Source organism: Cloeon dipterum, chromosome X (assembly GCF_949628265.1).
Source record: "Cloeon dipterum chromosome X, ieCloDipt1.1, whole genome shotgun sequence".
Classification (NCBI taxonomy): Eukaryota; Metazoa; Arthropoda; class Insecta; order Ephemeroptera; family Baetidae; genus Cloeon; species Cloeon dipterum.
Window position 1 is genome coordinate 4,998,018 of NC_088790.1, and position 72,089 is coordinate 5,070,106.

Here is a 72,089-nt window from a genome sequence, read left to right on the forward strand (position 1 = left end):
GTTCCAGCCCCCGACCTTGACCTCCAAAAGACATGATTTTCAATCCAATTTGAGGCAAATCCGCTCTTAATCTGAACAAAAATTTTAGCTTTAAAAAAATATCGATTTTCTTAAAAATGCGAAAAAAATTACACCAAATTTTTCTTTTACGTTATTGCTACGTGTATGGGCCACATTTTGTCTCTTTAGCATTTTCCAACTGTTATGCTTTGGGGTATATGCCAGACTTTGTTGAAAAAATCGACCTGATTTTTGAGACCTTGACCTTTAACCTACGAAGTAATCCACCATAGAAAGGTTGTTGCAAGTCAAATGTATAAGTTTTTTGTAACAAATTTTTGGACATTCCTCAATCTGAACAAAAATTACAACCCTCCAAAATATCCCCTTTTCAAAAACCGTCAATTTTGAGTCGCTCCTGTAAACAGGAAATTTTAGGAAATTTGATCCTATATTTTAGAATGCGACAACCACTCCACAATTTTCGAGTTTATTTCATATTTTCTTGATAGCGCTCCTTACATACTCTTTGGATTTTTTGGCGTGCAGTATATTTCTGGTTTACCCTCGATATCACAGCTCGAGCCTATTTTTGCTCAGCAAAAATCGCGCAGTGCGAATTATAAAGAAATAAGTGTATATATGTATATATATTGAAAAGACACCGGAGCAAAAAAGTGTCTCGATCGGCGTCTCGGCTCGAGCGTAATCACATTTTGTGCCAAGTGCCTAGAGTGTATTTATTAGTGGTAGTGAGCTATTTAGACATGCTCTGGCCTTTAGCCTGAAAATACGGATATGTCGTGACCTCCGCGCGGAGTTTAGTTACTCGCTCGTCGGACGACGGAGCGGCCAACCGACCGACTGTGCTCTGCACGGCTATTGATAGACCCCTTTAGAACAATGCTATTGTCTCGGGTGGACGATTCATTAAAAGTAAGCAGCGCAAGTAGCTCTCTTCGTGCGGCAGGCAGGGGTTACAAACTCTGCAGCTTCTTTTCAAATTCCTGGCCCAACCTCTTGTTTGCACGCACCATCAATTAAACGTTTTTTCGCTTGGCTGAAACACTTCAAAAAGTCACATTCGTCCGTCTCACTCACAAGTAATAATAATAAAAATAATAAAAAAAAACAGGCACTTGTGTGTGTCTGTACAACTGTGTACGCGGCCATATACCTGTTGGCTCCAATTCAACGCCGCAGAATAAATTATTTTTAATGGTGTTGGGGTGCCGACCAAACGAGGGTCAAGCGAAAATTTATTTTCGCCCTTTCTGTAGTCGGTGTCATAAAATACGACCCTGTTAAAATTTAGAAAGGGAAATTGAGCATTTGCAGCAAGTGATCTGTGCAGGAGACTAATGAGATGCTATAAACTTGCGCACAGCGTATTTTGCAACTTTGTTGTATATTTTAGTTTCTCTAGTGCTCTAGGGTTCTTGAAGCAGCTTTCTTTTCAAATTGGTTTTTGCTATCATTTTCTATAAATTTCCAAGTAATTTTGAATAACTTCAGAGTAATTTGGATATTTTATTTTAAATCTGACGTAAATTAGCCTTTAAAAAATGTTTTAGCTTCTCTGCTTATTGGGTACGATTGATGATGAAAATTATTTTTTATGACTCGAATTTGAATATATTTAATAATAATACAAAATAACCTTCAACTCCTCTGATCTGCGGGGTAGTTTTTGAAACAATTCATGATTTTTGAGAATAAATAACTTTGCCTCGAGTGATGCTATACAGACTCCAACCAAACACTATATTTTGCATGACCTAAAGAGGATTGTTCATTCGATCCTTCCCTTTCTGGAATCAAAAATATTTTTTTATATATCTTGTACATAATTAAACAATAAATTAAAGTCTTTTGTCCTGTTCCGGTGACAAATTTTCTATTCATCCCTTTCTGTATGAGCCAGTTTTCACCGTAAAAAAAATGCAAATTTCAGGAAAGAATGCCAGTCTGCCGCAGCTCAAAATCTTGAGACTACCAGGTTCATAGAGGAAACAAAACATTAAACCTTAAAAATCCCTCTTTTGAATTTTTTTGCTTGAAATTAAAAACTCAAACTCACGTGAGCTAATGCATAAATTAAAAATTAAAATAGGAAACTGATACTCCAGACTGAAATAATGAACACAGACAAAAAAATAAAAAAGAAAAATGCTGATAGTAATTTCAAAATTCAACTTTTTATAAATCTCAAGCACATTAATCAGATTTCAATGAATTAAAAAGTTAGAATTGTAGGAATTGAAGTGATAAACAAGAGTCCAGGAATTAAATGTCTATGGTTGTATTCTTTTTTTCATTTTCTGCTTCCCAAAATGTTTTGGCAGAGCTCTTTAGACCGAATTTTATTGTCATTTTGATATGACACTTCTTTGCACGCATTTTTCCACTCTGTTGCATTTTGATAATTCATCTTGGACGGAGGAAGGTGGTCTAACGTTTAGTTGAAATAGTTCGTGTGGATTCGCTCCACTCGCGGTGAGGATCAGCGTGAAGCACGCGTCGGGTCCATAATCCCCGCCCGCTGCTCGTAATTACGAGCGCTCCGCGGCCGTCATTAGCGCGGCTGTGACACTTGTCGTCGTCGTGATTTCAGCTCGCGTGTGTCCAATTGGACAAAGCTGCGCGCTGGCCACCCGGAAGACGCGTTGATGGCACGAAGGCAGAGGACCAACCGCCTCTTCTGCGAACTCTGCCAGTGGCGAGTCGGCGTCGAGAAGACAACAAAATAAATGGACAGATGAAACGCGCAGTGCCGGGCAATTAGCAAAATATAAAAGTGTGCGTATGCCTCGTGTAGATCTCAAGGACTGAATGAGTTGACGATGCTTTTAATTCACACGAAAGGGAAAAAGTAGCATTAATTTAAACTTGAAAAACTTTGTCCCTAATTTTTGTTTAGTTGAAAAATATTTTAATATTTTTCATTTTTTCTCATCAGGTATTCTTTTCAATTATCATTTATTTTTTATGGTTTTAATCCATTCTCAAGCGAAGGAAAATCGCAATAAATTTTCTTTGTTAAAATTTTTTCAGGTTATGAAGAATAAATGTACTTTTAAAATATTTCTATGTGGGTCGTTGATCAAATTTTTAAACCAACAACTTAAATAAAAATATGCATTTAGCGGATTATTATTAATTATTATAGACGCCAAAGAACGAAGGAGGAACTGCGATTGAGGTTTACAAAACATTGACAAGAGACACAGAGGCTTGGGGGGCACGTCTCTCTAATTATACACCATGCATTGAGCGCAGATAAAGATCACGCAGAGTACATAAAACAAAAGGCAGTTCAGAGTGTGGTAAAAACTTATTTCTTTTAAAACGGGGATAAAATTCAGCTTAAGAGCATTGTGAAAAGGAAACGAAAAAACTTTGTTTGCTTTGTTACTTCTCTTCAATTAAAACATAAACAATTTTGTTAAAAGCTGTGCCTTGTATAGTTACTATCGAGATTTCAATGCTCACCTCTGCAATTACGCTACACCCTATACGCAGTGTCGGGTTTAATTAGCCGTGATACATACGCAAAAATGCTATTCTCGTCATTTTTAGGAGACAACCAGCCGTCCTTCATCAGATAAAAGTGTTAATTGAATATCAAGGCCACCTGGGCCAGGTCGAGTTTATGTTTCGTTGATTTCTCTAGTTCAGAGCGTATGCTGAGAGGAGCTTTTCCCTAATCTCCAATCTTTTTGCTCTTGTGACAAGGTGCACAAAATAGGCGTGATTTGATATGAAGTGCGAAACGACGGCTCATAAAATAAATGTCACACAAGAAGACTAGCTTTAATTGGTTGCTTCCTTTAAAATGTAGCTACTCTTTTATTATTGAGATTTATGAACTCTTGACTGTCGCTGTTAAGTCAGGGTTCGCATTCATTTGATTTTTCCGATAAAAAGAACGGCAGAAAATGTTCGGTTTTTCTAGACAAGAGCTATTTAATGATTTTTAATGTATGGCAAATTATCGATGAATATTTATTCATCGATATTTATCGAATATTTATCCATCAGTTAAAAAAATCTAAGGAGGAAACAAACCTTCCCAAATTGTCCACAAAATTAATTTTCTAGACATGAAAATATGTTTAATGATTAAATTTTACAGTAAAACTTTTTAAAAATTGTTTGCGTCGTTCAAATGTTCAATATTAAAAAATCTTGAGCTGGAAAGCTCTCAGGAAAAACAATTTTCATCTGAGAATGCCATTTCTCAACTTTGAATTAATTAAAAAATTAGAAAACCCCTGTGCAAAATTAAAACAAACTAATATTCTGAAGCACTTTTTCAGCAATTTTGCAGATTATTAAAAATTCGTACTTCTCATCAAGGAAATAGGATGCTGCACGTTATTTAATTTGGTAGACATTTATTCTTGCCAAAGGGCAGTTATTTCTACCATTTCGTCAAAACCAGTTGTAATTTTTTTTTCGAATGTATGTTATTTGGTAGTCAATTAAAAAGCAGGTTTTATTTCTTTATCAATGACATTTTAATGACACGTGTGTATACCTTTTTCTTCACAATATATTTGTATTATTTAAAAGTTTTACAATTATTGGTTTTGCATCTAGAGCGCGTTGCCTTTCCTCATTTTCACAAAAAAAGTATGATATAGTTTACAAGTTGAGTGAGAAAGTGCGTTATGCTCTTTACAATGTACAAATATTTATTCACTTGGGCCACTTCTCTTCTACAATCCGTGTCAGATTGATACAAAAGATGCACGCGCTGCTTGAGAAACAACAGAGCTTGAACCAACTATGCGTCGATGCCAATTTTTCAACAAATTGTCACTATGCTTTATTTAGATTAATATGCACATTTCTTTACTTTTAATATAATTCGCAACACCAATCCTTCTATATGATCCTACCCTGGCAATTCTGCAGGCGAAGAGATGCGTTCCAGGATGAGTCTTTTGACTGCACAGAAATCGGGGCTTGTGACTATAATAAACAGACACGGCTCTTTACAATTCAACGAAAAACGATACCGTCTGCTGCAGTTGGAAAATCAACATCAATTGTACCCTTGGGGGCCTGACACCAGGATATTTGCAAATTTTGAATGCGTCGGCAAACCGTGAAAATTTTAAATTATTAAAATTTGTCAAGTTGAAAAGCAGACTTTTAAAGCTATAAAACTTTTCAACCAGTTGAAATGGCACAAAAGTACATGTGTGAAATAATCCAAAATTTGCAAACCAGCCAGACGGGGTCAGCAGGAGGAGGTACACCTATCAATAACAACAAAACAAAAAAGCAGGGAGCCTCCTTTTATTGGAATTAACAAAGAAGAGGCCGGTCGGTCGGTCCGCGCGGAAAAGCGAGTGGAAAACGCATTGTCAGCAGCGAGTACAAAAATATGTACGAGAATGAGAGCGAGAGAGAGAGAGAGAGAGAAACACGAGAGAGAGTTCCTTTATGCTCACTCAGAAAAGAGAAGCGTCTGTGCGGCGGTGTCGACCCCGCCGGGGAGCTAGGGCGGGGGTGGCGGAGCCGAGCACGCGATCTGGCGCCACATCGAGTGTCACATGGAGCTCATGTAGGGCCAGGAAAAGGAGCTGCCACTGAGCAGCATGTCCCTGATAAGTGTCTCGATCGGCGTTTTGCCCACCAGACGCACGAAGAAGAGCTGCTCGATCACCTGCGAGCTGACAGTGCGCAGAGATGGCAGCCGCAGCAGCAGCTTGCCGAACCGCGTCGGCTGGTTCGGGTACTGCGTGCGGCAGTACTCCTCCAGCGCGCACTGCGACTTCTCCTGCAGACTCTCGATGTGCGCTACGTCCGACAGGCCGCAAGCATCTGAAAGCAGAACCAACAAAATTCGTTAGAACTCGGAAAATATTTATTTAATTTTATTTATAAAAAAAAACAGGAAAATCAAATTGTGTAAGTCATTTTCATCTATAATAAATTGTTCCATATAGCTTCAATTTTAATATGCATTTTTAAATCCTAAAACTTTTTTTAAAATTCAAATACAGAAAATGATGTGTGTGATAAAAGATGAAAATGAAACAGTTCCCGTTATTCCTACATCTATTCGGGATTTAAAATTCTTAAAACGTTTTTAGAATCTTCTCGGTGAGTCAAAGAAGCGAATGATGTGCGATTTTCATACTTTTGGTTAAATTCGTGATTGTTCCATGATATTTCAACCAAAAAGTGCTCTGGAAAAATCGCAAGCAGAAATTTAACGGTTTGTGGCAGAGTATTATAATTTTTCATAAAATCTAACTTTATTTTGGCTTATTTCCAAACTTTTGGAGGCTTTAATAAATTGCTGGAAATTGGGGACTGGGATATCTTCCAGCATACATTTCCAATTTCTTCAGCATTCTAATTATTGCAGCGATGAAATATTTGCAAATTTAAAAAAAATAAGGAATTTTCCGGAACATAAAAATTTGAGTAAAAGAACTTTTTTTAAATTCGATTTTCACTCTCCCCGTCAAATCCTACTTTAACACCTTCGCAAAGAATAGTCTCATTTGATGCACTACGAAACATTTATTTAAACTCCTCTACATTCCACATGGAGAATTTTAAAGGGCAAAAAGCAAATCTGAAAATGACTTCCCTGATTCATGAAGAATTTTTTGACGATTTCATATCATGAAAATGTACAGTCATTAGAATAAAATGACCCTCATCACAGAGTTTCTCAGAAGCTTCAAGAGTCAATAAAAATCGTGAGCGCGTTCTTCCCCCTTTCCTCTCTTGTTTCCATTTCTCGATAGCCACGAGCGCAGAGTTGGATTTTTCACCAGTTTATGAGAAAAAATCGTGGCCGCCACCGCGAAAAGGATCTCAATTGAGAGCAGATTTCCGCCGCTCCGTTAGACACAAAAGATTTGAATGGTAAAAATAAAAACACACACCAAATTAGTGGGAAAAAATAAGTAAATAAATGAAAGCTGTTGTATAAGCTTCCTATAATTTCAATGGAAAATCGTGACGGCGGAGAACAGAAAAGCAGGAGCAAATAACAGAGCATGATAGTTCCAATAATGGACATCAAAAGCCATAAGACGGAGTTGGTTCGGAATGGCCGAGAGATGCGTTTTATTGTCGCGTCACGACTGCAGCATATAAATTTGTGCTTTTATGCAACTCTCCTCTCTCTCGCTCATATTTTGCCGAGTTGTTTTCGCCGTCCGCGCGCAATCAACGAGTATGCGCGCGAGAGAGAAAAAGAGGAAAAAAGCCGCTTCGCTGTATAAGATATTATATTGTTCTTGATGCGGTGGGACGGGTATAACAAAGTTAAATTGCAGCACGTGTCCCCGAGGATTGCGTCACTCGCGGCGCCGTGAATCACATCGCGAGATCGAGACGAGGGCGACGAGAGATGCGCTCTGTGCGATATGCAACGTGTGCGATTAGGATGCAAGACACGCGGCTTCTCTGAAAATTGATTTGATTGGACCCAATTGATGCGTCTCGGCAAGCCTCCTTGCACACTAAAAATATATGCTTCGAAAAAAGTATTCTAAAAAATGAATTTTTTGCAAATACTATTTTTATATTGTACAAAAATTAAAGATTTGTATTACAGTTGTCAGTAGTATGATCAAAGAGTCGGTTTAAAACTCAATTTTCAAGAGGATAATCGGTTGCACTTTCTATTTATTTTGCCAAGAACCATCAGTGAAAATATATGTTTGTTTCTTTTTGCATTTAAACGATAAAATAATCGAATTTCATGAGACTTTCAATGGAAAAATGACTGGAAATTTGAAGTGCATTTCATATCGAAAAACAAGTCCAGTGGATTCTCTGAGAAAAGCGCAAAAAATCGTGGGGATTTTAAAATGAGGGCAAATTTCTTCAAAAACTAAAAAATGACCAGCCCGTTGGCTCGCATTGTTAAGACACTCTCAGGAGTGTCAAAGCAATGAGAGGTATTTGAGCAGTTCGGAGATCTAATACTGGCTACCCAATGTCAGAAATGGCAAAAAGTGGTTAGTTTAGTGACTCGAATTGCTCAAATTGCTCAACGGGCTGGGAGGCGCACCGGCGCCGACTCGCTACTTGCTGGTTTGCACCTTTCCAGCATGCGTGATTTGGCTTCACGGGACAAATGTCTAGCGTTTCAATGTAGTCCTCGGTGCGGAGGCAAGTGGCCCTTGAGTGAGCTGGGTCCCTGTGCGGCCTGGTGCGCCCATGTTATCCGTTCGCGGTGTTATTGGGACCCAGGTTTCAGCATTCGTGCTAGTGCAGTGCGCGCCCTTCCCGGTCCTCCGGTCCTCGGACAGGGATAAAATGAGCAAAAAAAAAAAAAAAAAAAAAAAATACGAAATTAAAAAGTATTGTAACTCGCTGGAAAACTCGCAGGAATTAAAAATTGGGAGCGTGGTTTCCAGGAAAATTGAAAAGAGGGGTGGTTCGTGTCTCAAAGGCGGGAAAAATTGTCAAATTCAGAGATTTTCTGCTAAATTCCTGATTAAATTATCTCGATTTGATGATTTTGCAAATATATCAGGAAAAATCCCAAAATACATCGATCGCTTCTGATAAAAGCATAATGATCAATAAACCTTAACCCGCTCAATCATTTAATGCGTCTCTCCTCCATATAGTTTTGACGTGCTCGAGGCCCTCATGCAGCATGCGGAGATGACAAAAGGTCGCTTGATTTTGTGTGTAAAAGAGGCGCGTTATGAGGGCCCCATAATTTGATTTTAAATAACAAGAGGGGAATCGGTTTCACCCTTATGCACCCAGCACGGAATTAAACCCCCGCGTGCGTTTTTTAAGTTTGCGGCACTTTTTTCTCTCTACGAGCGTCGTCCTTTGATAATATACGCGTACGCCTCCCAAAAGTCTGTGTGAACGCAAATCGAACTATCCGTGCGTGTCATCCGTCCCATCTCGGCGCGCACAAAGCCGCGCCGAGCACAAGGGGATTAGAATTTGTCTTTTTGATATTAAAACACCCTTGTGGACGCATTATATCGGACGAGGTAATCAAGCGGAAAAGCTGCTAGAGAGAAGAGAGTGCGTTCTCTCGCCTGAGAGAGGATCGCATTCGCGTCAGGTCAGCGAAATGACCGCCAAGGAAAATCGAAAATTGAGGTATTTTGCGCCAATAAAGTTAGATTTAAGAAAAATCAGTAAATACTAGGTTTGTAAACGTTAAAATTTACATTCATTTTGTAAAAATACCTACGACAGTTTTCACTGTTCTAAAATACAAATTAATAATTTTTATTTCTGAAGAAATTTGTAAGTAGGGAAGGGCACCAGTTAAGGAAAGACTCCTACTCGAATTTCACTCTTTCGACGCAGCTGATTTATGAAAATTAGTGTAACATCTTTTGTGAGTCGCTCCTCGTGGCATGCATGGAAATTAAACGGGAGTGTGTGTGGACGTCTTTAATTGAGCGTGGAGATAAAAAGATGATGTCACACGCGCTGCTGGTCGACCGACCGGCGCTGTCCTAATATCAACGCTCTCGTGCCTGTCACGTTAATCTGTTTAAATTCATCAGCTCATTTGTCTCAATTTTTCATCTCGGCCGTAAAGTGGCGGCGTCGAACACGCAGCACTCGTCGCGGCGGCTGAATTTCCCACTATAGGTGAAAGTCTCAATTTCAAGCAAATTTCACGCACATAATTTGATGAATTATGACCGATTAGAGCAGGTCTGATTCAAATGACGTGGAAGGGAGCAGAGGTTGAAAAATACCCGGGCGCAAAAAGAGAGCATCCTTGGCTCCATTCCCACTCATCGATTATCGCATAAATCGGACATAAAGTGCAGGTGCCGAAATGCGAGAGCAGAATCTGCGCTTTTTGCGGCCGGTATCCCCGATTCAAGCAGCGGTCGAGCCCGCAGGCTCGCTGTAAGGTCACAAACGTCATGCATATTCAATTCGCTGCTGCCGAGTGCGCGCGAGGAAGGCAAGCAAGCAAGCACACTCACTCTGTCATCAAGCTTTGTTACACTTTAATTCGCGTTTTACAATTCTGATTGCCCAGCGGATCCCGGCGCCGAGAGGGATGGATGCCACGCACACAGGGACACGACTGCTGGGTGTCAAAAAGAGAGCCCTCTGCGGAGGCTGATTTTTCGCTTTCTTGGGATTCAAAAATCACTATCGCAATGGAAATTAAAAATATCACTTTTTAAATGTGGGTGTTATTCCCCATAAAATAAAAAATAAGGCGGGAAAATAGTAAAATTTGACCTGGTTTCTGAGATTTTCGATAAAATCCTTAGTATAACATAAATTTATTTGGTTTTGCAGAAATAATCGAAAATAACCGATTTACAAAATGAAGTTTTCCCGTCCTTAGCGATTTGCATTTCATTTCTACCAAAACTGCAACCACGCAGGGCTCTAATTCTCAAAGACGCGCGGCTGGTGTTGGGTGGGGGATTGTTTGCTTGAATTTTGAATTTTGACGGACCTGAGCGCAGGGGACTTTATGTGGCAGGCAAAATGCAATTAGCCCCGCGGTTGGTAAGGGAAGCGGTCACTTTTGCCAGGCACAAAAGAGCAGCTGTTGGAATCTTGTTAAAAGCAGGGCCCTCTCTCGCACTTAATGTATGCAATTCCGAATTTTCCGCGCGACGGACTGTTTGCATTTCGCTCTCTCTCTCACTCTCTCTCCGCCTTCTCTTTGCTCAATCAATCACGCGGCGGCGGGACGGACAGAGAGTGGACCGAGCAGCAGCACCCGGCGTGGTCGGGCAAGCCGGCCGCAACCACAACGGTCTTGGCTTGCGGGGTTTTAATTAGTGTGTATTGTGCATTTCCATATTCTGTCACCCAACACTTTCTCGTCATTTCCTCTGCGTTGCTGCTCGGCCCCGCAGGCCACTCTTATTAGCATATTTACACAGCAACACACAAAAATCAATAGCGACGAGCACTGACCCCGGGGGCCCTTTTTTCCCCAAATTCAAAAGCCGAGAGCAGAGACAAACGCTCCGCACTCGTCGGACAAAAGAATAACGTTTTGACTCGCGTACGTCTGTCACTCGGCTGAAGAGTAATTTGACTTTAAAATCTCTTCTCTTTTTTTTTAAAACGGCGAGGAGATGAGACAAAAAATCGCCCCGTCGCCTCATATTGTAATCGAGGTTGATGCGCGAGGGAGGGTGAAAATGTAATCTGCTGACTTGACACTGAACCTCCCCATTGATGTTAAAAAGGAAGGTTCATTCGCCCTCTTGTAATGCAGAGACTCCTTATTTAACGCTCAATATCTCACTCTGTGTGGTGGTGGTGCTGCGGCGGCGGCGACGCCAGCGGAGATGGATATTGTTCGCAAATTAAAAAAGAGCTAGAGACATTTTCTATACGCACAAAGACAATCGAAATCTGAGCCTCGTGACTTTTCGCCTTGTGCAATGCGTGACCGTCGGAGCGTGAAAACACATGTTAAAGCAGCGGGAGCTGCGAGAGAAGTTAAAGACAGACTCATTTTGTATTGATTGCGCAGGAAAACGTGTCTTTTAAAGGGCATCACTTGGGAGCGAGACAAATAATGTGGGAAAACATTAAAAGAGAAACTTAATGAACAGTAAAATTGTTCTGCTTGAATTCCTCCTTTGTAACTTCAGTACTTTGTATTACAATTCGAATGCAAATTATTTATAAATGTATGAGACATTGATTTTCACCCAAATAAAAGTAAAAATTGTGTAAAATATTTTCGAGCCAAAAGGAGGACAGCAAAATTTATCTTTCCCATGGATTAGAAGGCTTTAGAAATTTTTGCTAGATTTTAATGCTATTATTCAATTGTCTGAATGCCCAGCTGCGAGGCACATTCGGTAGCTTTTAAACCGCGCCGCACTTGAGCGAAGTGTGCAAATGCCTGGGTCAAAAATCGTGCACCCATCAATTTATTTCCACCTAAAGCCGCTTTTAATTTTATGCAAACAGACGAGCTCGCTCTATCCTCTCGGCGTCTCGAGAGCAATAAATTCGAGGATTGCCTCCTTTTTAATAAACCGCCGACGTGCAGCAACAGCAGCAGCAGCAGCAGCTGGAAAAGGTTCGCTAACCTTTGCTGACCCGAAGGTGAGGGCCAAGGCCGTTTTTACTACGAGTGTGCAGGGTGACCCGCGAGTCAAAGGTGGCGTCAGCACGCGACAAACGCGCCCTCGCCGCGCACGAATTCGGCGGCAGAGGGCCCGCGGGCGGCTGGAGATGCACTTGTCTGCCATTTTTCAGCAGAGTGGCTGCCGTTATTGTGCCTTATTTACACCGCCGCGGGGCACACCTGACACTCTTCACATGGTACAACGCCCTCTCAACCAAAGGTCACGACTCTAATATATACCGGTCCGGCCGAGCAGCATCTCTCTCCGCGCGCGCATCGGAATCTTCCGCCTCCTCCGTAATGACCTTTTGGCTGGAGCACGAGCTGCACACATCTCATTGTTCGCGGCGGCCGAGTGTGTGTGTGTGTGTGTTTTTTTGTCCGTGCAGCTCTCTCGTTCCATGGGAAAATGCGATTCGGCTTGTCCCTCTTCCGTTCATCTGCGCTGATTCTGGGTCAGAAATCTTAATTGGGATTGAGGGCGGTCTGCCACAGCCACGCGAGCTTCGAGAAATTTATTTTAATCCTTTATTTTGTATGCGGCAAGCTGTCTTTAAATTGACCTCTTGTGCACTTCTTGGAAAAGACGAATTGCGATTAACAAAGAGAGAAAACGGATCTTTTTCTAGAACGGAGAACCGGACAGCACGCGTCATGTGCGGTCAAATCTATACCGATTATTTTTGCAAAAGGACCCTGGCGTCAGGGTAGCCCCTGTATTAATTTCCATGTATAGGCCACCTTAACGACGCCTGACGGGTTATTTATGGGTTCGATCTTCAAGATCTAACACACCGTTGGAGCGGTCAAATCGAGAGCTTTCATGCAGAAAATGTGCGATTTGACCCTTTGGAATCCATCAGGGAACGAACACAGGAACGAGATTTGGGATTATGAGATTCCGGGTTGAACTGCGAGCCACTTCAAGGGGCAGGGTTCACTAAACAGACTTATCCTTTGCTTATTTTTGATTGGTTTCTTTCAACTCTTAGTGGCAAAACTTGTCAGTCTTCTAAATGGAGACGTCGTCTAAATTTAAAGTAGCTGACTTGCAGTCGCACGTACGTACAAGTGACGTTGTGGCATTTGAACTCGATTGCACTCTCGGGGCCATCGGACATCTCGTTCCGATTGAAAAGCAGTTTATCTTGGAACAACAATCGATTAGCTTATTTTTTAATCCTTTCAAAAGGCGTGGGTTTTGTCCTTTCGGGCCAATTTATTTTGACGTCTCGTTAAAATTTTCGCACTGCCGACTGGCGAAAATGTTACTTGGTAAAGTAATCCAGGCACTTCTTGCACTGTCACGACCTTTTTTTTATCCAAGCGAGCAGAATATCAAAGACAGAAAGAAAGAACATAACATAGAAAAACTCTTCTTTCTTTATTCTCTCCTGGCTGCTGCCGCCGCTGCTGCACAGCTTTCCGATTCTCCCCTTGAAATAAAAAGACGCCAGAACAAGCTGACGCGATGTGCAAATAATGATTATAAATGTGGGTTTCATTTTTAGATGCTGTCCAAAGGGCGCGCAGATAAATCACAATAAAATGAAGAAGTCTATGCCTCCGAGATTAGCACCCGAGACTTTTCCCGTTCCTCCCGCTCGTTGCATGCGCACAGTTAACTGACGCTGCATGACGTGTTAGATGAACTTTCTGCCTGCTGCAGGATATAATATGCATGCTGCATTATTTCCGAGTTAAAAGCTAATCTCCCTTTGCTTGCGAGTGCTTTTTAAATGATTCTGCTTGAACTTAGGGAAACTGAATTCCGCTGCTCCGTTTACGAAAATACGACAATGACTCTTATATTTGCTGGAAGAGCAGTCTAAATAATTCATGAAAATACTCTTCTTCAAACCGTTACACTTCTGCACGGGATTCTCCCACAACATTTTTTGTCTGGAAAATTTTGGACAAAAAACATCCAAACGTTTATAAAAATTGCACGTCATTCTATTCGACTCATTGAGCAGATTCCAAAAATGTAACGTTTTGAAATGTGACCCTTTTCCAAGAAATTATGGCAATTTGAAATTTCTTAAAATTTTAAATTTTGGGGCAAACCATAAAAATAACAGTCAAATTGCCATCTTTTATCAAACACCATCGAATGGTAGTGAAAAAAAAACACAATAATCTGCGGATTAAAAGGAGCAAAATTGCACACCACTTTTGAAAGTAGGAGAACTTAGGCAATTTGCTTGGCACAAATGTCAAGAAATTGCATTTAAAATTTTCTGGCTCTTTGGCTAACATTGCTAGGGCATTTTCAGGAGTGCTAAAGCAATAATGGGAGATAAATTTGAGGATTTCTGGGGTTTCTTCCTGGCTGCCCAATATGTCATAGATGTCAAAAGGTGGTTAATTAGGCGACTTGAAATGCTCCCAAACTCAACGGGCTGGTTTTCACACCTTAGGGACAAATTTCTGGCGTTCCAACAAAAGGTCTCAGTGCAGGGAGGTGAAAAGATAACCAAATTGGGTCATAGCTCCTCTGCAGCCACTCGGGGCCCCATGTTATTCGCTTTGGCGGTGTTATTTGGACTGAGCAGAGATTCTAAAAAACTTGTTCCTTCAATTTCAATATCACACATTTAGATTTTGCTCAAATTTGAAATTTCTAGAGAATTTCGACTATTTGTAGGCACCCATGGCCCGTGCCAACCTGTCGCCTCCCAGTGTCCTTTTTGTCGCGAGGCAAGTGCACGCGGCGCATTGTAATCGGATGACAATAAGCGCGCGGCACAGGTTCGTGCAAGAAGTGACCCCTGGATGCCCGTCTGACCGGTCCATCCAGAGTTCTGGGTCAGTGGCCTTTGTCTGCGCGGCGATTTGTGCACGCTCCGCCACCCCGACGGCCCGCTGTCACTCTCTCGGAAAACACAAAGCACTGGATAAAATGTGAACGCAGCGCGTGCATTTATTTATCCAGTAGAGGCAGCGAGAACAGGAGCTGATAGCGAAATGTGTAGCCGGGCATGCAGCGAGGGCTCATCGCGCGTACACACCGCGCACTATCTTGTGGCAGCATTTAATAATTCTCTCGCCCCGGCGCATAAAACACGCGCGAGGCGGCGAACAAAAGCTCTCCAGAGTCGGTCCATTGATGCGTGCATGGCTGGATATTTTATTATATCGCCTGCACTGCACGGCGAGGATGAAAACTGGCGCTTTTGTTTCGTGCCAACCGAAACAATGGACCTTGTGTTTGCGATAAAGCGACCGGACCAACCGACCGACCGCCGACCGACTCTCTCTCTGTGCCGTGCGAGATCTACGCGCGGATGGCAGAATTTATTCCGGGATGATCCGCCGCGAAACGTGTTTTCATTTTGTTATTGGCTTATATATTTGAAAGCGCCAACAGCGACACTTTGTATTATTTAGAACTGGTTCTGCTGATGCGAGGTGACAACCAATATCAAGTAGTGCACGCCTCTGTGGCTTCTCAGTCAATTCCGTGTGTAACGCCCAAGTATCATTTTGTGGCGTGTGCTAAGTGGAGCCTAATTTGAGATGAATGCCTTCCGAAAGGCACCTGTTGCCACCAATGAAACCAGTCGCCGCGAGCGCTGCTTTGGCATTTTGCGCTCGAAAAATGTATGTATGCGGTCTATCTCGGCAGACCAAAAAGCTTTTAGCTGTTGAGTGTGTTTCAATATGCGGCCGCGAATGCCACAAAATTCCCAGACGTCCAAAAAGCAGAAATTAGTACCGAAACGACATTAGTTTATTCCTAGAAATGGGCAACATTTGCCAATTTTTGGGTAAAATATTAGCATAAGTTAAATAATCGATATTTAGGCGAATAAAATCGATAAAAATTGCCTTTTGTTGGTATCAAAATTAATTAAAAAGGGATGCGATTCTCCGAAATATTAGTACAAAGTTCTTGGAACGTGTTAAAAAGCGTGGGAATATTGTATTAACAAAAATGTTCAGCTAAAACTTTTTGTTTTGGAGAAATAAAATGCTTAAAAACTCGTTTGATGGTCGAAACATCATATAATAGCAGTCACAGAAAAACTAATCGATAATCGGTTTTTGCATCCCTGCAATTATTCATTAATGTTTTCGGGACAAAAATATCTTTAAAAATTGTTTAAACCGTTTGTACAACGTCAACAGACGGTCCTGTGTCGTGTTAAAAAGCACCTCAGTCCATAAAATCGAGGATTAGGCTCAATAAAATCAGAATGACACATAAATTAGTGATTTCCCCGCATCTAATTGAAAGTCCTTGTCGGTCTTTACTACTTTTTAATCGCGGCAGAGCTGCAGGGCGCCCCGAAAATCACAGATGGGCGATAACAATCACTCGGGGCGATAAAATTTTTGAGAGTGTCATCATCAGGCATGACGAGTGTGCCAAGGATCCAGCACTCTCCTTTCTTTTGTGATGCTAATCACCGCTCGCGAGAGAGGAGCCTCGCTCGCATCCACGCTCGCGACGGCGGCTGCGGCGGCGGGACATACACATTTTATTTTATTGCCGCGCACTTAGACGAAAAAATGCTGCAATAAAGCAGCGCACGGTATTAATTTTACGTACGAAAAATGAATAAACGCCGCGCGCGTCCGCTAATAAGAGGTGAAATATTCCGCAGAAACTTTGAAAGCGCGCATCATTTCGAGCTTTTTACTGGGCTATAAATTAGAGTAGCGAGGCGCGTTGAATATTAAATAAAATCAAAGTCGTGTCTGCTCATGTCGCGTCAGATATTTACGACTGCCTTTTATTGGACATTTCTCTCGGCGGCTGCCTTTTTCTTCAAGAGCGCCGGCCGCGACCTCAAAGGTTGGGCAGGGTGAGAAAAACACGAGGAAAACCGGTTGTGCCGCGCGCTATCATTAATAAAATACTCCTCTCCGCGGCGTTCCTTGTGGGTGGTGTGAGTGAGTGTGTGTGTATATCAGAAAAATTTAAGAAAATTAGGCAGGCCGAAATCAAAACCAAAAGTCTGCTGTATTTATGAAAGGGCAGTGCAAAACGGATTATCCATTTGGTTTCTGATGTTCGAACCATTTAAGCAGCATGGATAATGAGTTTTTAAGCATTTTGAAAAGTAAATCTATTGACTAATCAGGATTTTAGTTTTAAATCAGAGAAAAACGTCCAATGCATGATTTGTAACACGTGCCACGCCTACCTTTTCAAATTTCCTTAAGAACCACGCCCCCATTTCAAAATTTTAGCATTCAAGAGAATCCTGTAGACGTGTTTTACGATATAAAATTTGCAAGATTTAAGAAGAAAATAAAACTCAATCATGTTTTCCACGGTTTAACTCGTGGTAATCAAAAAAGAAACAAAAAACTGATGGAAATTGGCAAAATAAATAAATTGCTGAGGCCGATTATTAAGAAAACCGAACATTTTTAACATCCCTTATTTTACGAATATGCCGGCCGGCCGCCAAAACGATGACTTTTGAAATATAGTGCATAATGAGGGGTCGGTTGTCAGACGCATGATTTTTTCTCCCGCAGACAGCCCCCTTCAATTTTCCATGCATAAAAACTCCCCCGAGGTCTAGGGGCGAGTGCAAGAAGGGTGGTCCCTAGTCATTTATAATGTGAATAAGTTTCGTGTGCAAATAACATCGGCAGCAAGCTAGGAGAAAGTGTGAAATTTCGCTCGATGAGAAATTTTCGCTGGTGATCCGTGCCGGCGAGAAGAAAATAAACATTTTCGCTCGCCGTGCGGGGATTTCACGCTGCACTTTGATTGAAACCCCCCGCTTGGCGCTGTGTGTAGTTTATATTGCGAACGAGCCGAGCCCCGTGGGCAATAATGACGCGACGTACGTGTGATGCTTTGCAGGATTTTCTGTAATAAGGTTGTCAGAAAATTTGCTTGAAATAATGTTAGTCAGCGCGCGTATAAAAAGATAAATAGCTGCTGGCGCAAGTGGATCTGAAAATAATGGAGCAAGTTATTGTAAGCTCGCCGGCTCTGCTTGATGGAAAAGGGGCACAACGGACCCACATTTTTGCTCTCAGGCCAGCAAAAACGTTTTCCTGCTTAAATTGAACAGAGCAGAGGTGCTAACTTGCTCCAGAGGAAGCCGTAAAATGTTATTCACCGTGCATGAGAGTTTTTTGTGTATTACATATATGTTTACAATGGCTAATTTTTAGTTTCGTTTAATTTTCTGCGCGTTTGTCTCAGGATTCGCAACATTAAGAACAAATCTTTCAAAATTGACCAAAATATAATTGTTTTCCATTTCCAGAAATTTAAAATGACTCGTTTTGGCCACTGAGAAAATTAAATGTTAAAGTAAGACTTTTTTAAAGCACTTTTAAATTTCCTATTCAACGTTCCCGTTAGAGCTTGTCATTGCAATTTGGCTGCCAATGCGCCACTCAAGCACACAGAGAGCACTCAGCGTGGGCGGTCGAGGAGACTTTAATGAAAGAGATCACGTGAGCCTAATTGAGTACACATATACTATTCGTCCTTCTCTCTCGCTGAGGAATAAGTGAAGAGACGACGATGACGAGACGCATGCGGCCGCAGGTATCGAGTTTCATGCTGCTGCTGATGCAACTCGGCACTAGTTTCGTATTCATTGTATTCGTCCGGTGCTGCTGTATACATACCCCTTGCTTCATATGAGTATTAGAATTTGAATAAAAGAAAAGCTGGAGAAGCCCTCCAACACAGCCCGCGGAGAAACTCTAGAAATGAAGTTAATTTCATATAGTGTGCGCGGGCGTCTCTGCTGTCAGAGCTGACGAGTGGGAATTTTCATCGCATTTGTCTTGTTTTGCTCGGGCGGAAGGGTTAAGCGAATAGAAAAGCACAACCCTTTGCCTGTTTATGGCTTACGCAAACGGCGGACACGCGAAGTGCCGACCCCTTGTGCATGTTGCAATCTATGCGCATAGAGCTTCCCGCGTTGTAAAAACAGAGCAATGACTGCAGAGGAATCTTGCAGATAAAATATGTACGAAAATTTTTGCTCTCACCACGTGTTGCAAAAGAACTCACATTGAGGATATATTTTTTAGCAAAAGAACTGCGCATTTGCGTGGAACAATAAGCATCTGACAGTTGGTCAAAATTTGTCCGTTGGCCTTTTAAATTTTGAAATGGACCATAAAAACTACGCAAACAACGAACGGCCGTTTGCACTTGTCTAATGAATGTCTCTGCACGGAGTATATATTCTGTCAGCCGTTTTCGGACGTAAAAAAATTCCCGTGCAGGACGTTGGCCGACGGGACAAAGGGATTATTTAAAGGTCCAGCAAGAACAATCAACCCCTTTCGTTTCGGAAGATTTAAATCTTGTCAGCTCTGGATGATGGTCCGCGCACCAGAAGATTATTTTTTCATGCAACGAGCCCTTGTCCATCGCTCGTGAGACTTTCCGTTAGCGAATCTGATAAAGACCGGCCCGCGGAGGAAAAAAAGCCGAATTTGAATAGGCGACCCCCAAGAGCAGCAAAACGGTCAGTGGCCGCGCGCGGTGGCGAAAAAAACTCACCCAAGGTGCTGGCAATTCTTGCCGGACAGGAATTAGTCGGCTCTCGGGAGAGGAAAGACATTAGTTTTTTGTCGCCGCGCGGCACATATATAGTCGGAATAAAGGGTGGACGCGCAAAAAATGGACAAAGCAGGGTCATCGCGGCGGGTCTTTTGTGTGCGATAGCGTCTTTGGCGAGGGGCGAGAAGCAAACAACACCCTGTCCGACCCAGCGTCTGACCGGCCGGCCGGCTGGCCAACGTACCCCTGCGCTCAAACTGCATGCCAACAACCGCTAATTCGGCAGAGGCGTTTATTTAAGAAAGTCCGTCCGCTTTTCGGCGGGTCGGAGGCCTTTGCTCCGAAATGTCACGCACGCCAAATGTCAAACACCAAACACGGCGGCATTTAATCGCCGTGCTGGATCCATTATTTTGATGCGACGTGTGCTGTCGGGGGTGGCGCGGCTAATAATAATCGATATCTCAGCCCCACAGACATCGTTTCTGCCACCCTGCCGAAATATGTGCATCGAGATTGAAGAGTCGATGCCAGAGACACACCAACCACCGGCGTTGTTTGCTCATATTGATTGCATTACACACCGCTATCGTAGATTAATTTAACATGCGAAGCATATTTTGAAAAATCGATTTAAAAATTCAGTTTTTGCTCAATTAAGATTAAATTTTGTTCATAGACATTGTTTGATTAGTGAGTCATTCTATATAAGCATTCTAAGATATTCTTAAATTTCATTTTAAGAGGTTATCCTGGCCTTTGGTTAACCGCAAATAAATGTTCTGAAAGACATTAAAATGTTTTATATTTCATATTTTACAGAACTAGTGTAGCAAAATAATCAAGTCAAATGAAAATATGAAAATTAAATTAGATTAAAAAATGTAAAAATAATTTCCAATGAACTGGCAGTCAGCTAATAAAGTTTTAAAATAATTTTTGGAACCATAAATACACTATTTGCAATTTTCCCAGTCATAAATTGGAAACTTCAGGGACTTTTCCGGAAAATACTAAATTTAATACATTCAATGAGCGAAAAATTCGATTCAAAATTCAATTTTTAATCAATTTCGCTGCACCGATAATTTAACCTTCGGAGCAATGAAATTCACACATTCTGGATTTAACTTTGCAATCAGGAAAATTTAAACAAAAATGGACACGTTTTAAAATAAATTTCAAATAATTTGTAATTTAAATTTAATAACCCTGAGCCGCTGTTGGATTTTCTCCGAGCTGAAAAAGCCGAATTCCAGCTCAGCAACTTTTATTACAACCTGCGCGTTCTTCTCCCCCACAGCACAAATACGAATATAAATCCAAGAGGCGTACGTAAAAGCCAAAGCGTATAGCGCATGTTATATTGATTTATATCTTTTCATGATCTTCCACCTCCGTTCCGACGGTGTGCATATACAGTGAGCGGCCACGAAATATTAAACAGCAACCCTTTCGGCAGATAAGGGCTGATCGCGCACACCGATAATGAATGGGAGCGATCTTTTATTGCTCTCTCCGCCGCCTCGTTTCGTATTTACGAGTCGCGAGTCGAGTGGGGCTCTGCGCTGCTCTGCTCTCGCTGCTCTAATGCTGCTCTTTTCGCATGATGAAACGAACGCGAGACGTTTAAAACCGCGCGCGGCGCACGGGCATCAGCGAGCGCCGATTGCAAACAACGGTGTGTGCAAATAAAAAGGTCGCGTTGAGTGCAGGCGCTCAGCAAATAATAATGCCAACCACACAATAGCTGCGAAGCAGGCCACTCTCCACAAGCAGCAGCAGCAGCCGATTTTCATCCCGAAGGCAAACAACGCGCAAATGCTGCGTTTTTTGCTCAAAATCTCTCTCGGCCGCGTGCAGTAATAAATTGCTTGGGAATTTCTGGTACGTTTTAGAATGCGCGCCCTGCTGTGAGTGCCGACTAATTTTTACTGCCGCTTCCCTTGACTGAGAGCAAATCACCGTTTAAAAAGCCGCTGTCGGTGTTTAATATTTTGATTGCCGTGCGCCGCGGAGAGAGGTCATTAAAGTGATTGGACACGCACTAATTCCATATAATATTGTTTGACCCGTCGTCGCGCCAGAGCTTCACCGGGTGCGTTTGCACCTTTTCATTTTTCTCGGTGAACGTGCGAACCTTAATTGGATTTTGGAGCCGCAAGTAATTTATGTGAGTGGCTAAAAGTTTCAATTAAGAAAAAAGCCATTATTATATGCTTCATGAATACTAAAAAAACTTTCGAAAGCAGCAGTGGCTGAAAAGAAATTTGTGCATGTTCGCACCACGGATGACGATTTTTACGATTATTTTTCAGAGAAGTCCCTGGATTTTTTAATTTGAATTTTCAAACTGTCTGAGCTGACTGCCAGGTCATTGGAAAATTCTTAAATTTATCAATTCACTTAATTTATTAATTTATATTTTAGCCCACATTTAAAAATAGGAAATTTCACCAGATTTGTCATTTAATATTGTCTATGAAAAATATTGAATAAAAAATGTAATTTTAAATCGAATTAGAATTTCTTGATCATTTTCTCGAAATTTCCCTATAGGTCACATCGGCCAGACAGTTTTTGGCGAAAATTGCTCGTCTCTTTCCGTAGAGTAAACTTATAACAGGCGTAAAGAATCAATTTCTCGCCTGGAGTGAAAAATTACGAGCGCGAAATTAACCCCGGGCCAAGTATAAGCGAGAGAGAGAAGAGAGCGAGGGTCAAACGTTTACACCGAACGGAATAAAAAAGGGTCAAGCGCGCGCGAACCGGCCTGCAGCAAGGATAACCATGCATGCTATTATTGTCGCAAAGTCAGCCGCTTTGACTTTATGTGTGTATTGTTCCCTTCGGATGCGGCGGTGGTGTTGGTGGTGGTGGTGTGGTGGCCGGCCGTAATGGTAATAAGGGTTGAATGTGCTTATTATTACGGCACGCAGTAATCAGCCCCAATTGTCCGGGCCGAGCGTCCAGCGCGAGTGACCCTTGTACGGCTTACACAATACCCCGTGCGCAAAGGGGTAAGCGGCATTCCATTTCACGCATAAATCATCAACCCCCTTCGCCGTTGCCGCGTGCTATCGCTCTCGCTTTATGCGTCCAGCAGGTATAGAGCAAAAAATGCGCGTGTCATTATCTCTAGCAGACGCCGGCGTGCTTTTCGGCCGTTTTCTGTGTTTGTCACTGCAAACACACACGCCCTCGAAAAAAAGCGCCGCTCGTTTCTGTTTGCTTTCTGATTTTTAATGGAAAAGCACACGCCAATCGCATCGATTGCTGCAAGCGTGGCTCATCAAACGTTTGCAGGGGTCGCTCGTTGCTGAGTGCATGTTGCATGCTAATTGAAATCTCGGTGTCACGTTGTGTTTTGACTCGAATTACGGACAATTTCCTGTTTAAATTAATCACGGCCCGGCCGCATGCAAAAAGGGAATCCCCACATAATGAAGTACCATACTAGGAAATTGATGCGACGCAGTTTCATGTGGTTATGCTATTTACAGAAAGAGACATTGCTATTTTTTTTTAATGGATATACTTTTGCCAAAAAATAATCTTGATTTAAGAGCAGAATTTTAGTCTAAAAATTTAGACGGTTTTTATTCCAATTTGTGTAAATTTCCAGCAAAGAAAATGCTGTTACTTATTCCAAACATTTCAAATAATTCACAAAAAAGCAATGATCACACACGAAATACAGTTAAAGCTAAATTTAAAATGGTTTTTAAGAAAGTAAAAGAGCTAACGTCATCCAACTACTGTGGCTGCAAGAAGCAAGAACATCCTTCTGAGCAGCGCAACAACGGAGAGCATATAAATAGAAAGCGCACAATGCTCGCCGAAATCGACGTTTCAGCGATCTTTATCTCTACTTTGTGGCAGACATAGGCAAAATCGCGGGGCGTAATTTATTAATGTCCCGTAGAATGTTTTCCTTTTTAAAACCGCCGGCCGGCTCCACTGCAGAGAGATTTATTTTCCGTGTCGGCCAATCGGGCACGCACACAATGGACATGTGAATTTTTGTATCGATGTAGACGTTTCTTTCTGACCGTGCCGCCCGGACAGGCGTGAACTTGTGACTAAGCGTACCGTAAAAACTAACTACTTCCGGACCAATTATTGATGCACGGATGATGGAAAATATTCATCAGGGATTTGCAAAACCGATTATCGCTGTTTTTTCCATCATTTGAGCACAAATTATCAGTTTAGATCACTCTGACGCATTCCAGAAATCAGTTTAATCAGGATTTTAACTGAAAAAACTGTAAATTTTACGATTTTCCCGCGCATTATGACGCCTTCTAATTAAATTTCAGGAAAAACAGGTCTCAATTTTGAAATTCCCGCGAGTAAAGTTATAGAAAAATAGTTGATTTCTAATGAAAAAAATTCAAATGATTATCGCTTAAAACTCAAACTTAGCCTTGTTGACCATGCGTGAATTATGGCTGTTTGTTATATTTTTGGATTTTTATTGTGTACTTTGTCGATGAACCGAAAAAAGCAGTAAAATTTGCGGTGTCGAATTTCACAAGGCAAACGACCTTTTGGCTAACGCGCTTTTAATAGAAAGCGTACAGAGGTCTGTTTATTAATTTTAAAACGCGCTCTTTTACCGGAATAACCATTAAACGTTTTATACGTTGGAAATAAATTCCACCAGCCAGCGTTTGGTCATTGCGAGCAGCGTGTCGGCTGCAAATGTTCAACAAAACATATAATATAGCATTACACGCGTTTAATAGCGCTTTTAAGAAAAGGCGACACACAATAAAAGTCCAGCGAGAAAAGTCACCTTTGTGCGTCGCTGGCAGAGACATTTCACGGCATAGGAGAAAAAAAATAAATTGGTCTGCGTTTAGTTCGAGTGTGAACAAACATTCGGGGGTGCGATCCCAGCTGAGCTGGGCATGGGGGTCAACACCTCGGCAAATAACGGCCCTTTGTTGTTGGCTCGCTCAAGACAGACTTCCGCGCCATTGACCATTATTAAAGAGATCTATCTGCTGCTGCTGTTGCTGCTGCTGCTGCGTGTTGTATCAGCCGATTATGATTCGATATTTATGACGTTGGTAGCGTGCCCAGCGCATATTGCCTCACCGCTTCGCTCGCTTTTGCATGGCGCGCGGTGAATCTGCAGCAATTTATGTGACATCATCGCAAACAGGGATCCCCTTCGTAACTGGATTTTTTATACACAGTACAGAGGAAGGAATAATAGCTACTGCGCCACTCACTCCTCTAGGGAGCGTTGCATAAAAATTCTTATATAACGGATACACGTCATCCATCGATAAAAACAATACGCACATAAGTTGGTATACGGATGTGCAAAATTAATCATCCTTTGCCTATTTTAATTGGCATCTTAGTAGAAATAATCTGTTCAATAATCGATTTTGCGAGGAGTATTTTCTGCAATTATTCAGTTTGATTCAGCGTTGATTTTTTTTATTTTGCCAACTGCCATGAGCAAACAACTATAAATAATCGATTTCCACAGTTTACCGTAGTGAAAAGCGATATGGCTGAAAGAAGGTTTAACTCGCGGGAATTCGGAATTGGGGGCGTATAGTTTTGCGGAAAATTTAAAAAGAGGGCGTGATACGTGTCGCAAAGCGTTGGGAAAATCGTGAAATATGGAGATCATACTGATAACGCTTGGGAATGTTAAATAAGGGCGTGATTTCCCGGAAATTAAAAAGGTTTAACGCGTGCAATGTGTGCAAAGCGCGGGAAAAATCGAGAAAAATCAAATTTTTATTTTGGTTAAATTATCATAAAACGGTTAAAATAAGAAAAGAATGAGGAAGGTATCCAGCGCAAGAAAAAAATATACCACCCAGCTGGAAAAAAATTAGCTTTGACTGAGGAATTTGTAGTGGAAACCACGTTCAGCACTCTTGATCCAATTCCTCTCGTTAAACAAGCCACACCTGTCTGACAAATTACTATAATAAGGTTGCTTGTTTGAGAAGCGAAAAGTATATATTCTTCACCTCTATTGACAGTCAGCACCTCCAAATAAAAGAACCTTCTCCCAGCTATTTTCGGAGCACGCAATGCATGAAGGAAAAATTGCCTCGATTTTTATTGCACGCGCGTTTGTACTTTTAGTGTGCGTTGCTGGAGCGCATTAGGCGGATTTTATTGCCCCTCTTGTCACAGCAAAACAATCTCGCACCATACATGGTTGTTAACATCTTAAATTGGCGCGCACAATTAAATTTGGCAGCAAACATAAATTCCTCGAGCGTCCCCCGTACGTTCGGATTTTTAATTAAAATTCGCCATTAAAGCGGGCGCACGAGAGAAGAAGAAGAAGAAGAAGAAGAAGAAGTAAGATTTAATGGTTCTCGAATAAGCGGCAGTTGTATATATCTTTCATATAAATGGCGAACAGCGTGCTGGGAGAGGAACGTTACATTATTCGCCAGCAGAGTAAATCACCGCAGAATTCCTTTTATTTTTTTTCGGTCCCATTGTGTTGCGGTATATAAACGGAGAGAAAAATTTAAGAAGTGCCTCTCGCTGGCTAAAGGGATAAATTTTTGGCTGCATGCGTATACGATAATCTAAACCTTATCTTTATAGAGGTGTTTCCATTAACGCGCGCTTCATGTGTATGTTAAGTTTCCCTTGCTGAGCGCTCTCAGTTCCAATAAATATCCCACGTTACGGCTAGTTTATTTCCATTTGTCATCAGTGCGTGGTTTATTCCTTGAATTATCTCGGATATTTATTGGTTGCATGCTGCACACGCGTCAACGCAGAAAATGTTTTAACAGTTGTCCTTAAAAGCTAATTAATGGACTATTAGACGGCACTCTGAAGCTCGTAAATTCGGACACGGTGAGAATGCAGAATACAGCTGGAATGTGATCTTAAGTCGAAAGTGCTGCTCATCACAGACTCTTATCGTTCGACCTTTCTAAATGGCGTAAACTATGTATAATTCTTCCCTGCTCTTAAAAGAACCATAATTCTAATCGGCACTATACGGATTTGCAAAACCGCTTATCAATGATTTTTTCTGAGATATCTTTGTTTGGACCATTAAATTGGCACGAATTATGAGTTTTTAGGCATTTTAAGAAATCGATTAAATCTGAAAAATCAGCAAATTTATCGGATTTTGCTTAAAATCTCAGTATAGTAACGTTTTCCCGCGCTTTGTGACAGAATCAACGCCTTCTGTCTAGATTTCCGGGGAACCTTGCCTCCCATTTCAAAATTCCCGCGTGGAAATTGATAATTTATGGAAAATAAACAATTAAGTGGCTATATCATTTCAGGCACTTGGCAAAACATTAACAAAATTATGAACATTTAAAAACCAATTATTTTCCTTAAAATAAATTTACTTGCTAAATGAGTAATAATGAACCATTTAAAGCAAAAATGCATGTTTTTGCACATCCTTACTAATTCGTTCGCGCGTTTTTCTACTTCTCGCCACTGGTGCAAATTGAGTGGCGCACCTCGTAGAACGCGTTCTGAATTCAAGCCGCTCTTTGTCTTCTGCCTCTTATCGTCCGTGGCGAGAGATTTTGACGCAGACATGGCAATTAATTTATGGTCCCGCGCTTTATTTCTTTGCGCGGCTACTGTTTCCTTGTGCGCCGGATGTGTGCTGCGCGCTGCTCTCACCCTTTGCTCCCTCGACATGCCAGAAAGAGCGGCGGCGGAGCAGATAACGCGCGTCACTTATTCAACATCTGAAACTCGCAGAGAGGAAAAAATGCGACCTTTCGCGAATAAATCAAGCCGGGGGACTGCTTTTTGTTCCGATCCGTTTCGCACCCCTAACGACATTGCGAATATTTTTTTGCGCCGTCCCAGGTATGCAAATGATGCCGCACTGCTGGCTGACGTTATTTCCCCGACCAGGATCGTGTCCGTGCGCGGGTTTATTTTATTACGCTTTGGCTCTCTTTCCTTCTTAATAAAGTTCCGTTGGTATAATGGCCATTTTAGTATGCGGTGCGCTGCTGTTTGGTGAACACAATAAAAAGCTATTGGCTTTTTATTGGCGCTCTTGACTTTGATTTGTGGAAATGGGTTTGATTTGAATCGTTATTTGTTGTTTTTTAAGTATCTCCCTCGGATTAAACAATATTTCATTCCATTCAGGATGCGGAATTGTGATTCGGAATCCACGTGCAGCTCTTTCGCAACTGAATGAGCCACTGTTTCGAAATCTCGTCGAAGATTCGCTTCTCTCGAGTGTCTTTCCCGAACAAGACAAATTGTTAGGAAAAGAAATCCGGTGTTTCCTGTATCATTTCCTCACAAGATCAAAGTCTTACTGAATATTCTTGTTCTCTTTTTCTTTAAGGTATTGAAAAGTTGGAGGAGTTTCTTACCAATATTTACAAATTTAATTAATTTGCAAATTTAATTGTCAGTAGTACAATATTGGAAATTTAATTCTGTCAGTCTCTTCTTAATAGGAAAAATAACTTTTAATTCAGCCGTATATATATTTTTTTAGTCTCCAGACGTTGGAAATGGTTCGAAAAGCCGATGAAAGTGGTCTAAATTTTAACAGTTTGCATTAAAAATCAGCTAAATCTGTCTGCTAATGGGAGAGATTTTAATTTTCCCAGAATAAATTACAGTTATACGTAAATTTACTGAAGTTGCCAAAAATTTGATATAAATACTGCATCAGGCCCAAGAATGCGCATCTAACTATAATATTTTTTCATTAAACAAAATGCCAAAATCACAGATCAACTCCAAGATTTTGGTAAGGAAATACACTTTATTTGTTTGTCCTCATTTAGTGCGCATTAATTACTTTTTTGCTTGCGCTTCGCGCCTTCCGCTATGTTGTTTGCATTAATCTTCCAGCACCTTTCGTTCCACTCCGCGCACCTTCTCTGCGCGAATGCTTTTAGAATCACCCGTAGGAACACAACTTGCAAATTACCAATTAGCAAGTCCAACCGCGCTAGTCCGTGCATATATGTATATAATGTTGTTTTTCTCTAATGAAGCTCACGCAACGGGTGGAAAGAGCAGAGGTAATGCGAGGTGTATTATTTATTTAATAATACTTTTCCATCGCTCGCAACGGCACTCCTTCGCTTGACGGCAGAAAAGAGGCATAAAAATAAATTTTCTCATGCGTTCAAATGCGCGCAAAATCATTAATAAATATGCAAATGGTGACGTCACCTGGTGACCTTGGCCGCAAACGCGTGTGCGCGGAGAAATTAATCACCCGCGCGCTCACTCATCCTCGCGCGGTCGTTTGATAAAAGCCCGAGGAGAGTAAAAAAATAGCAGTCCGGCCCGGATGAACAGATTCGGGCGAAATAATAGGCGCCGGTTAACATTTAATGCCTTTGTACTTCATTTAGATGCTCGGGCCGAGATAAGCGCGCCACGAACAAACTACCCTTGCTCTCTGCACACAAGGGGATGCGAGAAGGTTAATCTTTGTGGCCAAAACAACAAACTAGCTGCATGCGAGAATATCAGGCCTCTCTCTCTCTCTCTCTCTCTCTCTCTCTCTCTCTCTCTCTCTCTCGCACCCAGCCGTTTTAATGTATACAGGGAGCAAAGTCTAAATTGAAACCTTATCTAATGCAATGTCTGTCGTTTTATACACAACACCTATAACAGCAACGCCGGCCGAAAGCCCGTGCCGGCACCCTTTCGCTGCCTCGCACGCTCTCTCTCTCTCTCTCTCTCTCTCTCTCTCTCTCTCTCTCTCTCTCTCTCTCTCATCCCTTTGCTTTCGAAACACACTCTCTCTGGCTCCTGCTACCGTGCCGACGGGGCGAACCCATTTTTCCCAGCCAAAGGGCGCGTTTTTGCACTGCAACCTGTTGGGTGCGGTCTTGTATTTTCCAATTGAACCCATATTATGCATGTTGTGCGACGGGCCCCCCCGGAAATGTTGCAAGGAAATGTGTCGTGACGTCAAAACTCGGACGCTTAACAAGGTTGAAAATATAGCTGTATGAAATACAGATGTGCATCGAAAGCTTGAGTTCTGGGAATCAATAATTATAAAAGTTTGGTGATTGTGAGATAACGCGCACGACGAGGTGTAGTGCAATCAGCACGTTTTCCTCAGGTTGGAGGTCAAATTACAAACTTGTTGAACCTGAAAACCTATAAATTGACACTTAACACGCCCACGTTTTGTCAGAGCGGCCGTATTTCATATCAAAAGAAAGCTGAAAAACCAACAACGTTGATTTTTATTATCGAATTCACTCCCAGCCGATTCCCAGGCAAATGTTGTATGCAGGTCAAAGAGAGAAATTCGCACCAAGGGACCGAGATATTGTTTTAAATTTATAAAATGACTCAGCCAAATCTGCACGGATTTATTCGGGATTGGTAGAAACTCTGAGAGGAAAAAGCAACTGTACTTTACCTCCAAAACGTCCGACTTCTCCTTGCTGGGATATAATTGAAAAGAGGAAAAACGAGTGACCAAATCTGTGACTTAACCTTCTTTCACAAAAATGCCATCCTTTGTTATGAAGATCCGTTTCAAAGAGTAAAATTCCGCTTCTTCTAACGAGAAAATTGCTTCATGCTGGTCTATTCGCTCTGGTACGACGGTAGGAGGCGAGGATTTTATCACGCCGGCAGTGTAACCGCGCACAGAGAGAGCCCAGTTATCATCGTCATCAACATGGGCACCCAGAATGACCACGGCCATTGTGCAGGCCACAATTTCCAGCACGGCCGGCCGCCAACAAAATGTTTTATCTGTTTATTTAAGTAAGGCGAAGCGACTATTTATTCTCCATTGTTTTGCAAGAAGAGTAATCTCATCAGAGCAGCAGTGCAGCCACAACAACCCTTCGCGCGCGTCCGCAGGGGTTATCAGCCTATGGGGGAGGATTAAACAATTTTAAATTCAAACAATGTGACACGTCATGTCGGTCGACACATTCCTAATGAGACGTTCTCGCGCGGCTTTGTGCCGTGTCAGGGGTGAAGTGTTTGCTTTTTATAAATCGCAGCCGCGCGCGCGTGTCGTTCTAATTAAAAGCTGCCGCCGAAATTGATTTTGTGACAGGGTGGTATTCTCAAAGAGCACGCCCTTGTTTAGATCTCTTGGGAATTCTCAGGCAGTACTTGGGGATGTGCAATACCGGCTGTCAAATATTTTTCTGCGATCTGTCTGACGTTCGGTTCATCAAACGAACATGAATTGAGGTTTTCAAGCAATTTTTTCGAAATCTTTTTGTGAAAATTCATGAAATTGATCATTTAATCAGGATTTTAGCTGATTATCTTAGAAAATACGTCGAATTTTAAAAATTTCCCGCTATTTGTGACAGTGCCACAGCTTCTACTTTATTTTCCGTGACAATTTAAATGATTTTAAGCATAAATCGATGTTTTTTCTATCATCCCTAGCAACAATTTTGGTTGAATTTCAATCGAAAGTAGGTTCTTTGAGAGGGGCACCTTTAATAAATATTCTTTTATTCATTCGAGATTGTTTGCTCACTTGAGAGCGATTCCCTTTGAGGCCCCGCACGTTTGCCTTTCAAGTGGCAGCTCGGCGGCAAAAAGCGTCGAAACGAACGCATTCTCTTATACTTACCCGATGTTAATTGGCGCGTGAAACAACCCTCCCCAAGCGGACAAACGCACGTGAACTTTCTATACGGGGTGGTGTTCCGTGCGCACAGTTCAGCTGCAGCGGCATCAAAGGTCTTGCGCTCTTTGCCAAAGGTCATTCATGACCAAAACTTCGCTCGGAAGTTCACGCGGGCGTCCGCCGATAAATCACGTGCTCCGATTTTGTTTTTTACTCGGCTGGCAGGGGGATTTCAATAAAACGCCGCCGCCGCTGCCGATGAAATATGTAATAATCGTATGCGGAGAGCAGCGGCAGGGAGAGGGAAACATTCAATATCGGGCAATGAGTCAAAAAATCACTCCTCTCAGCCGTCGATGGTCCGAGTAAGGGGCGCAAAAAAGCTTTCATACAAAGTCATATTGACGGCCGTAAAGCGAAATGGCACAGCAAATAATAATGCCACGCCGACGATATTATTACAACAGCTGCAATTGCGGCGGCAATTGTGTAAAACGTCCTGCATATGTGCATAAAATGCAATTGTGGCTTTCGTATCGCTTGTTTGGATAGAAAATGAGGGAAATCTTCATAACGGCACCGTGTGTGCTTGGAAATAGTGTCATTTCGGAGAATATCTCCCGCAGCTCAGCGGCTAAGATTTTTCGCCGCCTTTCCAAATGCAAATATTTCACAATCTGCGCGGCTAATAAAATACGTCATGTAAAAGTCAGGATTCTTATTTCGGCAATCAAATTTTAAGTACCTGTTGGGCTCAATTTCAAGTTTAATTTCCCGTTGAATTTTGTGCGAAATCTGTGCTCATAAAGCGCGGATTTAATTAAAAGGGGATCCCCTGCTCAAGAGCCGCGATCATAATCAAAAGTGGACGCGTCGGCTTAGAATGCAACGTAAATGAATAATAACAAAAAGGACGAGCGCGAGCGGAGCGAGCAGATAACGCGCGCGCGGGCTTTATGGCGCGGTCGGGGTTTGTTATTTTATATTTAAAAGTGACGGACGGATGGACGGACGGACTTGCGAGAGTCAGTCAAAGCAGCTAGCCGATTAATTTATGCGCCGGGGGATGAAATGAGTCACACAGAGGACGGCTTTGAAAGAAGCAAGGAGGGTGGGTTTGCGGGCAGCCGCAGAACAACCACCCTCTCTCTCTTCCGAACGCATGCACCATAATGAAGGGGTGCACCGTCGCCGCCAAGGGATGGGTGCTGCGCTGCTGCTGCATGTGTGATGGCATAAAAAAATTATTATATTGGCCGCGTCGAGGGGGCGAGAAAGTGTGAGAGGAGGGGATGATTCCGTGTCACTTTCCGCCCATATATCACATCTGCACCACGTGTTACTCTCTGCGTGCGAGAGCAGAGAGGATTTGCCCCGCGCCAAGAGTGGATTATTGCCCCTTTAAACAAATATATAATGACATTTACAAGGATGTGCGCGGCTCTGTTTACTTTTCAATTTTTAGCCGCAACCTGCGCGTGTTACTTAGCGGATTTGCACTATGCAATATTTAAAAAAAAAATTATTGAAATATTCTCTAAAAATTTGTCATTAAAATTTGTGAGAAAATCAGCGCCAAAGTGTGCATGCTAATCAAGCGGTGAGCATCAATTGTCTCCTAATTGTAAAATCACGATTTATTTGTCAATTTTTCCTCAAAATTCGCACACCGTTGCGTAGATCACGATCGAAATCAAGCAAAAAATCGCTGGCAAACCATTAATTTTTTCGATAAATGATGCAAATTCCGAAATTTTAATTTCTTTACCTCGAACAAAATAATTGATGCGTTTCAACTAAGTAAATTTAAATAATTTAATTGCATGTTTATACTGCAATGTAATAAAGATGTTTCCTTGTGATATAGTGGCGTTTGGCACGAAATTAGTCACGCCAAAACAAACAGAAGTGTATTTCTCTTTCTTATATAAAAGGCGTGTGCTCGCTGCTCTTTCTCCGTTCCGAAAGCTGCATCAGTGTGTGCCCGACGCAATTTTACATTGACTCGTGCACCACACCTGGCAAACGTATCAATTTTCCGTTAGCATTAATAATTGTATTTATTCAGCCCCGTCAAAAAAGTCAGTCGCCGTTTTCGTTCGGGGGAAATAAATGTATTTCTGATGTGACCGCCGCTCACTGGCCGTCACAAAAGGCGCGACATTTATTTGAAAAAGGAGCAGCGCTGCATCATCATTTTTATCCATTCAAGACGGACAATGCAGTTTCTCGTATGAAAATTTCCAACCAGCTGTTTACTTTTAATAATAATCATCGTCTCAACGGTGGGCGTGTGCTCGTGTGCACAGTCATCGTTCACCGCCAGGCATCATTCATTAATTTATTTCTATTCAATCGACTTCACAATAATGTTAAATATGTAATTTACTCTCTCTTGCGCGCACGGGGCGGCACATGAATAGATAAACGCATCGGAGTATTATTTGTTGTTGCTGGCTGAGCCGAGAGGACGTGACGAAAAGCGTGACTGAGGTCGTGCCAAAAAATCGTTTGAGCTTTGCTTGCACAGTGTATACAATTGATTGAATTTGATCTCCTAGTCGTGTTTCGCAATTCTTCTATTGTAATATTGCTCCTCGCCAACTCTCCTCCAGCTCAAACATATGACAAGGGATACCTACATTTTCTGCTGGATTTTCTCAGCTATATTCTTTACGGTGAGGTCTAGATTTTTTCCTCGTATTGATAATTTTTTTTTCTGAACTATCAATTTTGAGGTATTTTGCCCCATTCTCAGAGTTTCTCCAGGTTTTATTTCAAATCGGCACGTAATCCTTTCTCACCACAGCCAATTTGCCCTTCACCGTCTCCACGAATAGAAGAGGAAAGCTGACCAATTTGGCTCCGAAAAATAACAGCACTGACAGCCGGCAGGAGAGTGAAAAATGGGAGGAGAAAAGACGTGACCGGGCTCGCTGCGAAGAGCATCTTCGAATCTATTTTATTATGATTATTGAAAACTAACGTGAGAGTGAATCGCGTGTTCCTCGGCAATCACTCGAGTATAAATTTTGGTCAGCGAGCAGCGCGGCGCAGGGTCACGGATCGCTGGAGCACCGGCACTCGTGTGTGCTCTGTGTGCTGTGCAGCCCCTGCAACCATTTTACGGAACTTGTTGTTTTAATTGCCCGTGCGCAACACACAGCAATTCCAGATGATTTCACTCCAGATTCCCACGCTGGCCCGCGCATTAATTAGCGCACGCACGCCGTTGACGAAAACGATTTCGGCGGCGGGCGCGTTGCTGCACCAGTTTCCCGGGGTAAGCATGAAATTCGTGATGAATGTACTCTGACACAACGTTTAGTGAGCCGGTGAAATTATTATTGTGTGCTCTGCATGTGCCATTTCGTTCTGTGCGAGCGGCTCGCGGACGGGGTGCTTTTGTTTATTATCAATCGGCGCACATGCATGGCTGGTTGCACAATTCATTCCCTCTATGTGTGGTCGGGAATTAAAAAATGAAAAAATATCCGCCTTCACCTAATTCATCATTGTGATTTATTTTAACACGAGATTGTGGGGAAGGGCCGTGTGATATTTTTGCCATAGAAATAACAATAATTAGGGAAGTGAAAAACTAGTCGTGTGATTCGCAAATAATCATATTTTATAGACGTTCAGAATGTTATTTATTTTTATTTTCACTTACAACGATAAATAATCGATTATATTAGTTAACCATTAGAAAAAAGGGTCATTTAGAAATTTTGCAAACACGTCCACCGGCATGAATGGGAGCTGGACCTCCCGGAAATTTAATAAAGAAAGCATGGAACGTGTCCCAAAGCGTGGGAAAGTAGTAAAATTTGACGTTTTTACTGGGATTTTCAGGTAAATCCTGATTAAAATAATTATTGATTTTCCAAATGATTTCCTTTCCTTTCGATTTCCCTAGAAATTGTTCGACGAGATATTCCAGGAATGAATTCCGAACAACAATTAATAATTATATACTGTACGAGATTTTTCCTCAGGCCATTAAACAAAATTATCTTTCGGCTTCAATTAAGCAAGTCAAAACATTTTGACCTCAGACAAATGTCAAAATGAGTGCGATTCGTGGCACTTATTTGTTAGCAAACAGGATATTCTGCTCAGATAGTCGGCTTAAGAACACTTCAGAGGCTGCTCTCACTCATTCTCCTCGGGTGAACGGCGCTTTTGGAGCACTCGTAGGTAAAATACAAACCCCTCCTACGCCCCAGTCATCGAGCCGTTGAAAAGAATAAGTGAAAACCCATCACGAATTATTAAATTACGTCGGCTGTTGCATTTTCATTGTATTATTATATTCGGGATGAGATTGTGCTGACTGTGTGAGCGAGAGAGTCGTGGCTGGATTTGGGCGTTTGTTCGCGCGGCAATGGGACCAACGCCTTTGTTTGGTTCATTCGCGTATGCCAGGCATACACCTTGGCCGAGATAAAACTCTCGCGAGGCTCATCTTGAACCCCCGCGGCCATCTCGGCGAGCCGGCGAACAATACCTGCTGAATGCTTTCGTCCCATTACCGGAGTCAACTGTACTTTTCTTTCTTTGCCTTATTCACAACGAGAGAGAGAGACGATGAGAGTATTACTCGCGGTTTATGAAGGGCAAAAAGTTGAGGTGCGCGCGGCAACAACAACGAGAGTCATGACTCGGATTTTTCAGCTTGTCAGCTTTTCCATCGCGAGCCAAGAGTAAAAATTATTTAACAATAATGTGATGAAATGTTAATGTTCCTAATTTTCACTCCATGACCGAAATTTTTTGTGAGGGAGGGTTAAATCACAAGATTTCGTCACTAATTTCCTCTTTTCAATTGTTGCTCAGTTGAAACGCTTTTAACGATCCCTGATTCAGAATTATCTGTGGCATGAGTTTTGTTTTGGAGCTAGGTAAAGTATATAATGCTGATGAGGTCAGAGGGGTCGAAACAGTCGCTGTTAATTACTAGAACGTGATATTTATTTTTTCTGTTCGATTTCAACCAGTTGATATGCATAAAAACATCAGTTTCCTTTCCTGCAAATAGAATTTCAGGTATGAGTGGTCAGTACTGCGATCCTCCGGCGCGCGAAAATATATTGCTTTTTGACAGCGACCACTCTGGTTGAAAGTAAACAAATTTATTATGATTCCCTTAAAAGGAAGCTTTCTAAATTAGCTTAAAAATATGTATTTTTTTAAATAGATCTCGTTTGCAGCGATTCGTTTAAAAAATACAGCGATTCTCCAGTAAAAATTTGATTTCCGTGCCCGACGTTTCGGTAACAGCATTCCTTCTCCGGCATGACGGTCAATTTCGAGATCCACCCACCCCTGCCCACATATCGAGCGTGCCGTACGTTTGCCGCAGCCTAGAATTAAATTACAGCGTGATTTATTGATTCCCCGCGCCGGTCATTGTTGTTCGCGGGGAAATAATAATTACGTGTCCATTCATTTGTGCGAGGATCTTTTTATTTCGCCAAGAAACCACCCGCGGCAAAGTGCTCCAGTATAATGAATAAAGATCGTCTGCGCGCCGTCGGTCCATTCATGCAGCCGTAACACACAGAGTTGTTTCTCTCTCTCGCTCTCTTCTCTCTTGATGTATATTGATTGAGCCGGGAGATTAAAAAGGTCGTTTTGTATTAGCAGAGTGCGCGTATGTTCAAGTGACTCGCGAGACTCGCTTTATCTTCCACTCTTTTTCATACAACTCTCGGCTTTTTCGTATAGGCGACTTTAATCCCTCAATAAATCTCCAAGGTTGGGAAAAAGTTTTTAATTTTTAAGACTCCTCTTCAGCGCCGGTGATTTATGGTCAGCAGGCAGGTTAAGTTTATTTACGATTTCACCTGAGCGGTAATTGCGAGGTCCGTCATAAATTAATTACAGCTTTTTAGATTTTAGACTTGCATTATGCGTGGAAGATGCAGATAACAAAATGATCATTTGCCGTTTTTTACAACAACAAACAAGGGGGCTGAATGAGAGAGACTCTCTCGTCGGTATATATATATAAATTACCGCGTGCGGCGAAAGACAAGAGAGACGCGACGTGATTTATTTCAGCATTAAAGTGCTGTTTTTGATCAATAAGCGGTGGCAGCGCGCTCTTTTGTTTCGCTATCAATAAACAGAGCACGTTGTTTTACAAAGAAGAGACGACGGCAGCGGCAGGAAATTTTCCATAAATCTTTGCACATCAAAACAAGAGCAAGAGAAGAATGACGTCTCGAGTGCAGCCGCAGCGAAAGCAATAGCACAACAACAATGAACCGCAAAAACCGCTTTCCTGGAAATAACACCTGTCCCGGCGGCGTTTGCGCCGCGAATACTAACCGATGTCATCTGCCTTGTCCATTTATTAATTGATTCAGCTATTTGGAAACTCAATTCCGTGAGTGGCTACAGCTTCCATCCGGCACATACAGCCAAGGCTGGACAAAATAGTTAATTTTCTCTTACAATGAGAGAAAAATGTTTTCCTAAGTGTATGTAACATGCCTAGAAATTTTCAGGATCGCGGAACTATTAGTTTTTGAGATACAGAGGGTCAAAGGTGAAAAAAACGGGTATTTTTTGTTCAGGGTAAATTTTGAGTGATTAAAAATTGCACGATCGATTGATTTTTTACCCTCGGATCGCCCCTGAGGTCAGATAAGATCATCAGAACAAGTAAGAAATCGAACCCTGGCGTCAGGGTAGCCCTCGAGCGATCGATTGAATTAATTCCAAGTATGTAGCCACTTTAACTACACCTGACGGGATCCGTATTGGTTTGGTTTTGCTATCAGGGCACATCAAAGTGTTTCCGGATATAAATCTGACCAAAACCGGATGGAAAACTGAGCAAACAGCTGGTTCGTTCCGGCAGTGACGCCTTTGAGACGAACTGTGTCAGCATGCCGCTGATTAAAATTGCAGATATTGAAGTGTGATGCAAAAAAGTCGGCTGCCAGAGAAAAAGAAACTCCCCGCCCGGCGTCCATTCATATATGAAAGTGAAAAGAATAATGGAAACTGCAACCTTTGATCTTTCTCTCCAGTTGTCTTGCGCCGGGACAAATATTTTGAGCTCTGCGCTCGGTCACAGTCTCCATTTAAATGCAGATTGGAGTGCCAGTTTTCAAAACCGTCTTTAATCTCAAAGGGTAATTTGCTTCTCTTTTCAATGGGAAGATGGCTATTGAAAAGCCGCTTTGTATGTTCTTTTATATTAAGCTGCGGTAAACTTTTAGAGCAATGAATATTTGTAAAGATCGCATCCACGACGAGAAAAGATAGTAAAATAGAATCTTTGAAACGGACTGATAACTTAGGGATTTGCAAATATAATAGATTTTTGTCTAAGAGTAGTCGATTTATTATTCTGTTTCTATAAACATGTTCCATAATTTATATATTTTGTTTAACGACTTAAGTGAGATAGTCGTTCGTTCCTTTTCCACATAAACTATATAAATAATTGATTTTCACGTGTCGCCCGTTGGAACATCTATAGAATATTAGGAAAATTTTGCAATTTTTATGCCGTATAACAAGTTCCGGAAAACCACCACTATGGAAGAGGGATTTAGACTGAATGATGGGGAAAATAAAAAGAGAAGGCGTGACACGACATGTCGTCAACCGTGGGGGATAATGTTTTAGATCATATTTGATTAATTTAGTTTAAATAATTGTAATCTTCGGCTCAGTGCTATTTGTAATTTTTCATATTTTGCATAAAATTTTCTTTTAAAATCCATATTGACTATGAGCAAGAAAAAATAAACCCTACCTGTGGTGAAGAGGACGATGGCTTTGAGGCAGCTGTACTCTGCCGAGTCGACGTGCAGCGCCTTGAGTTTCTCGACTTGCTCCTGGAAGATGCGGATGTGGTCCATGAAGGCGACCACCCTGTCGGCGGCCATGGGCGACGCGTGCAGACCTGCCGCCGCCAGCAGGGGCGCCACGTGCAGGGGCATGGAGCACTGCGACGCGTTCAAAACAAACAGTTCGCTCCACACAAGCCTCAAAAGGGCCACCTGGTCGGTCACCTGCAGGTCGGGGAAGAAGGGGATGTTCCTGGCCCACTCGACCGCCGAGAAGAGCAGCCGCGCCGCCAGTTCGCAGATATTGTCGATGCCCATGATGTTGTTGGGCTGCATGCACTGGCCGTACCTCGAGGTCGGGTACGGCTCGGCGCGCAGCAGCAACGAGATGTAGCTTGAGAGGTATGAGTGCCCGTTCATCGGGTCGCCGTTCGTGATGGCCAACTGCGAGGGAAAGCCCGACGGTTGCGACGGCGGCACCCGGCCCCGCTGAACCGCTGTGGATAAAATTCACAAGCATTAATTTGAGTTTCACAAAACAGAAATAGTTAATATAATTTTGTTTTCAAACTCTAGCTAAAATTGTTTCACTGCAAGATCGTTGAAAGGCTTATTTTTATAAGAATAAAGTAATATTATTTATAATTAATTTTAAAGACTGCGCTTTAGTGCAAAATTATCGATATTAAATGTATATTTGAAACCATTATTTTATGTTTGAAAAATGGTTGATTTTTCCGGAAAAAATCTCATTTTTTAAACTCTAGGGAGAGGAAGATTTTTTTCTTAAAGACTTTCCGCAAAATATTTTTTGCTTTAATAAATCCGAACAATAAGTAATTTTCGTAGCCAGTAATTGGAAAATTTTTAAAATATTTAGAAGAAAATTAAATGATACGAAAAAGTTATGCTGTTTTTTCGGTACAATTTAATTGTGTTTGAGAAAGGTGACAATTTGCCAAATAAATAGTTGTTCCCATTATTTGTTTTTTTTTCCTCGCCATTGTAAAAATTACAAACTGCCAAAATATCTTGAAAAGAGGTCGCATTTAAAAAATCTAATATTATTTGAAATTTGCTCAGTGATACGTATCGAATGATGGGCCACTTTCCTACTTTTGCAAAAGTGATTTTCCTAAATTTTCTGCAGAGAGAAAATTGCTCGCAAAGTACTGGTAAGATTAATAAAATGGGATTCCTTCAAAATAATTAAAGTTCATGCGTAGAGCGAAATCAAATTCAATTGCGGAAAAGTATATCAGAGTTTATTGGCCTCAAACATAAATTTAGCATTCGCAATTTATTTATCCGGAGTAAAATTGGAAATGAGAACAACGAACTCTCTGATGTGTATTTGCCGCCACGCGAACGACCTTAACACAATGTGAACTCTTTCCACATTCAATAGGCCGGACAATAAAAATCGTAAATAGTATTTTTGCCAGCCTTTTCCGCAGTTTCCCGCCAGTCCGCGTGTTGCGAGTCAACGACCGCTCAGGATTTGAAATAGATTTTGTGGTGAAACCAAAATAGCTTCTCGTTTTCAGTGGAAATGGGTGATACACATCCCGCGATATTGCGATGCTTTTGCTAAAACTCGTGCGCGGAGTCACTGACCCATTCAGCATGCGTGATAAACAGGCAGACTCCGAATCACGCCGCTGGAACTGAAAATGCACATGTGACGGCAAATTGAGCTCTAGTAAATCTGATTTTCACGTTTAAAAATAGAAATGATTTTGAGTGACACACTTTCCGACTGCTATAATAATGAAATTATCACAGTGGAAAATCCTTCTATTTTTAAACTTAATTATTGCACGCTTTGGCAATTACTTTAATGTAGCCGTGGAAGCCAATTTTAATGTGGGTATATATGTACTGCGGAAATTCTGAAAACCTTTACTTAAGATAGGTAGAAGCTATAAACTGACGTTCAAACTTCTTAGAAAATTGGCTCCAAAGTTTACATGCAAATCATGCGACGAGCTCTGTATCATTATATTGTAAAATCACGATTTATTTCACCGCAGGGAAATTTAGCTCAAAATTCAAATTCACACACTGTTGGAAATATCGCGACGAGAGGAATAGAAACTAAGCGAAAAACATCGATAAAACGTTTTATTTGTTTTCGGTTTACCGAAAAACTCGAGAAAACTTCGAGTCCCAAAACATCCATGGGCTCACGGGCCTCATTGGAGGAAGCCCAGTCCAGAAAAGGACCGGCTCATGTTACAGCCCCCGCACCAGGGTCTTTCATTGAAATGCTGAACATTCGTTTCGTGAAATTAATTCACGCATGCTGGAAATGTGAAAACCAGCAAATATCGCGTCGGAAAGCTTTCGCTACTCTCCCAAATCCGAATGAACTCGTCATTGCAAATGCAAGAGAGTATGTAAGGTAGGGGCGTATCACCCCAAATTCAACCCCAAAACATCACTCAAATTCTCAAATTGCAAAGCATACGCTCAACAATGCGAGCCAACGGCAACTATGCGAGTAAAAAACATGAATTGAATTGTTAACATGGTCCTGATTCGATTACTGCTCGAACTCTTTTTTTAAAATGCGAAATTGTATCCCCTGGATGGCGTAAAGAATAGAAATATTTATGAACAATCCCGGCGGCACATTTTTTCGTGTGTGTGGTTGATCATTAGACGTGTGGAAATTCACACCGCAAGCCTCTTTTCGACACAAACACTTGGGCGTTGTACAAAAAGAGCAGCTTTCCGAGTGCAACCGTGGCTTATTGGGAAGATCGGCTCAGCGCCGCGGCGTGACTGGGTCGAACGAATTCCACGCCGGCTGCCGCATTAGGAGTGATTATCAGCCAGCTCGCAGAATGACCCAAATGCTTATGGAGTACACGTACACGGGGACCATGGGTGCCACGGTGGTTCGCCGGCGCCAATTTGTCAAAACAAGCTGCGCCTCGCAGCAGGCACAAAAACCGGGCTGGCGTAAAAAATGATCCTATGGAAAACATGTCTCGCGAATCTTATCTTGGTCTCGTTGCGGGATGATATATTGTTGAAAGTTTCTAGGAAGTTTTGGCACAATGGAAACAAAGTCCGTCTCGTGAGTCACCGATTTGTCTGCAAGAGATTGAGACTGGGTTTTTATCCGAAATAAATTCATATTGTTGACTGCTTAACAGTTTATCAAAAGTCAGGACTTGTAAAGTGTCAGAGTTTGCCGAATTTCTCAAAAAATTAAATGGTTTCTCCATGATTTTTCGCTTCTGGTCGCGATCTATCCAGCACGGTGTGCGAATTTTTTTAGATTAATCTCCCTTCTGGTGAATTAAATCGCAATATTACAATAGAGAGACAGGTGCACATCACTAGATTAGCATGCAAACTTTCTCAGAAATTTAATTGATAAATTATGAAAATTTCAGCCCATTCCCATTTGGCAGTGAATTTAAAAATTATATTTTCACTACTACATCCACTTTTTAACACTCTATTTAGCTCATGCTTCTATCTAGCTCCTCCACAGAAAATTAGCCCAAACGCCTAGCAATTAATTTTCTGCTTTCTAATTCACAATTCATTTGTAATCGCAGTAAAGCACGGAGAAATTCCAATGTGTAAAATTAACGCTGCTGGGCGAGTGTGTCGTTCGTGTGAAAGAATAAATCTCTGCTTGCGAGAGATGCTGCAGCCCGAGAGCAGCAATTGATACATAATTCTTCCGCCAGCCAGAAGTCGAGGCTGCGCGTTCGTTCGTTTGTCTGTCGAGCTCTCAAGAATTATAGACTGGAATGCAGCTCGCTATTATTATTATTTTCTTACGGGTGAAATATGAAAGTTGCCGTGTTGGTAAACAAAATCTTTCGCGTGATGTCACTACGGGCACCGTTATAGTCAAGATAAGGAGCCCTCAATAAAGTAATATTAATGAGGTGATTTGTGAAAAAATGCATAACTGTAAACTTCACATGCGATTTTATACTTCGAGTGCGAATCCCGTGTCGGCTAGATTGGTTCTCTGCGCGTCGAGCAGATGTCAAAGAGTGAAAGGAAATTTATTTTGGCGAAAGGTCAGCGCGGTTCAAAAAGGTACACACTCTGACGGCGGTGTCGAGAGGAAAGGAGTCCATTTCGAACGAGCTTTTAAAATTTATTAATAATATGCGCACAGTCATGCGCGTGAAATATGACTGCGCGGCAAATTGACTTTTATTTTGCCGTTCCTCGTGTACATTTTGCATTGAAATGCATGAATGCTCGCGTTCAGAATTTACAAGTTAAAAAAATGGCACGTGTGATTCATGTTCAGGATCCGTTGGTTTGCGAAAACGCAGTTGTTATTTTATCCTCGATGGGTGTATTAGCCAATTGACCTATTGCGTAGACGAGAATGCGGCATTTGATATGCCTAATGACAACAACGTGAAACCTTCTGATTTTATCACGAATAATAATTGATTGTGGCTTGCTGCCTGACCTTGACCCAGGAGACCTGGAACCACGTGTTTACACATCCAATCATCATAAAAGTAAAATAAAGATTTACGCAGAGTGTGGGAGTCCGTAAATGAAATATTGGATAACCTATAGACAAACTATAGCACTGGAAGAAAAGACTATCAGAAAACACGTCCACCGAATTCTGGAATTTGAATGTGGTAAAATTAAAAGGGGCGCGGCATGTGTCGCAAAGCGCTGGGAAAATAAAAAATATTGACGTTTTTGCCGAGAATTTCTGTCAAATCTTGATTCGTGTTCATGTGATGAACTCCAAACATCAAAGCGGCCACAGAAAAAATATTCAACAATCCCTAAAAATATGGCAAAGACCGACAAGACTCCATGAATAGGTCGGACGGTAAAAACTAAAAAAACAAGTCTTGACAATTTAATTAGAGTGTCCTCCATACAGGATTTAAAAATTGGCAGCTGGGACAAATTGAATCTGCCGAGCCGGGCGGCTAGGGCCGCACAAAGCCATATGGAGTGCGCGCCCGAAAAGGAGTGAGAAAGGCAGGCAAGGCGAGATCTGTTTCGGAGAGAGAGAAAGAAAAGCATGAGGCCTCTCGCATCATTAAGTGGAGTCATGTTTGTGGCGGGCCGCGCGAGAATGTAGCGTGACGTAATACGATCAAAAGGGAATAAAAAAGGTAGAAAATTCCGTGGCCAGCATCGCACCGCGCGGCAGAGATGGATCCACGGGGGGTCACAGCCTCTCTCTCTCTCTCTCTCTCTCTCTCTTCTCTCTTTCTCTCCGATTTTCCTATCCGCGGCGAGATGGATGTGGAGGAACTCGCGCAGCATCTTTCACTCGCGGCTGCGGTCCATTGTTGGCGCACAAGAAGTGTCCGTCGTAGCGGTACCGCGCACTATGATGTATGCGCCCAGCAGGACACCGTGATCCTCATTAATAGTTCTGTGGCGCAGCACCAAAGAGCGAATTCGTCTCTCTCCGCATCTCGAGAAAAGGCAGATAAAAGTGCTGTTTTGGCCATTTCCACGGCTGCGCGCGCGCTTGAGACAAAATAACGAGCCGTGCATACGCATTCCATAAGCGTCCAGTTATTAGCCGGGGTGACGCTGCACTTTGCACACACCGCTGCCAATCAATTTGACACCGAGCACGGCCAAAAACAATGACTCGGAAAAGAGGCTGTCATTATTTTTCGGATTTATGCGCGCGATGGACTCGCTGTTTGCTTTTCACAGTCTGCTGTGCCTCGCAATTGAGAAAAGGATATCAGGCATGACAGCTTCAAATCACGAGTTTTGACATGGTATTTTTAAAATTTCATAGCTTGTAAAATAAATGCATGAGCAGGCTTACTACTTATCTTTTGTGGGAAAATTCTCGTTGCTTGCCACTAAATTAAAGGATTGTAATCTTTCAGGAAGGAAAGTTTGCTTCCCAAATGCAAAAAAAGCTGGAAAGAGTACCGTTATGCGTAACAGATTTAAAAACAAAAATCAAAATGTACAGGCGAGTTACGAAAAATGCTCTGAAACAAAATTCAAAGTCTTTTATAATCTAAACCTCAACCAAATAATTCTATATATTTTGGATTTTCTTTACGGCCATCAGGGTTTTTATCAGTGGATAATTTTTATTATTGTCTTTTTCTCAGGTTTTTCTCAGATTTCGCACAATTTTTCATTATTTTCTCAAAATATTCAGCAAGAAATGTCTGCTTTTTCCTGTCGATAGAAATTTGAGCAATTTTTTCTAAAAACTCGAACAAGCTTTTAGAAGGGAAAAATTTTTGCATGTTACACCGCAATATCAATTGGCTCCATTTCTAGAAAAAATTGTACAAACATTTCAGAGAAACTTTTTAAAATTTATAATACTGCATTTTCCTATTTTTGCGGTTGGTTCTGTAAATTTCTTTTCTCTGGATACAGTTTTTTTGGTCCTCGTCCACCCTTTTGTCATTACCTGCAGACGCTCCTTGCCTAGATAAATTTGATTAATAATTTCGTAGAATAAGAGAAAACATGTATTTAAAAGTTCCAATTTTTCTCAGCGTGTGTTTGCTTAGAATTAATCAGACGCAACCAAATTTTGGCGTGGCGTGTGTTCCACATATTTTTAATCGAAGGCAAATACATAGTAATGTGCTGCGTAATCTTGTTGCTGGCTGATTGATTAACAACGCGCGGCGGGCCAGGAGTTAATTAAATCAGAAACAAGATACAGCGAACAACACGTGCGGATACGGGACTTGCAGCAAACTGAACAGAAAAATTAGGCAGAGGGCACCTACTTGGAAAACGATGAGGCGGCAGCAGCGCAGATTTCTGCTGTTGGCCCCATCGTCGAGCGGCCGATTCTGATATGAAACACACACAAGAAGAGACGCGTGATTAAGAAGCCCCGGTGGTTGATTTTGATTGAAAACAAAGGACTCACAGGGCCCTATAATTGAACGGGTCGCGTGGAAAATAAAAAAATTTGTGTATAATAACACACAGCCTCGGCCGGCAACCCCTTTATTTCTGATCTCGGACTGATAGATGGTTTTATAATGCCTTGCCCTCTGATTAAGCTCTGCCTTTTCTCAAAAACGCCCCCGCCACGTATATTACAAACACACCGGGCAGTGAGAGTAGCTTTAACTCGAGACTGAGTGAGACTCGTGTACCTTTTTTTTATAAAACGGCTCGCTTGCTCGCTCGCTCGCTCCGAGAGGAGTGTATAATATAACGTATTGCTGCTCCGGTTGGGTTAAAATATAGCCGCGTGTTCCCACGCTGGCCAAATATTATTAAAAAGCAGCGCCGCAGGGCCCGCTTGCTTGTTGCTTTCCAATTGGGAAGGAAAAAAATAATACGAGAATCCGCTCTCGGGCAGCACGTGAGTCGACAATCAGCATTTTTCGCGTCTTTTTCTTTCATTCATCGATTGCGAGCAGTGCACGGTGGGAAACAGTTCAATCTGGGTTACGATATTCCTCCTCCGGCGGCGGCGGCGGTTTCCCTCGGAAGTGCAGTGAATTCGCGCATTTTTACTCCTGCTGCGCGCACCGAGTAACGCAGATAGATGTGTTGCGGTGATATCAACGGTGGAGCCGGCGTTTAATTTTCCAAGTTGTTGCCCACAATGAATGACCAGGACCCGCGCCGGAAGTCAGGCACGCTGCGTCCGCGTCATTGTTGCGTGAGCTGCGGGGGTTGTTTTATTCAGCTTTTACTCGTAGAGTACTTTTCATTGAGGAACCTGTGGAGTCGCGTGCGATAAGAAGTTTCTTTCATTAAGAAAATTCTCTGCTCTTTAGCGGCAGATGACTATCACGCCTTGTCTAACTCCAGCACTAATTGTTATAATTGAAGTTGGCATTGCTCGCTAGCGTCTTACTGTCCTGATTTTTATCAAGACGCTAAAATAAATTAATTGTCTCGCTCAGGTGGGTGCAATTATACCAGATTCTTTCCTCTCTCTGCGGTCTGGCTGTAAAGGAAAAATTATGTGAAGACGATAAGGACGTACGATGGTCGTAAAAATAAAATGAAATTTGAAGCGAAAAATCGACAGAAATTATTGGCGTCAATAAAGTTTATGAGTTGATCAAGGCTGGGGAAAAGGATGAACCCGCATGTTACGTAAATACTATAAGACTCGTTTTAATGATTTTCAGTCTGATGGTTGGAATTAAAGAGGATTAAAACTGCAAAACCCTGGAAAATCCTTGTTGTAAATGCATTAAAGTCAAAATAACTGTTAATTTTTGAGAGAGGTGGCTGCAAAGTTGGTGAGAACTGTCTGCCTACTTAAAATCTTATTTTATTTCACATTAAAGAGTGTCACACGCAACGTTGTATGGATCTCGTAAAAAGGAATTGAAATCTGCCAAGAAAATAATTATGCGCTCAAGCGTTGGAAATTTTGGCAAAATTTTAATTATTGCAGTATAGTTGAAAACGTTTTTAATACTCTGTGTCAATCCTCTTGAAGAAAATGCATTTTATTGCCGTTCTGGACTGGATTTCAGGCGTCGTGCTCCAAAATTTCAATTTCCAAGCGTGTCCAGCAGCGGATTAAATTTTCTCATCCGCAGCACGAAAAAGTAGTGCTCGTGGTGATGTCGTGAGCTGCACCGAGAGGCGTTTCCTCAAAACGAGATGCTGCTGGAAGATGATGTCGGGTTCGCCGATGTAGGCAGAGATATTATTATTTCGCCGCGATGCTATGCTTTGTTATACTCTGCACACCGGGTCGTGACTCGTCTCCCCTGCTTTCCTCGTTCCAACATTTATCATAACGAAACAAAAACCGAATTTTATTTATAAAGGCCTGCTTGCACTCCTCCGCGCGGCGCAACCCAATTCGACACTGCTTCTCGCAACTGATACACTTGCGCCGTAAAAATTTAATAAACCGAGAAGAACGCAAGAGATTTATGAATCGTAAACTCAGCTGCATTTTATTGACAAGAATTTACTTTTTGAAGGCTAACTGCTGAAAGCATAATAAAAAGCTCATGCCCATAGCACCGGCGTCAGGCTGACAAGTAATTATTAACAATATTTTCAGGTCGCTGCCGAAAATTGATGGTCCCTCTCGCGATGCTCTCGCTCCGAAAGTAAATTCGCAATTATGCTCGTGAAAAGTAATGGAGCGCATCTTTCGCGCGCCGCTCTTTAAAATTTATGAAATCCAGCACGTTGGTGCTACTCTCCCAAAACTCGCACTTTTTCGCTCCAGCCAAGGAGATAAAAAGTCTAGCGCGCCGGTGTTCATATGCTAATTGGCGGTATGAGCCGCGTGGATCGGAATGAGAATGAAAATCTCGATAATTAACAGACAAGCCCGGCGGGCTTTTAAACTTAACGCCACTTCCGCCGAGCTCAGCAGATAAAAAAAGGTTAATTAAGGTGATCATTGTTGTGTATGAGAGAGAAAAATTATATAAAACGCGCGATAAAAATGTGCTGGTGCTCATGCAGCGTAAAAAACGCACTGCTCGTAAACAACTATAAACTAGCGTGCTGCTCATTTCGAGAGGTGCTGTGTGCCTTTATCGGCGGCAAAAAATCAAGACACAATGTATAACGAGCGGCAGGTCAAATTATTTTTGAGCGCGGCAGACGCGGCCCAGACTGCGCTGCTGTCGCGCAAATTAATTAATATAAGAGGTGCGCGCACATGCAGCTCTCACGTCGTATAATTAAAGGCGTAATATGCTAATTTAATGAGCTTCTCGGGCGAGATGGGCTCACCTGATTTCCACCATCGCCTGCTTATTAAAAGTGCTGAGACTCTGCCCTTCTTGAGCACCACCAGCAGAAGCAGCGAGGACGCCGCACACTCTCTAATTGAGAGCGGTCAATACACCAGCACCTTAATAGGAAGTCATATACGCTTTTGCATCCAATTCGATCCACAGTTGCTTAATTTCCACGAAATTTAATAAAAAGAAATGCCTATAATGATAATTTTGGGCTTAAACGAATTCTCTGTGAACAGCGACACCTAGAAGAGGGCGCAACTCGCGGGAATTTTGGAATAGGGGTGTGTGGTTCCCCCGAAAACTAATAAAGAAAGCGTGGCACGTGCTAAAAACCGCGGGAAAATCGTGCTACTAATATTTTCAGCTAAAATTCTCAATTTAATCTATTCGCACTCCTCAGGTGGCTCTCTAAAAAGGGTTATGGATGACTCGGCGGCGTACATCCGTCTGACAAGCGCCGGGGAACGTATGTCTGTGTGCTTTGTATGCTATCAGCTGATGTTCAGATTGATGGGCTCCGCACGAAAGGACAAGGAATCGGATGTCAACGAAACTGAAATAACATGCATCCTTTTCTCACTCGGCGTGTTCGTCTGTCCAGCGTGGCTCGCGTCAAAAGGGAAAAGAGATGGTGATGTCAAAAAAGAGTTGGATTCTGAGATGACGTATATACGCGACCGACCTTTCTATTTTTTTTCAACTGCAAGGGTATTGTATCTAAATTAACGAAAGGAGAACGAGTGGCACATTTGACAGCTCAATTCTATCTATTCTTTAATTTTGATTGCTTTTTTAAATTTTGGTAAGTGCTTTAAACGTGAATGTTAATTTGTTGAAAGGTCCTGGATATATTTACAAAAGATGTTAAGGATACGAAAAAAATTGCCTTACCTTCTCTCCTCATGCCCATTTTGAGACAGGTTTTCAGTCTGCAGTACTGGCACTGGTTGCGATGGTGCTGATCAATCGGGCAGTTTCGGTTCCCCCGACATGAGTAAGTCAGGTTCCGCCGTACGCTTCTCTTAAAAAAACTCTTGCATCCTGAAAAAGAGCGAAAATTACTAAAAACGAAATAAATAATGTACAAAAACTCCACAGTAAAAAGGTTAAAAGAGTTTTATGGGAGACCGGTATACACATGCACACAGGCGGAAATGTGACACAGGACGCGGCTGCTGTCCTAAAATAAACAATTATATGATCGAGAGGGTCCTTGTGAGTTCTGGATGGGTTGGTGGAAAAGGTTCAGAGCGAAAGCCACCGGTTCTAACGGGATTCGTGATACATTATAAAGACTAATTTGATTAAACGCTGCGGCGACCCCTGCGTCCACTCGAGTTAGTGACCCTTATCGGCTTTGCATGTCGAGCAAATAAATCCGAAATCAGCAGAGCGTTCCGTGGAAATTTCGATCACGCGAAACGCAAACGCTGGGGCACAGCCATAACACGTTCATTGAGCGCGGTAATGACGCGATAATTACTACTTCATTAGCCCCGTGAGAGAGCGTCAGAGTCGGTTTTTCATCATTACACGCGGCGCACAGCAACTAACTCGGGGAGCAGGTATAATTTAATTTGGCCCATTGTTCCACGCAGCCTCTTGCTTAGATGCAATTAGAGTGAGAAAATAAACACGGGTGCGTGGGCCGTGTTTTGGAGAATGACGGATCGGCCGATGGAGATGGAGACATTGCCACCTTTGCTCTCATTATATTCGCCAGCCAGCGTGCGTCAAAAGTTTTACGACTTAATTTTCGCGCCGTGGGAAACATTCCTCGCGCGTCTATTATGAATTAATTTCGGCTGCGTGCCGTAATTGCAGCTGATGAAAACTCTTCCTGCTGTTGTAAGAGTCAACAGTGTGTGTTATGAATAACTGCGCTCTTATACTCCGACACGAGACTTTTGACCTTTCTGCCGGTTCGCACGAAACGAGGCTGAAATTCTAAAAATCCAGCACATATATTTCAAGGTCTCGGTGCAAGTGACACAAAGTAGATTTTACTCGCAATTAGACCTTGTTAGCTCGGCTGTCAGCTAAAGAAGAAATTAATTGCACACATGCGATGTGTGCGACGAGGAATTTAATTGACAACCTCCTCTAAGTGTACAAATACACTCACGGCAGCAATTGTCAAGTTTCAAGAGGGAAAAGTATTACTTCTTGTCACACAAACAAAGGCCAATTACGGCCTGTGTTTTTCTCCGAGACAAAAATGCAGAAAGGAGGAAAGAAAGATAGCCACAACCACACTGCAAGTCAGAAAGGGCGTGCTCGATTGATTTTGATACGTCATTGAGCCAATTTAAGACCCTTTTTCGAGGGCAACCGCAGAAGCAATAAAATTGCCAATCACGGAAACGCGAGGAATATCAACAAACAGGTGAACCGCGACCAGAGCCACTTAAAGGGACATGGTTCACCAGGCTGTTGGCATACTCGCAGCACCAGCAAAATCTAGTTTGCCCACCGCAAGTGGGTCCGAACTAATCGCGCAGCGTCGAAATAAATGTAGCGTGCAGGCGGAAAGATGTGCCAATCCGATTCGTTTTCATGCATAATTAATGTAATAATATTTTATACTCGACACGCAGAGCAAACGAGAATTTGCCGCCTCAATTATGCCGCTAATTGACGGCGGATTTGGCGCCTCGAACAATATTTTAGTGACAGGCATTCTTAAATTGAATTAAATTCCGGCTTAATAATTGGATTTCGCCAAGGCATAAAATGTGCACGAGCAAGACAGCCGGCTGGCTGATCTTTCTTTCTCTCTCTCCTCCGCAACATACACGTAAATCGTACGCGTGTGTATTAGGTACCTGACTGACGAATGCGGCCCCTCGGGGGATAATAATTCCATCTGTGTGCGGCATTTTCACATATAATCTCGGCGGGAGATCGAGGGTGTGAAAATCCAGCGGTGCTGCACCAAAACAGCATTCCGGCGCCCATTAACGATCCACGTCAAGAAATATGTTTGTAACGATGCGCCGGCGGATTTTTGCGGGTTCATTTCAAACTCTTTCACGCCTGTTCTCAGCCCCTGGGCTATTAGGAAAGAAAGTGATCTGTAAGAATTTCTTGAGCGCACGCCAACGAATTCGAGGAAGATGTTATCTCTTAAAAATGCGAAAAGAGTGAATAAATTGTGGTTTGATATTTCTCTGTAAATGTTAAAATGAGGATAAAACCCCAATTTTACTTGCACATGAATTTATGGAAACTATAGATTTGGTACTATAATTTTTTTCAGATTTAAATACCTATACTGTTTAAAATAATGTCAAGAAATAAGAGAGGATGTTTATCTTCTCTTATTAAGACTGTCTTACTTCAAAATCTTTGCAAATTGTATTTAAAAAAAATAATAATAAGAAAACGTATAGTTTGTAAAAGATTGCTCACGACTCTTTCTGTTCTCGCAGTACTGACAACGATGTGCGGTATTGAAAATATGATAAAAAATAAAAGAGTGTCCTCCAGCCATCTAAATTATTCCTTCTCTGCATGACTCCGCGCGCTAGAGCAGTGAAAAGAGCGAGTCATATATCTCGTAGAGCGAATTAAATTAACTCGAAGAGAGGAAGAATTAAAAGTCACAGGAATAATTATGCTGTTGAAATTGCCCATCTCGTCGGCGGCCGGTCTCGTAATGAATGAATTCATCTTGAATGCTCTCGCGGACAGCGCTCAAAATAGGCTTCGTGGGTGGCATTCGTCATCACGTAATTACCATCAAATCAGCGTCCGGACAAAAAATCGGATTCGGGCCCGCCGATGCAGTGCATGGGAGAATTTGCGTGGACTCGAGTTTACGCATGCATGCATCTTAAGGATTCATTTTGCAGCGCTTTAATTGGGCCGAGCGAGGTAATAAATTGCAGGTGCAGTCGGATGCGCACCAACAAGTAACCCGTCACTGTGTCCAATTACGAGACACGTGAGATGATTGCTGTTAAATAATATTCCTCTGCTGGTCTCTCGACTAAACTGGCAGTGTATAGAATTATGGGCCACTCTAATGCTGTAAAAAGATTCACACCGAGTGACTCCGTTAGGATATACGTTATTCGCCATAATTATACCACACGGCACCGGCCACCTGGGACCTGGGAAAGGTGCACCCGGCTATAAAAATAGACTAATGAACAAATTTCTACCTGCTGGTGTGAGATGGCTCGATTGGCGGTCAGTTTAATTAACGCAAATAAGCAACGCCAGGCTGCAGGACCTTTTTTCTTTATCGCTTGGGCGCTATATGCACATCATAAGTTAATAATCGTGATTACTGGTTTTTAACCAATAAAATTCTGAATTTATAATTAAAAATCTCTCAATCTCTGCTGCATGCAATAAGGATCGATTTTGGTATCAATCTTCTCCAGCTGATAGAAAAATCTGCGACAGCAAATTTCGCCCCCACTGCCTCCGCTTCAATTTCCCTTTCCGCAAATCACATTACGCATAGGGGTTGAAATTGCGGACGAATCCACCCCATAATCGCAATGGTCTACACAGCAAGTGCCATAATTCACCTCCCTCCCTTCCTCCCCCGTGCTGACAAATGCGATGCTCTCTGCTCTTTATCTCTTCAGAGCTGCTTTTATTTTTATTCGTGAAGGTGAGCCGGCACAGCGACGAAGAAAAGAGGCTGTAAAATGTTTCTGGCTCGAAAAATATAATATTAACTGCGCGCGCGAAAGCAGCCGAGAGATGTTTTATAATGCCGGATGTAAATCTCAGCAGCGTCTTCGCTGAAATATTATTAGGGAGAGAGAAAATATGTTTTCAGCTGGAAAAAGCGACGTTAAATTTAATACTCGCCGAGCGGCTGAGTACAATTTTATTACAAAATCAAAACCGCGCACGAGCGATAAAAGGGGTTGCTTAGATTATTATCATCCTGTTTTATTAATATTTAAAATGCTGAAAAGGGCACAACACTTTTGATTACTCTCATTGTGTTATAAAAAGGCTCGGAAGTGTGCCTTACAGGCATGGTGTTCTTAACCTTTGGGTTTCGTGACCCCTAAGTGACCCGCACACTGGGCACCCGACCAGCAGCACCGCAAGACGACGCGGCGGCAGCGGCGGACTCACCTTTTAAACAGTGGGTTAGTGGGTCGTGACTCTCTCACATTTTTGATCTTCCCTCTTTGAAGATGATGATGTGATCGAGATAAACCACACCGCCGTGTATATGCCTTTCGGTCTGCGCGCCGAGTCGATTTTTCTTTTTCAAAAGACGGCCGAGAAAATAGCGCGGCCTCGAAAAACGGCGCAGCAGAGATTTCAGCAATGCGCGCGCGGAGAATTCTCCCATTGATGCAGGTGTATGAAAAGAGCCAACTTTTTGCCAACTTTTATTACACCCACGCAATAAAACAACAAAAAGATCGTGTCCGTTTCGCGGATCTATAAAATAATCTAACGATAATGGAAACTGAAAATTGCGAAATTATAACAGTTCGCAGCACGCAAAAAGGATATAACTAGCTGTCTGGACGGCTCGAGTAATTTATACAACGGGCACTTTACATTAGAAATTATAGACGAAAAGCTCTTCATCTCGAATTTCACGGTTTATATATAGGCGAGTTTGAAACCCGACGACGGTAAGACCATCAAATTTTAAAACAATGGCTCGTGTCGGGCCGTAAACAAACATTTTATTACGATTTAAATCAAGAGCAGCGATGCCTGTGGCTTTTTCGGCTGCTCCCTCGCGCTGAAAGGGTCAGCGCGCGGCGGCGGCGGTGGCGGCACAGGTGTTAATACATGCATTAGATTCAAATACACGATACGCAGCCGAGTTAAAGTTGTGCGCGCCCACCCGTGGGTCAGCACTGAACAATGGTGCTCTCTTAGCAGCGCGCGCTAGAATGTCAAATCACAGTCCGATCCGAGACGTGGGAAAATCTCGCGCTCGCATGCTAAACGTTTCGCAACGAGACAGCTTTTCATATATTGTGAGCTAACCGGGCGGGTCGTTTGATTTATTGGAATGCCGAGAATGCTTTAATTGAAATGAAAGTCAAGTCGCTGCCCGGAGTGCCCAGTCCGTGAGATACATTATTTTTCACTCCATTCTCGCGGCTTAAATTTATTCATAATAAATAAGAGCCGGCAGGCTGACAAGAGACTCTTAGGATTCGACAGTTTAGTTTGGGTGAAATTTATTCAATGCGTTAAGAAATATTGATGAGATTAATATAACGTGGGAATTTATTTAAAATCGAAATTTGAAGCCGGTTTTTGATCAATCATGATGGTATTTACTACTTACTTGTAGACTCTAATTGACGGTTAGCCATTTTTTATTTTCGACTTAGGATTAGAAAATTGCAATAAGCTCATTAATGGTTTGAGATAAATTTTCACACTAAAACGGCGGTTCCATTGTGGTTATTTAATCAATTCTATTACAGCTTAAGTTCAATTAACTTTCAGATTTTCAATTATTTATTTTATTTTTGGAAATAAAATTTGGTCAAGGTGTAAAAAAATTAGAAATTGTTTCAGCTCTCTTTGTTCTTCGGTTAAAAACGTACTTAGAGAAATATCCTCTTTAAATTCTTTCCCCTATATATACAACCGACCGTTTATATAGTGCTCGCTTTTTTATATTCAATGTAGGACAACACATAAGCCGGAGTAAAAGTAATCCCGCCGGTCGCATATTCCTGGGATCCGCCGCTTATTAATGGCACTCGGGAGCATAGGGGGTTTTTGTCTACTTTGTCCCCTTCCGGTTGGTCCGGTAGATTGACTGCCGACTGACCGCGCGAGTGCTGACCGAGGGGCGCTCCACCCACCGAATAAATCCGCAAAGCCCTCGGCGATTGCTTATTTTCCCTTCTTGAGAGACTAATTATTTTGGCTCTGCGGGAGGCGGCCGCAAAAGTGTGCACAGCCAGTGTCCAACATCGGCGCGGCGCACACACACGACTTTTTTATTCGCAAACATGATTGGGCTCACGTTTCGCTAATTAAGATTACCGCGAAAACGTATATGCCTTCGTGAATATTGTGTCGGGCATGATTTACTCCGAGTTGCTGGCGTTTAATGTCTTTTTATCGCGTCGCCCCATCTGCCCGGCGAGCCGCTCGCTTCTAGAAACTTTTAAATTGCGCCGGACTGCATTTTTCTTCTCGAAATAAAAAAGACAAGTCGGTCAAACTGATGATAACCATAAAATTTTCGAAATGGCTTTACCCTTTGCGCAGGATTGGTGAAATTTTGAGAGGAAAATTTAAATGCTAATACGATCTCCTACTGTCCAGCGGCTATTTAGGCTCCGCAAGCCTTGAACCGAACAGTATTTTACCTCCAAACAAAATTTACCAAAGATAATCGTCAAAAGCGCCCGGCCTTTACTCATTTCTGAGCAACAATCGAAATCAACCACTCGTCACAATTAAAAATTAACTAGCTCAAAAATATATTTTATGCTCTTTTTGTTAAACGAATGAATAAAAATATTAAAATTTTAGGACTACCTTAACATTCCTAACTATTTATGGCTTTTCAACAATGATGTAGAAAGTTGTGATACAGTTCCGGAAATAATATTCAAGTTTTTTCGATTCAATTTCATTTGATAGTATAGTCATATGAATGGTGCAAATAAACCTATCGTTTAGCACGTGAGATGAAAAAACAGACCGTGCGCAGACAAGTGGTCGCTTGCCGAGTGACCCCTGACAGTTGTCACACCGGTCTGACCGCGCGCAGGGGCGGGCCGAGTGACCTCTGCAACCCTTTGAGCGAGACAAGTAGATGCAAATTGGCACTTACCCTCGCAGGTGAACTGTCCGTAGTGCTTGCCACTGGACTTGTCGCCACACACAACACACTCAATGTTCTGGTTTTTGTCCACTGCACCCTGCTGCGAGTGGGACGAGCTGCCGCCGCTCGAGTGCTGCGAGTGCGTGGAGGCCGAGGCGACGAGCCCTCCGGTGCCAGGGGTGCTCTGGATGTCCCTGGAGATGTCCTCGGCGGTGGTGGGCGTGATCGGTGGTCCCGAGGTGACCACGGCGCCTGTCGACTCTCGCCAGGTACCTGGCGGCGCGACAAGCGCCATACTTCGCGGGAACCCCAGCTCCAACGTGGTGACGACCCCCGAGGATCTGTCCGCGGCCCACGGCAGGAAGGGGCTCGAGTACAGGGCGTCGACGCCGGGCAGCCCCGATGGCGGCGCCGCGGGATGCGGAATCGCTGTGGCTGCCAGGCTTACACAGTCCCCTCGCAGAGGCGATGAGTTGATCGACCCTGAGGTCAGGGCGGCGGCGGGGGGTGCGATGGTGTCCCGAAAGGGTGCTGCCACGGACAGACACGCTCTCTCCTCTCTTCGGTGCTTTAAATCTCAGGTGCGAACTCAGCGGCACAGGTCTCTGCGAGCGCAACAGCACGGCACGACTGAGCACCGACCGGAGGACAGGCGGCCGCGCGCGCCGCGGCCCCCACTCCCACCCCGCTAACCCCGTCACCATGGATACGGTAGGCAGAGAGCAGCGCCCCGGAGCAGAGGGCACGCCTCTGATTGGCCCGCCATCACTCAGCCAGCCTTTGGCGTGCCCCTCCACTCGCGCGGCGCGCTCGCCAGGCTCGCTCTCTCGCACCTTGTCGGCGCTGCCGTCGACCCTGCTGCCTCGCCACCCGGGGTCGCCGCCAGCCAGCCAGGGGTGACGCCCCGGCAGGGGTCGGTCGCCCTGCCTGCCTTGCCTGCCGTGCTCGCGGCACGCGCTAGTTCCGCAGGGGTAGCCGAGATGGCATGCCACACCGCGAGCCGAACCTCCACCCCCGCGCCCGGCCAATGACAGCCACGGGGCAGGGCTACGCTAAGGGTGTTCACCGGTCAGAACCTCGGGGTGAGCACCGCTTGACCTGACCACCGGGCTTGATAAGCCTGGATTGCTCGCTCGCTCCGGCGGACCCAGAGGTTCAGGTCGCACGACAAAAAAAGATAGCAAGCGATGAATTTTAAAAATTTATTTTAGCAAAATGGGTCAATGGTCGAATTAATAACATTTTCCACCAAAGAAAAGAATTTTAATTTACCCGGAGAAGTTTTTCAAATACTCTCTCGACGCTTTTTTAAAATTATAAACCAAGATTGTATTTATTAAAATAAAAAAGAGAAGGCACACAGTTTAATTTTTCTCAAGTTTTGCTTTTAAAAAAATGTCCCATAGTTTTTTCATCAAATCGTCCTGTAATAGCTTCAACGGTTTGCCATTCATTTGAACAAAAAACAAAATACAAAATTAGAATAAACAAAAACAAAATATCGGAGATTAATTATAATTTCATATTAAAAATAATAACTCCCCATTTTCACTTATTTGTTTCTATAAACTCATGAAGTTGAAAGTTATTGTAATGGAGTAAATTTAATGATGTTACTGGCTATTTTTTTAAACGAGCCAAAGTATTTTTTAATTTAAAATCCTCACCGAGAACTATTATAAATGAATAATTTATTTCTCAATATATCTGTGCATCAATATCAAGCAATTTAACACCAACAGAATTAATTTTAATACGATAATATATTAAATAGGATCGTTAGCTAAATTTTGTTTATAATATATTTCAAATGTAAATTGAGAAAATCCATCACTCTTGAAATCGTTAGCACCGCATAGCCGCAGCTTTGAATTTTACATATTTTAAAACATGTTTATCGTTGCCATTTATCAACATGAACAATTACGTATCATTTATAAAGTCACTGAAAGGGTGTCCTGGTCCTGACAGTATTTGCAAGCTGAGCTCTTGATAATGGAATAAAACAGATTTGTCACACCTGGATGTACAATACAATCTTAAACATGCACACGTACAAAGTCTCAATAACCGACAATAAAAGGGGTAATATCGCACACTTGGCGGTACGGTGTAATAACATGTTTTAAAATTCGGTCTAATAAAAGCAACCGATGCCCGGCGTCTACATGCGTGCTGCCACGCTGTTATTATTATTATTCCCCTTTAATGGAATATCACAAAGGCAGCATCCCGCAGATTTCCAACCCCTTTCGCTGCACCACCACACGCGGAACCGACTCTGTGGCCACAATCTCTCTCTCTCTCCCTTTGTCGCTGAGTGTTGTGTGTGTGTGTGTGTGCATTCGAATTAAATATAGGCTCCCACTGATAAATTCACAATATAGGTATTGTTCGCCTAGGCAAATAATACACCGTGTGTAGCGTAAAAGTCAGCCCTCTCCTTCCTCATTGAAATTTGAATATGCGATTGCCACCGGCGATGCTCATGTATACTGAATTTGTCGGATAAAACTTTTTCAAGCCGTTCCACACCATAAGAGAATTTTTCAGCAGGCAACAAAATATTAATAATTCATTCCATATATTAAAGTGGCGCAATGGAATTTAATTTTTGAAAAAGCCAATCAATTTCTAAGGGTCGAATTAGGTAAGGCAGCCAAATCACTCAATGTGCTGAAAAAATTGTGGAAAGGAAAAAATCGTTACTTATGCGGTTTTTGGTCTATAGACGTAGCAAAAAGTGCCTAAGAAACGCCGAAGACCAATCAGAGATGAGAGCGGTTCTCTGATTGGACGTAGTACTTAACTAACAATAAGATCGAGACAGCAGCGCCACACTGAAAGCCAGCAGAACCGATTCAAGCGACAAGGGTAGGTGCTAACTGACCTGTTTGTTACTTGCACTGACTGTCGCTGTGGCGCTGCTGTCTCGATCTTAGGAAAGTGCTACGTCCAATTAGAGAACCACGCTCATCTCTGATTGGTTGTTAGCTTTTCTGACGAGGCACTTTTTGCTAGGCTGAGACAAAAAACTGCCAGAGTAACGGTTCTTTGGTTTCCATCGTTGAATATTGACTCGAATAATTTACCTAATTCGCTCCTCAGGAATTTATTATTTGGCACTATCAAAAATGAAATTGCAGTGCTACTTTAATCCTTTTGTCTGCTCTCCAAACACAGCGGATTATTGAACATTCAGCCCCGATGATATATTTTAAAAGCTTCAGATCCGTTCTGATCGAATGCACAGATTGCTGAATTGATATTTTGCCAACACACAATTTTATTTTTTCACGTAAATTGAACAATTTATATATTCGAAAAATCAACAGCGAGGCTGGTGCCACGCAGCTTTGATAAAAATCATGCCGCGCGCGGCTTGGTTTTATGTGGTGGTGCATGCGAGTCAGCGGCAGGGAAATTATTGCGGCTGTGCTTTTGCCACCCCAATGCGAGATCGGACTTCCTGAAATATACTCCCCTGATATCATCTTCGCATGCGGCGGCTATTGACGTGAAAGAGCTTGGGGGGACACTCCCGAACCATTCGACTATGATCCTTTTTAAATAACAAATGCAACTCTCGAAAGTGATGCAAAAGATTATAATCACTGAAAAGCAAAAGCTCCTTTTCTGCTCGTTGTGTACTCGATTTTGCTGTCGGTGGAGCAGTTATTGTGTCATTGTAAAATAATACGCTGCGACGCAGGAGATATTGCATTAGCAGGGGTTGATTTTCAGCGGTTGGACTGTGAGAAAAGATGGAATTTTGCGATTGCTGCGTAGTATGCGGCATGATCTGTTTGGTAGATGACGTGTGATTATGCAGTAATTTGTGTTCAATAAATAAATAAAAAGAAATAGTCTCTTTTTTCTGAACAAATTGTTGAACGTTGCAGGTCAAGTACATGCAAAGGAGACATTTCTGGATATGAAAATTTCACGTTTACCCGCACTAAAATATTTAATCTGAAAGGAGAAATTTTTAGAAAAATTAAATAATTTTTCTAAAGCCTCTTTGAATGCAAAGAAGGATAAAAAATGTTGCGATTGACCAGGCCCGGACTGGCGCCAGATTTTCTATCGGGGACTGTTCATTTTCGCGGCCCACCAAACCACCGCGGCCCACTACCCCCCCCCCCCGAATTTTTATATTTTTTTAAATTCACTAGTTGCATAAATCTTAAGTGTTTGAAGCCACCAACAGATGGCGCCACCGTATACTTTCATAAAAAATTTAATTTTAAAGCATTTCCGCTGTGATTTCAGACTCAATCCTGCCACTATGCATTCCTCACTTAATATGCTTTCTTTTGACTTGCTGAAAACCAAAATTTGTTGAGCCATTCACCGTAGAAACGTTGGAAAATATTTTATAATTAAAACAAAGAGTTTTTCACGTTTCTCCGACGATTGGCTAAGGCTAAACCGATTTTGGTTTTCAGCACGTTAAAAGAAAGCATATTAAGTGAAGAATGCACAATGCCAGGATTTAGTCTGAAATCGCAGCGGAAATGCCTAAAAATTAAATTAATTACGAAAGTATACGGTGCCGCCATCTGTTGGCGGCTTCGAACACTGAGGATTTAGACAACTGGTCATGGTCATTTAAAGGCAGCTTCTTCGGAGGATAGCGAGCTGTTCATTTTTCCGTATTTCTACAGAAATATTGTCCTGCTCAGGACGTGACAGGCACAGGAAGCTCATGAATTAGGGCTACAAACTAGTCGCCAAAATTAGTTGAGCAGGATATTTCTGTAGAAATTCGGAAAATTAAACAGCTATTAGCTATTCACCGATAAAGTTGCCTTTAATTTCAACCGATTTTTTAATTATACAGATTAAACGTATTTTAGTGCGTAGTGTATAGATGAAATGAATGAAGTGACGTTAAATACATCAATAATCGACCTATTCTGGCCTTAATTTGGAAAAATCTGATATTTGAGTGAGGTTGCGTTGCTAAAATCTAGGTGTGTTGCTCAAGATTCATTCTTGCCAGACGTTTATTCAGAGCAATAAATATTTTCCATCAAATTTATGTCAGATTAATCTAACCTACACTTTACCTTTTGTTCAAATAAGTAGGACATCAATTTTTTCTTGAATTTTTTAAATATTAGAATTCCAAATAAAAATAGAAATGTATAGTAGAGCACTCACATCAGCCGCAGACTACCAAAATCTTGGCCAGACTACCAAAATCTTGGCCAGCCGCGTTGGATTTAGCTCACCAGGCACGCCAGCCGCCGGTTAAAAATTCGAAAATGCAAAAAGAAGCTTCAGATACTTAATTTGGCCGTTTGTTGGCCTGTTCTCATCAAAATTTAATAAAAATGCAGTCCAAATAATGCATTGAACAGTTTCCGCTAGTTTCAAACACGCAAAGTGAATTTTACACTCTTGAAGTGGGGGCCGCCGATTCCCAGTGTCTGATCAAGCTCTCAGTTTAATTTCTTTTCAAGTATGGAAAGACGGAAAAATGATGGCTTTGATGACATTGGTTTTCCCGTTTACTCATTCCTCAACAGAAATATGATAAATTGAATTTAATGAGGAGCTGGCCGCGAACGGTCAAAGCGGTGGGCCGCTGGGTATGCAACAAGCGTAACGAAAGTATAAACTTTATTTTTCGATTTTTTTTTAATTTTTTCCTTTATTTTTGGAATTATTTTAGCAAAACCAAAGAATTGAATTGTTAGAACTTGTGTTGCCTCCAGCCCCAGTCCCACCACGGAAAAGCCACTAAAAAATATGGGCCGCGACAGCCACAAACGCGGGCCACTTGACAGTCAAAACTTGGCATTATTGGGCGGTCCGGGCGGCCCACTTGGGCCGCGGCCCACCGGGGTTTCGCCCGGTGCGCCCGATTACCAGTCCGGGCCTGCGATTGACAGCTCTAAAAACAATTAACATCTTAAACCGCAATTTTTTTTTATTATAACTTAAATATATAGGAAGGAATTATGATGCGCAGTATTTTCCTATATTATGAATTTTATTAAAGTTATAGTTGTGGGCTGCGTGTGTGGACTGCGACTTGTGGAAATGGGACGACATCGGAAATGAATAGACTTGGCTGCGGGGCTGAATATATGTGAATTGTGAGGCTCGGAGAATGGGACGGAATAAAGACTCGGGACGCGTCCGAGTGGGTTCGTCAGGGACTTCGGTGAAGCGTGGCGCAGCATCCGAAGTGTGGTACCGCTTAAGCCCAGGCGTGCGATCGACAACATCGGGGACGGAAGCTACATCGTCCTGCTGCGATGGCGATCTTTACGTCTTACAGGGTCCTCGTCCAGTTTGTCCTCACAATCAGGGTTGGTCCGGTCGTCTAGGCTGCTGCAGGAATTCTCTCTTTTTGAATTGAGTCGCGTCGGTTTATATATGCTCGTCAAACAATGTGATTAGTCTGTTGTGTGAATTTGTGTGTTGCAGAATGGTCATTGTTTGACGGAATGTAGGTACCCTACAAATATATCCCTGTCCAAAATTAAAGCAAATTTAACGTCTCAGTTTCATATATTCCAGAGTTGTTATTAGGTAATTTTCATTTAATTTTCGAGATTCTCATGCATCAGGTATATAAAGCTAAAATTAATTTTAAATGGTAATTTCTTAGTATTTTTGTAGGAGGCATTTTTTTAGTACTGTGATTCGCAAAAAGGGATTATACTATTTTTTGCGTCTCATATGCAATTATGAAAAGGAGGATTTTCCTGGTAATTTCTAGGGAGAAAAAACAGTCGACAATCATTTGTCAATTAATATTTTGACCATAGAATATTTGTTAATTTAATTGTCAAACACTTAACATAAAAGGGATGATAATTGTGACACTCATAATTCTAAATGTCCAAGAGTGCCTGAAAGGTCAACATCTCTTTATGGAAAAGCGTCAACCTCACAATGACTGTTTAAAGTAGAATTACATTTAGTGGGCGTTTGTTCGGCGCAGCACCTCTTTGCGGTATTATTGCGCCGCTGATAATAAATCTGGTTTGGCACACAAAAGTTATGTGCTTTGTCACTTTGTGTGTCCCAGGTGTGGCCCATATGGTTCGAGCGAAAAAAGGCAGAAATGCTCCTCAATAGAAATAATTTTTATCGCGCGTCTGGCTGCACGGGAGAGCGAGCGCGGCATTCCATTTTCTTCCACACCGTTCTATTTTGAGAGCAAATATTGGAGAAAAGGCGGCGCGTGGCGTATACGTGTTTTGAAAACAGGCTCTTCCATTTGTCTGACGACTCCATTGCTCGCTTGCTTTCGGGGCTAATTTTAAAGCAAGCGCGATTTGTCTGCGGTGAAAATCCCCGGCGTTCAAATCGACTTCATTAGGCTTTCTTCTTTCTGCTCTGCGCGCGCTTATCTCCCGCCAGCCTTTGTGCGAAATTAGCCGGGATGAATTTATCTCGGCGCTGCCGCGGTTGCTCTCGGCTTTTGTTCTTGTCGCGCACACCCTCGTCCTAATTAATTCGTTTTCTTGCCGAGCACTTTCTTGAAGGTGCACATTATCATCTCCGCTCTCGCTTTGTGCTCCCAGCGCAGCTACTCGCGTCCTTTGTGCCGCGCGCGCGGCTTATTACTTATTATTTGATAATAATAAAAGCGTTTTTCAGCGCACAAATGGAGATTCCACCGAGCTGATTAGCTGAATTTCTGTTCATCTGCGCCGCCGGCTCCTGTTTACACTAATGCCCTCTCGGAGCTTGCGATATTTTCAAGGCATTTCACCGCGCGCGGCGTTGTTACACACATAGTCTCTTCGCGTTAACGTACCTCGACGGACCGACTCTTGCCTTGCTTGCCTCTTCTTTTCTTGCTTCACGCTCTCGCGATGTTAATTAAAAGCAGCAAATGCTAACGAGCTTTAAAGAGAAATTGATTGCATTTAGATTACACCGGCTCTCGTGCTTTTTTCCGCTGAAAACGTGCTAAAAATTCTGTATACATTAGCATTTACATAATAGCGCATTAGCACATGTTGTGCGCGCGCTTTTTATTTACATATACACTCCCCCAGTGCTCTCTTAAAAGAAAATTTCAGCCGTCCAAAAGGAATAAGAGAAAGAAAACCATGAACCGCATGCTGAATTCCTCCTGACTGCTGGCGTGTGTATGTGTGTGTGTTAATTAAAGCTTAAGAAAATTTAAGACTTCTTCATTTATTAAGTGGTCGCGCATTCTTCAACAGTGCGCGTTTAACTGCCCCTTTTCAGCACACTCTGCCTTTTTATTACATTCGAATGAGACACAAAAGCTTTCTGCACTCTGATTTACTTCTTACAGATGCCGATTTGTGTACAAGGAAGAGTCTCTGTTTTGTTTATACTTCAATAAAGTGCAAATAAACAGCCAATTTGTATAAAATCTGATCTAAGCTCATCTAATTAAATGAAAGGAAAATTCAGCGTTGAAGAATACAAGAACTCAAAATTACAATTAGTGAAATTCAGCTTGTGAATAAATTAAAAATACAAAAGAGCCATTCAGAGTTCAAATTTTTTGGGTTTTTAGGACATTAATGACGATATTTGTTTAGGTTTAGTCATAAAACAAATATTCGGACACTTTTAAACCAAATACTTTTCTGTTGACAGAACAAAGGTCAAGGTTACAAGAATCAATTTTTCTGAATGAAAATAAAATTTAAAAATTGAGCTCTAACAATTTTTGAGTTTTAATATTGCCATTTTATAGAGCGCAAAAAATTAGGTTTGATCACCAAATCCTAGAGAATTATGTTTCTCATTTTTTTAATAAAAAAAATAATTAGTCAAAATGGGAAATGCTTTTCGGGTTTTCACACAACTTGTAACGCCCAAATCTCAGCTGGCCGGATTTGTAAAAACCGAACACCGCTAGACTATAGTCTTAACCTCCCCTAGATAGCCAATAAAGTAGATTATGTGTTCCAACCCTTCAACCCCATTTTTGCACCCTAAAAACATAAAATCTTGCACATTTTTGTTGTTTACATCTCTTCTCTGAGTCACTGCACAACAAAGTTGAGTGTTCGTCAGTCATCCTGAAACCACTTTAGCACATCATGGGACGCCGTGAAGACAAGTAATGTTAACCGCGGTTTTTGAAAATTTTACTCTTAGAACCTGTGATTTAGTTAACGCACTTTTTTATTACATATAACAGCCTCCCAAAGAAAAAGACGTATTTCACCAAATCTCGACTTCAATGCGTCGAACTTACAAAACTGCACACTGTTAGGCTCGTCATGACCTCTCCTAAAATAGCCAAAGTAGTTTAAAGGTTTCAACCCCTTTCCAACCCCATCAAAATTGATAAAAACTAACGCGACTAATTGAGCGTGTAAACTATACAAAAATCGATCAAATTCAATTTAAATAATTAAATTTAGAACCTATATAGTAACTGTTAATCTCAGATTTTGACGAATTTCTCGGAAGTAATAGTTTGTAAATGATTTTTCGCTATTTTGATCCTCTTGTCGTGATGAGAAATGAATAATAGAAAATGTGAACATGTTTATAATTACGATTAAAAACGTTGTGACCGCAATAATTGCCGACAATCTCGATTTTTCACCGCGTCACGGGACAAATCCTCGGTGTTCCTGCGCATGAAGCGATTTGTCTCTTTTTATATTCCATTGCCGCTCGTGCTCATTCGCACCGTCTTCTCCGTTTTGCTCGCGTACATTAGTATAATTGGCTGCGAGAGAGAGATGCTGAGCGCGAGATGTGAATGATGATGATGAAAAACGACGCACATTATTAAACATTACATGCATCGCGCTCACGCTGAAAATAGTGGTGCTCGCGGCTCGGCGTATGTTATTATAAAAGCCGCGCGCCGCCTCAAGGTGAAATGACACTTGATTTGAATCTGCCGTGACTGTTCTGACACCCGGCGCGTGAATTTCCCTGCCAGGCACAAACACACACAGCAGAGGCGCGCGGAAAGTGAGATAGCTATTAGGCAAAAAAGTCTGCATTCCGTCGCCTTTCCGCTTTCTATTGTTTGCAGCCAGCCAGCCTGCTGAAACTGCAAAAGGTTCATGAATACCGTCGCGAATTTTGCTCTGCACTCCTCTTTCAATGAGAAACGAAACTTTTTTGTGATACTGAAAAAGGGAAAAAACTTTCTCTGCTTCATTTTGCTGACACTAGAAAAATTGTTGCAGTGATTGAAATTAAATTTTTCGCGTGGATTTCGAGTTGTGGACGTTAAAATGTCAAAATTTGGAGACTTTTTATGGCTGTAAAGCCATTTTATAGGCTATTAGTTAAAAATCTGGAAATTTAAATAAACAATTTTCTGATTAAAAAATATTGTCCAAAATCAAATTTCACATACATATATGGGGTACGAATATGCATGGCTTTTTATAATCAGCAGCTGTGACTGCCAGAAGAGCCCAGAGCAAAAAATTAGCTCATCCTTCAATTCGTCTTGCTTAACAGATTGCAAAAATGCAAAACGTTATATTTAAATCCAACCGCTTTTTAGGAAATTATAGCAGTTAAAAATTTCTTTAAAACAATGTCTTTTAAAATTATATACGGAGGCGTGAACCTTTTGAGCGGTCATTTGACCAGAATCCAAAAATCCAAATCAACTAGAGTTTTGGAAAACAATATTTTTTATTTCAGAATATTTCAAGGAAAAATTGCCATGGAAAATTATTATAAATTGGTATCAACAATCAAAATAAAATTCGCGAATCTTTCGTTAAAATCATTGACATAAACACTTTTATTAAAATATAAAGAGGATTTTTCAGCAAGCAGTGCGTCGAGACAAGACCAACTGCTATTTTATGTTCGTTCGCAGAGAGCATTACAAGAGGCAAAAATGCTGACTACTTTTCACTCCTGGAAGTTGCAGGTTTGTTGGTTTGTTTGTCTGCATTCGAAATAAAAAAAATAACACGTAGCGTACGTCCGCGCGCAACCCTGCGAATTTATCTCGGTACATATCCGCGTACAGCAGAAGACGAACTCAAGAGAAAGGGATGTTTTTTTAAACGTAGGCGCCTGCCGCGATTAATGGCTCGCCGGCGAAGCCGCTTGTAATGCCCAATTAAAAATCAAATTACACCGAAGATAAATAAAGTACGTACCACTCAGATACATGCATTATTCTCTTTTATATTCGCAACTGCTGCTGCTGCTGCTGCTACCGAGAGCGTGTCTGCGGTTTTGCTTGTTTATATTTTACTCATTCTGTATTGCCTTTATTCTCTGTGCGTTCAGCGCACGACGTTGAAGACTGAAGAAGATGCAGGAGAAGGATGCTAATAAACCAATTACTCTGGTCCTCATTGACTCAGAGCACTTAACACTGCCAAGACTGCTAAATCAAGTTGGTTTTATATCGGAAATTTCTCCTTTTTCAATTAGAAAAGACAACAGGAAGAACCAGGGATTGATTATTATTTCTTTGGTTGGCATGATGTTAATATCGGACCCTCAAATAAGAGTTTTTAAATATTTGATGCATTTTAATATATATCTTTTCTGCAAAACATAATAGGTTTTAGCAGGAAATCTCTGAAAAACGTAAAATTTTACGTTCCCGCAAGCAACACTCTTTTCCAGTGGTTAAATTTCACTGAGAATCCTGTGAACGTGTTTTAAAATGTCAACAACTCCAAAAATAACTAATTTTTAAGCGGCTAACTCGTGAAAAACGATTAGATTTTCGTTTAAGGAGGAAAATAATTCTGATGAAACTATATGCAAAATAAAAAAGCCTTGAACGTTTATAAACAGATTTTACTCCTCAAAATCGATTATGAATCAGCCAGCTCAATATAAATATGTAAAATATCTAACCAAAATAAAAATTGGATGTCCTGTTTCCCATCATTTATCGGAACTGAAGAAATGCCAAGATTTGAGTCATTGAGGGATTTCTCTGTCGAATAATCAATGCATGCATCACGTTCAAACATCCGTTATGAATGGACGAGTGACGTTGCACAAATTGGAATCGCGCATATCTAATGTAGTTGCGCTCGCATCATTTATGAAAATAATCAGCATACATCGGCACGGTGGAACGGGGCGCGATCGCGGGAATGCGCTGCTTAGGTTGAAGGGGGGTTCCGAGAATCGCGGCGTTTCACATAATGAAAATGACAAGGTGTGAACCGATGACACACGCAGATAGCGAGACAAACAAGCTACAACAAGCGCACCTGATAATCTTCGGCGGTGGTCCAGCGCCTCTCCCGATGACAGCAGCGTCGCGGGCGGAGATCTTTCCGTGTGGGAGATTGCACTCTTCTCGCCGAGCGGCAACTTGCGAATCGAAACCAGCTCAACATGCTATCTCTCCAGTGCGAGCTGTCGATCGGGCTTTTTATGGAGCACCTTACCTGGAAAGCGGATTCGACCCAAGAGACACGCCGTTTTCTGCCGAGAAAAAGAGACGATCGAGAACATTTAATGATGGGTTGTAATAAACACGACGTTTAATTGTATAATGTTTATTTGAAGAGGCTTTAATTAAGTTAAATCCAACAACAACTTGCAACATATGTGGATGGGTTTAAGATTATGTTTTAAGAATTATGTATAGAACTCCCCAGCAGTACATAGGATGCTTACAAAAAAGGATTTATATATTCAATCTTATGTATTTGGTTTGCTCGAATGTGATAAGAACACTTTGACACTGTGCCAAGCCGCCAAAGCAAATCTAGCAATGAACCTGTGATTTAATTATTTTATATATGTCTGTTGTAGTACACCCGTGGTGTCTAATAAATATTTCATTCATTCATGTATTTGGTTTGATACTGTATAGAGGTCAAATTTAATGTTGATCTATTTATAGGAACAACATTGTATCAGCTGCTGAAAAAAGTAGTCCATTGAATTTATTGCTTGGGGAAAATAATAAAAATTTACATATATATTCTAAGTGCAATAATCAAAACAGGACCGTTCTCATTATTGGCCAACGATTAAGAACATTCTGCTTTTTTGAATGTATATATAGCTTTAATTGAGTTTATTGTTTGTGGAATTGAGTTAAAATTTCTCTCTGCAATGAGCATTAAAATGAAACCAGGACCGAAGAACAATTCAATTTCAGATTTGGCCCTGATTTCTTAATGCTTTTTCGCTTGATTTCGATCCCTCTCGCGATCTATCCATTCATTGTTGTGCAAATTTCAACTAACAATTCCTTAAATTGTGAAATAAATCGTGATTTTATAGTAGAAAGACAATTTGCTTGATTAGCATGCAAAGCCAACGAGGCTATGGATCTCATAACGAATGAGCATTTTTAAGGTATAAGAATGCAAGCATCGCGACCACTATGCCACTGGCCCTGTTTTATGGATTTTACCAAAGTTCTCGAAAATTGAACGGTCTCTTTTGGTGATTTTTCGCTTGATTTCGATTCCTCTCGTCGCAACCTATCCAACGGTGTACGAATTTTGAGAAAGATATCCCTTCTGGCAACATAAACCATGATTTTCAATTTAGGAGACAGAGTGTTCGCCGCTTGATCATCATGTAAACTTTTGAATATGAAGTGTCTGACATTAAGATCAAGCTTCATTTCAAAACAATTTACTTATAATATTTAGTATCTAGTATAGTGAATGTGTAAAAAACAGTCCATTTGTCAACATTCATTCAAGTTTTACACGCGCAGCTGCTATTTAAGTTGTAGTAAATATAGACCTCCTCGTGTCTGCGAGTCATAAAGGGAGGAAAATGTTTTTACTGCATAAAAAACAGCAATTTTTCGCCCCTGCGTGATGGTCTCAGGTCTGTCTGGCTCGTGTTCTTTCACAAGAAGAGGGAAGCTGCGCATCCCTCAAACCACACAAATGCATCAACACGTTAAAAAAGAGAAGAATGTTAAGTGAGCTAGGAAGTCATTGGCCAGCCATACAGTTTTGTGATTTACCAGAATATCCTTTTAACGTGTCCTTATTGTATTTGGTCTGATGGGAAAATCAGTTTTGATGAGCTGACCGCCGACGTGATTACTCGCATGTTTTACTCTTTCATGCTTCATTGGTGGCGAGTCTCGTCTGTCTAATGACTGCTCGGTGGACGCGAGATTCGTTTTGTTGGCAAATTGATATCATTAATGAAAATTCATCTCTCATTTGCCAACGGTCCAATTTGGTTGTGCTCTATGAGATAGCGTGTGATTTATCGCGTTAATGATTTTTTGAGGTTTCGCCGAAGTGAATTTCTAATTTATTTTCCGCGTGCACCTCTGGTTTATTTTTATCTTGCACGCTTAATTCAAATCTGAAGGTTCCCATGAAATTTCGTCGTCGACCGAAAAATTAATTTTGGTCAGTTGAAATTAGTTTTTGGTTATTGGCACGGTCCGCAGGATGTAAATAATGACAGTGGGAGTTTAGAGACTTCGCTGATGATTTGAATGAAAAAATCGCCCACTTAATTAAATCCGAGTTGATTCAATCTGCGGTAAAAAGGGTAGAAAGCGAACTTTTATATTTGCATCAGTTCGGTGACTAAATAAATATACAAGCGCATGTGCTCGTCGCATGTGGCCGCGCACAGGTCTATAGAATGGCGTGCACTATGTATGCTTTTAATCTTTGATCATATATTCAGCATCATGCGCTCGACGAGGCTCGAATTTCCCATTACCAGCGCTGGCAGAGGAAAAAGCAGCAGCAAAAGCGGCTGCTCCGTCGCTAATTATTCGCGGTTAATTACTGCGAAACATAAAAAGGGAGGCTGTTTGAGAGGTGCAGGAGCGAGCTGCGGCTGCCAGCGTGTGTGTGTATATTAATGTTCGGCTCAATTTGACTCTGATGCCGAGCGCGGATGAATTTCACAAAGGGTTGTTGGTTTTGTTTTGGTCCGCATTCATTTCACAGTGGGATACCCAGCAGCGCGGCGGCGGTGGCGGCTAGAGTGGAGTGGAGTGGCGCGGGGGGTGCGTCTGGAGGTGCACTACGCGAACCCCTATATACTATATAGCTGCCTTTGATTTATTAAAACAGATACCATCGAAAATAGAGAGTCAAACGTGCTGGCATATTCGATCGGAAATAGTTATTATGTAATTCATTGATTCAGCTGAGTAATTAATTTTAAAGGTCAACAACATTGACCATTTATACGATATGATTCAATCAATGATTATTTGTCGAGATGAGGAAAATTTGTTCAAAATAGAAAGCCAAAATTAAAACATACAGTTTTAATCACAGGAAAATATTTTTAAGAAAAAAAGACTGCATACTTTTAAAATGACGCTTGACTGGATTTTAATATAAATTAATTAATAAATAAATTAGGAGATTATTCCTCACCTAAAGTGTTGTGAAAAAATAGTCGGTTTTTGTGCAAAAACGTCAATTGCAGTCAAAATAATTAGTTTAATAATTTATAATGAAGATAATATTTGTTAAAAAATTGTTTAAAAACAATTAAAAATTTAATTTATTTTGTCAAGTGCCAATTTAGAAATGAGTAGCTTGTTTCATTTTCAATTAAAACGATAAATAGTCGATTTCCTCTACTTTACCGTTGGAAAAGACTGAATGTTATGAAATTCCTGGATAGCAAAAATACACAGCCACCATGCAGACTCTCTTT

At 41.8% G+C, this 72,089-nt stretch overlaps 1 protein-coding gene across 2 annotated transcripts; it reads right to left on the bottom strand.

The window, feature by feature from the left end:
• Positions 1-4,496: 4,496 nt before the first annotated feature.
• On the bottom strand, positions 4,497-57,142 carry svp (COUP transcription factor 2). Of its 2 annotated transcripts, XM_065492860.1 has the most exons (5): positions 56,505-57,142; positions 49,592-49,741; positions 45,737-45,802; positions 38,957-39,487; positions 4,497-5,835 (listed from the first exon to the last, which is right to left on the bottom strand). In XM_065492860.1, the coding sequence occupies exons 1-5, from the start codon at positions 56,788-56,790 to the stop codon at positions 5,561-5,563; spliced, it is 1,308 nt and encodes a 435-aa protein (XP_065348932.1). In that variant the 5' UTR covers positions 56,791-57,142; the 3' UTR covers positions 4,497-5,560. The 2 variants fall into 2 exon arrangements, with proteins under 2 accessions (XP_065348932.1, XP_065348933.1); XM_065492861.1 differs by lacking the exon at positions 45,737-45,802 and having other exon boundaries at positions 56,505-57,141.
• Positions 57,143-72,089: the final 14,947 nt, after the last annotated feature.

Excerpts from the sequence above, each read along its gene's own strand:
- svp (XM_065492860.1), bottom strand. The coding sequence starts at position 56,790 with ATGGCGCTTGTCGCGCCGCCAGGTACCTGGCGAGAGTCGACAGGCGCC. Across the intron at positions 45,803-49,591 it reads AATGGGCATGAGGAGAGAAG|AATCGGCCGCTCGACGATGG; the intron begins GTAAGGCAATTT and ends GTTTCATATCAG. Across the intron at positions 5,836-38,956 it reads CATCGTCCTCTTCACCACAG|ATGCTTGCGGCCTGTCGGAC; the intron begins GTAGGGTTTATT and ends TTCTGCTTTCAG.